Source organism: Fringilla coelebs (assembly GCF_963513975.1).
Source record: "Fringilla coelebs genome assembly, chromosome: 19".
Lineage (NCBI taxonomy): Eukaryota > Metazoa > Chordata > Aves > Passeriformes > Fringillidae > Fringilla > Fringilla coelebs.
In genome coordinates this window covers 4,776,672-4,837,619 of record NC_140045.1, presented here as the reverse complement: position 1 = coordinate 4,837,619, position 60,948 = coordinate 4,776,672, and the positions used below count along the sequence as shown (strand labels likewise).

The window sequence follows — 60,948 nt, the reverse complement described above, 5'->3', positions numbered from 1 at the left end:
AAAAAAAAAAGACTAATTGATATGCTTGCTTTCCAGACAGAAACACATTTTCAGTTCAGCTTGTCTATATTTTATGCTATGAGACTCCTCCAGGGATAAGAGCAAAATGATGTATTTCAATGTTCTAAGCTGAAAAAAATATCCCAATATATTCTTATATCCTAGAACAGCAAGAGGGAAAAGCAAGTTCTAACTATTGTCCAAAATTTAGACAGAGATATGTCCTTTCCATACTAAAAATGGAATAATTTGGATTACAATCTTTCTTACTGTTTTTTAAGCATTGGCTGAGCAGACATGAGGGTCCTAAGCTTCAACTCAGGATCCTTTTTGTCAGGACTGGCCACAGTATCAGTCCCTGACTGCCCTGCCCAAATGATGGAGGGGGGAAAAGACACCACCAAGAAAAAAGGAGTTTCCAAATTGCACCAAATGTTTATTATTAGTCTAGTACATTCAATATCATATTGACTAGAATACAGTAATTCAAAATATTTTTGGCGAATTGAAACTTTTTAAAAACCATTTCAAACACTCCAAAAAGCAAATGCCATGAAAAATTAACTTAAAATTAAAAGAAACATATTCAAGCAATAGTTTGACTACAGAAAACCTTTACATGTATTTTAGTGGTTTTAGCAGTACTGCATTTCAACAAAATATATGGAATCACAAAAAGTGGAAAATATTAAAATAGACACAACTTTAAAAAACTGAGGCATCCAGATCCGCAAGACTGTTGCAGCAGAATCACCTGCCCAGCTGTTCCCTTTGCTCTCTTTTGGGGCAGTTTGAGTTTGCTGTGGTGCTGCCACTTCTCTGATCACCTGCTACCCCCACACAGCAATTCTTCAAGGTCTCGAATTTAAAGTTTGTCCCTCTGGTAAATTCCCTATACAAATGTAAATATCCTAAAACTTGCGGCCCTCTGGCAAATCTGAGTAAAACAGGACCTTTGAAACATCCCTATCTTGCTATTTATTGTTTGCAGACAGGCAATATCCAGAACAAAATCTGAAAAAGGCAACACATTTTGGTTTTGTTTTTAAATACTGACATGTAAAACTGAGTAAATTAGAAAAAGGATAAAGTCAATCTTAATATAAGACATTCATTACATAGTGGGACAGGATACAATAATTGGACAAGCAGGATTACAATGGCTCTTCTACATCTGAGCACATGTCCTACAGTCATGACTTGCTACCACAGCTGGATTTCCTGTACAGACAGACAGACAGTAACAAAGAGCAGTCAGACTCTGTGTGAAGTCCCAGGATGACAAGTGACATCCCACCACCTCCTCCAAGCTCTGCTCCCTGCCAGGCTGTGCTTGTGAAGAACCCTGAGCTCCAGGTGCTCAGCACTGCTCTGCCTGCTGCTCTCACCTGGCTTTCCCAGCAGAAACACTCCACCAAAAGCTGGAGCAGTCAGCTTAAGCCCCTTTGGAAACCAATGCCAGATGTGTGTAAATGGGCTGGGGAAATGAGTGGCCCTGGCTTGGATGGGGGATATTCCACACGAGCCCCCACCCTGGGCAGCATGGGGACAGCTGGGAACTTGGAGGAGAAAATCACCTCAGCTATTCCTTTCACAGCTCTTCATCACAAATAAAGCCAACTTATGGTCTGGTTCAGTGGTACTGTAAATGAGCAGAATGCTGCCATGTTAGAACTCAGCAGAATCACATTTAGGTTTTAGTTTGTAAAAGTGGTTATTACAATTACAGCTACAACACAAACTTGGGAAGAGGTACGATGTTTGCTCCTCAGAACAGGGTGTGGAATGTAACCATTTCTTGCAAGAGTTTGCAACATGAATAACTGCATAGATGACAGTTGTGTGTCTTCAGTTCAATAAATGTACTTTTAAAGTTTACAAAAAACACAGAAAAGTTTCTATAAAAGTCACATTATACCAAGATAATGGGTGGTAAAAGTAGATTTGTTGTCTCTGATTCATGTTTAAGAAATGACTCATGGAAAGGTGATAGGAACCAATTTCATGTCAACAGCATTACGTTTTCACTATAGCACTGACTTCACCTTTTGAATCACTAATTTAGAAAAATTCACGTAGTTAAAAACTGTAAAATTAAACCAGCATACAAAATTTGTTTGTAAACATCAGGTAGCCAGTTCTGCTAACATGGAATGGACTCTTGGTTACTGCAGTACAGTATCTTGTTATTTACAGCACTTGCCATGTGATGGGAAATGGCAGGACACAAACATCAGTTCACAGTAATTGTGTTCACAGAACTACCAAAGTCAGTGCAGTTTTGCTGTGCAATTTTTCCAATTCCCCCCAATTCTTTAAGTCAAATAATACTGTTACAGAGGCCAAGTGCAGATTATTTGTTTGTATTATCTCATAAGTGACGAATGATGTCTGCAGGACTTCTGTACAGGTACTTCCAAATGGCATAGTAATGGACAGCAGCTGCTGTGGCCACGAAGACGTGCCAGATGGCGTGGGCAAAGGGGATCACTCCGTCACTCTTGAAGAACACCACGCCCAGGCAATAGATCAAACCTCCCCAGGCCACCTCCTGCAGTCCCTCGGTGTTGCTCTGCCAGGGAACAAGGACAGGTCAGGGCAGGGTGTAAAGGAGGCAGAGAGTATTTATGGACAAAATACACAGTGCTTTTCACCCCCAAGCAAAGGGAGCTGGCTGTGACAACTCAGAAAATGTTGGGTGGGACAGATGGACAAGTGAGAAATGCAGTGTGTTTATATTACACTTTGTGAAATGCACAATAATGGGTTTTTTATACTATGTCCCCATGGCACTAGAGAAGTTATACTGGGACAACTCAAGAACTAAAACAAGATTGATGGTTTGCTTCATCAGCAGAGCAGACAATCGTGGAGACAAAGAAAACCACATTACTCTGTGGAAGTGTGAGTTTAATGCAGCTCCTCCCAGCAAGACTTTGATACAGCCAGTTAAAGCATTAACTTGAAAATGTGTCACATTTATATTAGCAGCAGAGATGGTTAATCAACACTATTTAAAATGTGTAACTATAAACAAGTTTGGAGTAGGATGCTTTTCAGATGCACCAAGAAACCCAGACTCTCTTTACCTACACAGTGCAGCCCAGACTGAACAAAACAAGGCAGCGTTTCACTGAAATGTGAACTGTAAATCCAAGCTATACCAGGTTGTATTTGGTTGCTCTGCAAAGAGCATTTACAAGTATAGTGTACTAAAATGAACATCTCTGCAGAGGAAAGAGCTGCACTGGAATTTAAGCTGGTTATAAAAGGCAAGTTTTGTTTGTTTGCACTGTTAATAGTCACATTCCTTACCATGGATGTCACTACCAGAGCAGGAGAAAATCCCATCGCTAAATAGAAAAAGAGTTCAACGATCTTATACCTAAAAAGGAACGATTTGAGTAATTTAAGGAGGTGTACAAAAGGGTGAACATTTCCTTCAACAGCAAAAATCAGTATTTTAAATTATGTGTTGGTATTGGGTCATTATACAAAAAGCTTTCATGCAGATAGATAACCAGTGTTTTATGACAAAATTAAAACTAGTGTTTATCTCTGCATTGTAGAGTTGCAGGCAACACCTTCTCTAAATACTGCCCAGACACCTTCACTTGCAGTAAGTACCAGTGAGAATAAAACACTGAGACAACTTAAATTTTCTTGTTTGATGAGAACTTTGGTAGCTCATCTCCAAAACAAAAAATTTTTGGTCTTGTTCTCGGATGATAATTTTCAGTTTAAAGTTAAATGCAAAGAATCATTCTTACTTTTCATGGTAGAGAAATACATAAAGGGTTCCTCCAGCAGCCATCAGCCAGATAAACCATCTCATGTGAGATGCTAGAGGTCCCAGCTCACGGAGATTTAACCTGGAGGCATAAAGGTTCCAAGAGACAAAAGTGATGGGTAAACTAACACAACAGAAGTAGGGATTAATAAAATTAAATAAATACTCAGAGCTTTAACTACAGAATGATGGGGGAAACAAACACTGGGACATTCTACCCACAGAGAGGCAGAAGGTGTTTGCATTGATGGGTGGAAAGCATTAACTGAGGTATGTGGAATATAAATAAACTACTTTCTGATGCTTTCTAGCATCACTTTCTGCTCAGCAGGGCCCAGGAGATGGCATTACACAGCCTGTCACAACACATAATGTGGTCAGTTGCATCCAAAAAGCCATCTATAGATTTTGGAAAGCTGCAATGACAAACTGTTTACTTTGGAAAAGCTTTGATTCTGCAGCTGTGGTCCCCATTTCTTACCATGGTGCGTAGGATGCTGCAATGAAGACATAGATCATCATTCTGTCACACATGTGAAAGCAATGCTCCATTGTCCTAGGGAGAGAGACACAGAACAGGTCACATGACATGTTTTGGGAAGATTTTTGCATCACCTCACTTTCTTGACATGCTTTGGAATTACTCTGGGGAAAATCACCGCCATCCCTCTTACAACCATGTGGAGGAACTGAGACACGTAAGAGCTGAGCACTTCTCCAGTCCTCTCCCCTTCTCCACCCCCACCTTGCATCCCTGTCACATCAACTTTGCCTAATCCAGACACTGTTACTATTTACTGACTACTGGCTATGTCCAATTTATTGGCCCAGAATTATTTAGGGAGTCTTACAAGGGATAAATAAAATAAAATTAAAAAACCAAATCCCATGTCAGTTTTGCTATTGCTGCCTTGGTCCCAAGGAGGTTTCCTGCTTGGCATTGGCAAAAGCTGTGTTCCTCAAAGCACCTGAGCATGCCATAGTCCCAGACAGCATCTTCCTGTCTGCAATGGGATATTTTCCATCAAGCACTTACATTATGTATTTCCCATTCTGCTTCTGGATTAAGAGCCACTAGGGCCTACCAAAACACATTTTCTTTGTGCCCAGGCAGCAGACATTCAAGTTCACTGGTACATGAGCTTGGCTTGCTATTTCTTCAAAAAAAATCAAGGGTGTTTTTATCATGATTCAGTAGAAAGTACCCCTCCAACCTCCTGTAAAATTGGTTTTGATTGAGAAACACAATAGGGAAACATCCCAAGGGAGTGCAGCATTTTCTCCTGCTACCTGAGGTGACTCTTCTTCCAGGAGACGATGTGGAAGACGGTGGAGACGATGAAGAGGGCGCAGAGCCCCACCCCGTACATCCATGCTGTGATCTTCTCCCAGCGGTCGTCTGAGAGCCGATGGAGGAGGGCGCTGCCCACGATGGCAGGAACAATCAGGAACTGCCAAAACAAGAGGCCACTGTCAGCTCCCTGCCCTGGTGCCACCCACAGAGCAGCACCAGCAGGCAGAGAGCCCAGCCCCAGCCAGAGAGGGTTTTGTCATTTAGTTTTAAGTTGACACATCAGTAAGAGAAATTCATCGATGTCTCAGGCATAGGTTAGGTCTGGTTTTGCTAAATTTTTCTCCCCATGGTACCAGGGAAGGTTACAACTCCCCTAGTGATGACAGCAAATTCTTTTGTCTAATTTTCTAAGTATTAGCAGTGGTTTTATTTTCACATTCTGCATCATGTTTTAAAACCAAGTTGATCTTACTCTAGGCTTGAATTTAAGCCACCTCTTGTGCATAGACACGGAGCACAAGACAGACCAAAATAAACTCGAATCTCAAATGAAAAAACAAAGCATTTAGCAAAGTACAGTTGCAAGAATTAAGAAACAGTTTTGCAGAATTTGGGTTTAAGCTACCATAAATAAATTAGCTGCAAACTTCTCTCATGAATAGATTTTTTAATGCACAAAGATGTTCTTCTAAAGCAGCATATCCAACTCTGTTTTCCTTTCCACCTCCCTCTCAGGCACTTCTAATTCACTTCTTCCAACACAGGCCCTGTTCAAACATCATGATAAAATTACTATGCTTACATGAAGCATCCAAGAAGTGACTGCAGGCTTTGAATGTATACATTTAAAACCACACTCCCTTCCAGAATAAAATACGTGATATACCTCTATGTCCTTCGGGAAAAGGCAAAAAGGAAGGGGGGGGGGGGGGGGGGGGAGGAGAAAATAACCCTAAAAACCACCCTACATTCCAACAAGTATTTAAAGAAGAGAGCTCACTGACTCAGATATTTCTGCCCATCTCCATCCACTATCAAGTCAGCCTAAGTAAGTCTAAGCTACAAACACTGCACAAATTCCTTTCCAGGCCCTACAGCAAGTCTAAGATGCTAATTTATTCCCTTGAATTGCAAACGAGCTTCTTAGGGTTAAATTCTTGGTAATTTAACCCAAGTCTTATATATTAAGCAATAAAGCCAGGAACAAGCAATGTTTATACAAATCTGGCCACTTTGCATTACAGGTTTGATAGCTCAGACTGCAGAGTTCTAGTCTGGCCTGACCTATCTGTCCTTTATCTAACTGCAGACCAGAGGAAATCAAGGTTCTGCTCACTGCAGAAGATGTAGAGCAAACTGAATGGATCTGAGAATAACAATAACATGAATGGATCTGAGAATAACAATTTCCTTCTGACTTTGAAGTGTATCAGCTGTAGCTTCATTACTATGCAATTTCCTTATGTTTTGCAAAATTCAGTGTATTTGTGCCAAAAGCTGTAGAGCCATGGAAATGAGAAGTATGGCATTGATACATTCACAGCATTGGGACCAGAGGTGAAAACACTTCCTGAGCTTTGTAATGGAACTATGGAAGTTGACTTGGTGCACTTTAAGGCCAGAAATAGTCTGCCAGCCTGGCTTCTCATTTATCACCTAAGTTTCCTGCACGCATCCTGGATAGCCCCCAAATTCAGGGCAGGTTGAAATGTGTCACTGCTCAGGACATCAGTCACCCCTGTTTTCCACACATGACACACAGTGTGAATGGAGTGTGGCTGAAGCCCCTGGCACTGCCAGGAACTGATGAGATGTGACAGCTGTTTCATTTAGTTTTTGCAGGGGACAGGGGGATACTTAGCCCCAGAAAGGGTGGTGTAGCCATGGCTCTAAGCTGTACAGTCCCACTGTATCCTCAGTTTCCTTCCCAATTTTTGGTGCAAATTCCAGTTTTGACTAAACTTGACAGAGAATTAAAAGGTTTCAGAGAGATTAAATACCTATAAATACCAGGTAAAACAGCAAATTCCTGTTAATTCCCTATAACAGCCTAGGCATGAGCTGCTCAGGGACTCTGACAGAGACCACATGAAAAGAGCCCTCTTTGGGCTTTAGATTTTTAGATTTTATTATACAGAATAACCTGCCTTTCTTACACAGACACCCCAGCTTTTAACTAATCTCCTCAAATAAATATTTCACAAGCTAAGCTGTGACATGGGATGCACAAATGGGCCAAAACAAAGTTGATTGTTATGACATTGATTGTCAATCACTCTTCCCAGTAATTATTGTGTGTAAAGTGATACAGTTAAAACAAAGAAGCAATTCTCTTATCACCTCTTTATTTGCACCTTCAGAATCAAGAGTACAGCACATGAATGAAGACTTCAATCCCTTTTTTGCCTTGTCCTGCTTTAAAGAACAATTCTACCTCTCACAGGGAAGAGCACTGTATTCCATGAAAAGGACTGATTGTTTTTTCTAAGTGTTCTTCTTGGAACCATTTTCCTCTCTCTGCTTGTAGGCACCATGGGAACAGCCAGACGAAACAAGAGATGTTTTATTACTCTTTTTCTTCTGGGCAAAAATAGCTAGATTAAATACAAAGTCCAGAAATGATACTCTGCTGCTCCAGCCAACTCGATTAAAGTTCTTCAGATGGCAATGCCATAACAGGCAACATATGGTACAATGGGATTTACCCATCTTACAAAAGAAATATTAAACTCCAGTTCATAAAAAAGGGCAAATTTCCCATGTTCATTTAAAAAAAAAATTACATGCACAAGAATTGCATTTTAATCTCCAGTTTTCAGAATGGAAAAGCCATTAATCAGTCCTTTAAAAGGAGGGGAGCTTACCAAAAAAGCAGTCAGAGAATCAGAAATAACAGAATGAGTGGGATTGTGCTGTGTCATTTTACAGCATGACAAAGCATTTCCTAGTTGCCAATATTCCTTGGAAAAAACCTCCAGCTACAAGTCACAAAATCTTTGCTTATTTCATCACGGAGTGCCAGTCTTCCAAGTGAATATCATCAAACCCAGTAACTCAATGTACTGTGAGCAAACCCAGAACTGTGATGTGCAAATTTACTAATTTTAGCACCGTGATTAATCCTGGCTGCATTAGAAGTGGGGCTGGAAGGAAGATCTGCAGAACAAGAGAGAAGGCAACAGTTTCCTGAGCTTTCTAGAGAAATGCCAGAAGAAAGTGAGAGAATCCAGTTGAAAGCCCTTTGCAATAAAGAGGAAGATAAAGGATTAAAATATGTTAAATTACATCTACAGGTGGTAATCTTTCAGAATAGTTTTCAGCACAACCTCTGTGTGGCGTATTTTGGGAAACCAACTACCACAAACCCTGCTGTCACAAGTAAAAACCCTTAAGGCTCACGGAAAGAGGCTGACACAATGAGCTGTGAACCTGATCAGGGTCACTTGAGTGAAATGACACTCTCTGGTTACCAACTTACAGCAAATACCCAGCACCTTCCACCTGTCTGGGGTTGCTTAGGATATTGCTCCACTGGTCAGTATTTTATCTGTACTCTTTCCATAGATCTCCAGACATATTTCTCTGTCACAGAGAGCTTTAAAAACCTGTTGGAAGTTTTGCTTTTGTATATAACATTCCTGGAAAATGAAGTTATTCTCCTTGCACATCGTGCAGGCAGCAACAATGCCCTTTAATGCATGAGCCACTGCATCAGAGTGTGCTGTTACTGCTGCAATCTCACCAGCCTCTCACTGGGAGGGAAACACTGAGGGCACAAAAATGGTCCATGCACTTCTTTTTGGAAAGGAAGAGAAACAGCAATAAAGCTGCCAGCCCTGCCCTCAAAAAATGTGACACTTAGAGGGAACCATGAAGGGCTGCGCCCATCTCCAGCTGCCTACTCCACGAGTGCACTCTTGTTACCATCTCTCCCAACTTTTCAATTTTCCCCTAATTTTAGGAGACCAGTAACACAGAGTAGGAGGCCCACAAGCAACTTTGGCTATGCAACACACAGAAAGCAGAGAAACTCTTATATCAGTCAGTGGGAATGGAGACATTTTCATCAGAAGAGTCCTTCTGAAATTTTGATCACCCCTTCTTTCATGCTCAAATGGCCACCTAAATGCTCCAAGTCTCACTTTTTAAATATTTATACTACTTCTGTTTTTCCATGCACTTCACTAACCCAACCTGGAATACAGATTATAATTCATTTTAAGAATAGTTAATCCTTTTAAGGCAGTTAGAAGAAACATTTAAAGTAGTATAAAGCAAGCCATGTCTAAATCCTGAGGTTTTAACACAACAAGGTCTAGCTTTTGTCTGATAAACATTACATACACCAGAAAGCTTCGTTATGAGAGTCATCTCTCCCCTCTGATTCTCACAACCCCTGCTTTTCTCATGCACTGTTTCCTTCCTGTTCTGCTGAACACACAAAACAGTTTTTTCTGTCTGTTTTCAACTACTTTGCTACCATTCCTCTCTACCAATGTCTGAAGACAAGTCAATGCTTCTTTTAAAGCTAAAAAAAAAAAGACATTTAAAATAGCCTTACAAGTAGGAAATTTCAAGATACCTTACTATGTAACACAAAACTACCTTTTAAGTATTGTACCAAAAGGTTGTCCCTTAGATTCTATACCCTCCTTTATCCTTATTTTTTTGTTGCTTGTTTACTTTTTTTATAAGTAGCTGCCATAAACTGATTCCTGTGCATTTTTAAGTTCCAAACCAGATGGTATGCCTACTGAGAACAGCCACATTCATAAAGTAGAAGTTGACTGCTTTGTGAATTATGAATAAAAGTTTGAAATAAAACTATATTGGAGAACCATTGTTGAATTCTGTTCGATAGAATCATCAATGTCTAATTGAAAACTCTCACTGTAATCTAGCAGCAAAGACTCAGCCACTTGACCACCTCACATTTAGTAAGTCTGCAACACAAAGGAGATGAAAACATTCCCCCTAGCTTTTCTGTGCTTTCCCAGCTTAGACTCCCATTTCAAGACTTTAAATATTGATGAAAAGTTATTGCATATTTATTTTAACAGTTCATTGTTGGTTTTAGCAGGTAGTTTGACTGCTCAGAAAGTAATCAGACAGCTCCACCAGAAACTCCAGCCTACCAGAAAACACTGATCCACCTTGGCTCTCACGTCCTGCTAACAGGCAGGAGTAAAACATGCCTGTTTTTCAACTAGGTGAAAGCTGAAATTGCTAAGGAGCACAGCAACATCTGCCAGATATTTTGAAATCTAACTTTTTGGCCAGACCAGACAAGATTTGCACAAGGATTATGAGATAAACTATGTATTTGTGCTAACTAACAGAATGTTGCTTCATTCCCTAGGCAAATAAGCATATATTTACATAATGCTGTACATGAGACCTTTGGCTTCAGAACACTGAAGCTTCAGTCAACTTTATGTCTACATGTAAAACCAAGGTGATTCTGTTTTTACCAGCACCACGGAGCTGGATGTTGGTTATTTACGAAATACACACGAGGGATCCTTAAGAACAGAGCTCCTTCAAGAACTGAAGAGTCCAGGGCACTACTTTGAGCTTTCATATCTGCAGCACACTCAGACACACTGAGATAAGGGACTGAGCACAAAGTCAAACATACTTCAGATGTTTGGAGTTGAGGGATTGAGGAGACGCACAAGTTGCTTTTATAAAAGGGCAAATGCTATCTTAAAAAGCAAACAAACACATTTTTAAGTCCTTTTCAAAGTGTCAGACAGCACATTAAACTTCCTAATTACTAAAAGAAAAAAAAAATCAAAGGGATTGCTTTTGTTCTTTTTTATGTGAATACCATATATTCAAATCTACAGTAAGTCCTTACATTACAAAAATAAGGAAAGACTTGAAATTTCAGCAGGGCTGTCAGCATTATCAGGGCCTCTTGCAAAACAGCAGATTTCTTGAAGAGTCAGTAGGTATCAGAATTAAGACATTCCAGCTCTTGTTGCCCATACCCACAGACAGTCTGATGAGGCCTTCCCATTTCTCACAGGGATAAATCTTTCTTATACTTCTAGTTTACAATTTGCAAATATTATGTCAGGGCAGACCTGGGAAATCCACCTTGCAGTCTAAGTAGTAGTGGCCTATACCCCCTTTACTGCAGGCACCCTTTGACTGGAACAGAGGGAAAATATCAAGTTAAAGACCTGTAACACTGGTGAAAAGGAATCTTATGAAGTGTCTGGAGCTCTAAGAGATTCAGAACATTACCAAACATCTAATTTTCTGGACTGTTACAGTTAATGCTTATATGCACAAAACCAGAGAGAGGCTGTAGATATGAACACAGTGAGGCAAAGGTAAGCATTTAGCAATCCCAACACAAAAAAATTTATTGAAATATCTGGTTAAAGAAAAAACAGGAGAAAAAGCCAGAAGTGTACTTACTGCATGTGTGTAACAGTTAGCAGCATGTTCATAGCAAGTGGGTTTGTAGCGGCTGTTGGCTGGAGCTGGGTGGTTCATGAACCTGTTGAATAATTAAGAAGTACTTTCAGGAAAGTTACTAAAACATCTCTCTGAGGGTCATGAAGGAAATGAAGGAATACTATAAGTACAGACATGTTCAAAGTAACTGTGATTTAAATTGCAAGTTCTCCCAAGTAAAGTCTCTTACCAGACACACATGTTAAATAAATTCCTGTGACTGCCTGGTGCAAGGGATGGTTATCTTTAATCAGGAGTTCACACAGAGCAGTCAGACTCCCTCTTTACTGGTCAGAGGAAGAATAAAACATTTCCTATTTAAATCACACAGCAAGAAGGCAATTTATTCTTGAAATATGAAGTTAATCATAGCTGCCAGGGGTTGCTCTTCTTTGACAAAGTTCTTGAAACTGCAGTAATATTCCAGTTTGGAGCACTTGAACACTGATTTTTTTGACTCCTATAGCGAGCAGCATTTGTGTCTGGAGAATGAAGTGGCTCATTTTTCCAACCCATGTCTGTAACCAAGATCCAAACATCTCCTACATGGGGATGATGAAAGGAGACTCTAATGGTCAGTTCCGAAGAGGAAAGATTTCAAGAGGTTTGCCACAGAAATTCCAGCTTTTTTCCTAAGAATTGTCAAATATTCTAACAAACAAACAAGCTGAACAGAATATGATGAAACCTGAGAAAGTTTTGGATGAACGTGCCAATGCAAACATTTAAGTGTATTAAAAAACCCAAACACTTCAGTTGTTTCTGTGAAACTCAACAATTTAAATCTGTGTAGGAACACTTGTAGAAGACAGCACACACCTATATGCAACAGTCAAATGAAATCTGTGAACTTCTCCAGCTCCAGTTTCTTATCCCAGCACTGCTGAGTGTCCTACAAAAGTGATTATCTTTCACCAATAATTCCAGTTTACCCTAGGTTATTCTAAAACTATGCACTGACATTTAGTTGGGTAGCCAAGCAGCCAGGAACAGCTTCAGAAGAAAATACAGAACATGTTTGTATGCTCAGAACCAAGAGCAGCTTTGTTACCTAGATTTATACAAAAAGCTTGTTAGACAAACTTTGGTCCTTTCCCATGTCCCCCCGGTTTAAATCAGAATGAGTCCTATTTTTATCACATCTATAAAATATTGGCCAAGCTCAAACCAGAGAAAAACAAACAAACAACTAAAAAAATCCAACCCAAATCTTACAGTTGGCATAAGCAGTTCCAGATTTCTGGGATGTTTCACTTGGTTTTCTTGACTGATTTATTAAGTGACTTGTGAACAATTTTTTCTAAACGGATAGATGAAAATGTAGCAGCATTGGGAAAATAACAGTGTCATGATCCCTCCCCAAACCATGGCAATTTCAAGAAACAGTTTCATTGGTACTAATACAAAGGCTAAGAAAAATGTGGATTTAATTCACAGACACAGCACATTAATAACCCTTCAGGAGTTAATATATGGTTAAAAATGGCATTTCTTTTGTCAGTGAGAAATGGCACCTTGTTCTCCTCTCCGAGAAGACAATGACACTGTCATCACAAAGGTTCACAGGATATCTGGAAAATTACTTTATTCCCAGTGCTTGTATGTCTTCAACAGCTGCTGAACACCATCTCTGCATCCTCTAAAGAGGGAACATTCAGTTTGCTCAGTTCTGCTTCCAAGTCAGGAAAATGTTTAAAAATAAAAGCATCTGTTGGCTCAGTGAGTGGCCAGGCTTGGACTGCCCTTGTCCAACTCCATAAATTCAAAGTCATGGGAAAGTTTTCACTTATCACATCTAGAATATCATTACATTTCTCTGTGGTGGTACCTTGGAAGTCTCACAAGAAGTAAAAAAATAAAGTCAAACTCAAACCTGAAGAACCAAAAGGAGTAATTTTATACTCTGCAGTAGCTTTATAATTTCTGGTGTTCCAAATTTCTATGTAAGACACTATTATCATATACAAATCTATAAATAATTGATGGCTCCTAATGGGATCTTCTATTATCCAACATTAGCCTACTTTTAATTTTTTTCCTTTTTTTCAGTAGGAAATACACTGCATTTTTCTAAAGCAATCACATTGTATCTAGAGGTAACGGTAGATTTTAGAATTATGAACATATACTTTAAAAATTAGGACCTCTTACTGTCACCAATTTAAAGATATTTATTAGCTGTAGAACAGAACACAAAGACAGTAACAAATCTACCCTTGCTCTGTTACCTACACAGAGCTGGGTTTTTTCCCTGTTTTGTTTGTGGCAGCACAGGCATGATGCAAATATTCTGTACCAGAGCTCCAGCATCAACAACACCTCACCAATCCCCTTCACCTCAGTGTTTATACCAATAACACCAACACCCCCAGTGTGTTTTGGCAGGAGGGGAAGTGTTCAGTTTTACCTCTGCCTTGCAGAAATGGGTCTCACAATGCCCCAGCACCAACTTTGCTGCACATTTGATGGACCTGCACCTCTCCCTTCTGAGAGGAATTGCCTCCAACAGGCTGCAGACCCTGATGCCAAATGCTGGAAAGCATTTGCTCAGGTCACTACTCACAGGCAGCAGTCTTAGTAAAGCAAACTTCCAGTTATTCCTCTCTGCCTTTTGATAATTAACTATTTATAAACGTTATCAGGAACAACTTCAGAGGGAGGATCATTAACGAGGCAGTTGGAAGGGCAATAATGCCAGCCAGTGCCTCTCATGAGTTCGTTTCATTTCCAGCTTGACAGTTTAGGCTTAATGTCTTAAGAAACAGATGTGAATTTTGAAAATAGCTGCTCTGTGATATTACTGATGTGCTCATCAAAACGAGGAAAATTATTTTGACACACACTGTTAAAGTCAGTCATCTACCCCTGCAGTTATAAACACATATGATATTGCAACACTAAGGCAGAAGAATGTGGTTGCTTATTCACATTCTAGAGGGAGGACAGCTCCACTCTTTCGTAAAGATAAATAAATAAGCAAACAAACCCCATGCCACCACCAACAATGGATGCTTGTTTCCTGCCTTGTGAATACAGCAACACAGGGACATTGTTCTTCCTCCTATCTACAGGTCACATTTGCTTCTTCTGGAAAAGATAACTGTGGGAATTATAATCTCACCTTCCCAAAAGTGGAAGCTCAGTAGAGAGCATTCAGATGCTGCTCACTCCTAAAAAAAAGGCTCTTTATAACACAGCCATTAAGGTTATTATCAAATGCAGGACAGTCTGATAAAGTCCCACTGAACTGGACTATGGTTTACAGGAAATGTCTTTACTTGAAGCCTTTCTGATTCTCTAGCAAATCTCTAATATATTTTTTAATAGGAGATCTGGTGAAACCAGAATATTTTAATCAGAGAATATGCAGCACATCTCAGAAGGATGCACAAATGCTTCTCCATTTAAGATACTGACAATTCAAGATATCTAAGATAAAATATTAATGCCTTCAATATCAGAATAAGAAATTTCTGAAATTAAGAGACTGAGAATGGCTTGCAGCCAGCCAGGAAAGCAGAATGCTTTCACACTAAACTGAGTTGTTAGTTCTTTTTCACAATTTAAATTCTCAATGCTCAGAACCTGCTCAAGGCCAAGGAAGTTCAAGACTCAGAATTTTGCAGCAAACAAACAACTTTTGATGGACATACTCCCAATATAAGCAGAAAAAAAGGTACTGAGAGAGACATACAGCAATTTAAAACAAGAGGGAAGAAACTCATACCCCTCCCTTCACACTACTTGATCTTTGATCTTGAAATACTTTAAATATTTTAAATTCTAAACATACAGACTGTTCCATCCTTTGTGACAGACCTTAATCTCAAGCCCCTATTCATTTCCAAGGAACAGATGCTGTATGTTTCCCAGAGATTCCAGAATTAAGAGAAGATAGTATTTAGGAGACAAAGTAGAAGGAAAGTCCGAGGGTTCTTAATGCTTTGTCTTTGCATGCAAAGCCAGCTTAGAAAAATAAATTACAAAACCCCAAATCCATTGCACATATCTGTATGGCATTTGTCTGGCATTACAACAAGCTTGGACACCAGACTGCAAAAGGGAAATCAAATCTTGCCCTATTGATGATTCCTGCTGAATGAATTATTGTTTTAAGCATGAAGCAAAATGTCAGTAAAAACAGTAAGCACTGATAATGGCCTCAAAAATCTGGATTTTTTGTCTTTTCAGGAAGTATATTTCCTTTATTCAGCTCAAAAAACCTCATACTTCCTTTGACCAGCTTAAAAGCACATTCCCTGTTTTTGTGCCTTCCTTTCTTTGTGCTTTCCAGCAGCAGGAGAAGCCATTTAGACCTAATAAACCACAAATAACAGCATATGAGAAACTGCAACAATGTGGACATAACTCCACAAAACCGGCAGTACCATACATCAAATGGGGTTAAAAACTGCTTCATTATCTAAATATATGCTTCAGTATCTAGGATGTTACCTAAGCTCTTTGTTCTCAAGGGAAAACAAACAAACAAAAAATACAAACTGGTCAAAACAGATCTGATGACCATTCAGATTAGATTTTGAAGAGAAGCTAAAAGACTTATTAAAAGCTTGCTTGGGCCAAATTTGGCTTTGACCAAATTCATTCAGTAAAAAGCAGATCCATCTTCCTCCACAGTAGGCACCTTCCTTCCTGGATTTGACAGTATCTAGCTGTCGTTTATAACCGTTCACATAATCTTTACTATCTCTCAACATCTGAGGCACGGAAATAATTCAGATCAGTGCAGAAGCAGTTCCCTTATTTGGAAATATCAGTGAAATCCCATGCTGAGTGAAGGTTCATGTACTTACAGCACGATACTAAAGATAAAAGGAAACCTGCAATACTCTGAGAATCCACAAACAACCCTGCTGTCATACATAGGTTGTGTCATGGAAAAAAAGCATCTGTGCATCCCACTGACCTCCCCAAAGCCTCCCCAACCTTCTGGCAAGTATGAAAGGCAGCAATTCAAGCAAAGAGTGGGAGCAATCACAAGTCACCCCAGGTGCTGCAGCACATCTGACCTCAGGGGCAAGTGACCAGCCAGCCGAGGTGTGGGCTAGCACAGAAACCACGTCCGGCCGCATTTGTATTTTTCTCTTTCAGTTTTATTTCCCTTTTAATACTTAAGTTTCAGTTTCTTGAGCAAGTTGGTGAAAGGACAGCAAGGCAGCCCTGTGGCAGGTACCTGGTCAGGGTAACTGTGCAACCGGCCTCACCCAGGAGATGGGCTGTCCATCAACTGTTACCAGCCTGGACTCTGGGCAATGAAGAACCAAAGCCCACAGATGTTTATCCAAGAACCACGATTGCAGTTACCCAATCAACCTCTCCGTGAACAAGAGCAGCATCTTAAAGCTGAAGGAGGGTTGAGTTTTAATCTGAAAAAGCACAGATTTAGATTGGATACTAGGAAGAAATGCTTCCCTGTGAGGGTGCTGAGGCCCTGTCACAGAGAAGCTGCGGCTGTCCCATCCCTGGAACCACACAAGCCCAAGTTGGACAGGGCTTGGAGGAACCTGGTCTAGTGCAAGGTATCCCTACCCATGGCAGAGGGGTGGAACGAGATGAGCTTTAAGGCGCTTCCCACCCGGAGCCTTCTGCGATTCCACGATACTCAATGCGCCCTCGGAGGCAGCAGAACAAGGAGCTCCATCCATGGCCCCGCGGGGCCACACGGAGCCGGCGGGTGCTGACCCAGCCCGGCCCCGGAGCCACAGGTCGGGCCCCGCGGGAGCGCCGCGATGCGCGGCTGTGACACAGGGCCGGATGCGCGAACCTTCACCCATTAATCGGCGGCGATGGACAAACAAATACACAAACAAAAGACTCTCCTCACCCCCGCCCATTCGCGCCCCTCGGGACCTCGCTGCCCTCCCCGCCCGGCACCGGCGAGAAAACCTCGGCTCCCCCACCCACCCCTCACCCCGCCCGGGGATCCCATCCCGCGGGGAGCGGCTCGGGCAGGAAGGAGGATCCCATCCCCGCCGGGGGTCGTGGCGATCTCACCTCCGGAACCGCTCCTGGAGCCGCCGCATGGGTCCGGGGCGGGGGGTCGGGCCGGGGGGCTGCGGGCGGCTCCGGGGGCGGCTCGGGCCGGGCTCCGGGCCCGCATTGGCGAGCGCGCGGCCGCGGCGCGCAGGACGGCGGGCGCCGGGCGGGCTGAGCGCGGGGCCGGGCGGGCGGCGGCCGCTTTAACCGGCCCTGGCTCCGCGCAGCCCCCGCCCCGGCCCGCCCACCGCGGCCCGGCCCCGCCGCCGAGCGCGGGAGGAGCCGGCCCGGCGCGGGCTCCCGCGGCATCGCCGCTGCGAGGTGGGGCCGGGGCACCGGGGGACGGGGCCGGGGGAGCGCTGCGGTGGGAGCGGGAAATGGGGCTGGGAATGGGGCTGGGGGGAGCGCCGCGGTGGGAGCGGGAGCCGCGGCCTGGCTGCCGAGGGTGGCCCGGCCGGCAGTGGGTGGCAGCGGCCGCGGCGGTGCCGGGCCGGCGATGCCCAGGGCCCGGCTGCAGCTCGTCCCGCGGCCCCGCAGGGCATGGAGCAGCACCGGGGGGCTGTTGGGGACAGCGATTTAATCGCCATTGCCTCAGCTCGTTCATCAGAGAGGAGGGCTTGGCGGTGGCAACACGCTTCCTCTTCCCAGTCTTGGAGGTGTCGGAGCCTTGGTGCGAGCGATTCGGCACGGACTGACCCGGGGGACTTCACCCACCCGCCCATGGGGCCCATCCCGGCGTGGCACAGGAGAGCACAGCAGAACGCCGTGGCTTTTCTGTCACATAAACCTGCGCGTGGGATCATTAACTCCGCCCCAAATCGGGCCGGACTGCTTGGCGGGGATAAACTGCCTGGCGGGGTTCCCCGTCCCTATGCCCTAATCTTACCTACTCAAACCTAACTTTGCCAAGCAAGGGTAATTTCAGCAAGTGAAGGGACCATGTCAAGCATTTTTCTGTAAGGTGAAGGTGGTGTTGCCTTGTACAGTACAAATCGGGCTATGAATTAGGAGAATATTAATGTTATTATTATTAGAATTCTATTTATGCTATTTTTCTAATCTAATGTCTTGTTTATAGGGGGATTATGAACAGTTCCAGCCCTCAACAAAAGCGATTAGTAGAGGCACACCAAAGCAATCCGCGGGTTTAGACAAATAAACCATTTTCCGTGTCAACATCTTTCATGGCAGGACTGAGGCAGACAGGATCTGCTGGCAGCTGTGCCATGGTTTGTAAGTCACCTCTGCCAGGTAACCACCTCCAGCACAGGGAAGAGTGAGCGTCATGCCTTGGCTGCATGTCAGGCTCAGTCTGACTCTCAGTCCCCTTTACCAGCTGTTCCCTGGTGCCAGCAGTGAGCAAAAGATTATCTGGTAACATTTTTGTAAACTGCTGTGGCAAGACTTGCCCCTCAGTTTCTGTAGTTCCAGTAAAGAATAAGCTCCTCAAATACAAATTGCAGATTTTGTTCTTCAGCAGGGGCTTGGTTGCTGCTAGGACAGGTGAGGCTGGGCCAGAAGACTTCTGCAGACAGCTGCTCAGTTTTTCTGAAAAAGGAGGACAGAGCTTGATGCTGGAAAGGAGAACTCCTGAAATGCCGAGCCAAGCTAGTTCCTTGAGAAATAGTCCCATTAATCTCAGTGAGGTATCACTGTTAATATGTTGGTATAATCTGTCATCCGATTTTGCAGTGTCACTGGTAATAAAGTTTCATATTGCCTATGTTATCTGTTAATCCAGAAGGAGCAAAGTTTGAGGACGCTGCTGAAGAGCCCAGACCTGCACACAGCTGCATTTCAACAGCTGAAGTGCCAGCAGTATCCTGGCTTTATATCGAGGTAGGGCTTGTGGTGATGCAGCTGCCTTCCTGCTCAGTACCACACACCCATCCTTGCATTCCTCTGCAACTCCCCAGTAATTTGCACTTTCAGGTTGTAGAAATGTGCTGGAATATGTGATGTGTACACCATGACTGGAAGGCTGGCTGTTTTGGGGTTCTGGCAGAAAACTGGGCTGACTCCTGTAAAACGAGTGCACTGACACCTTCAAAGGTGCACACAGAGGTGTTGCATCTTGTCTCCATCTCCTCTCATTCCCTCTGCTCCTCTTTGACTCTTTCTTCTGCCTTGTCCCAAGCCACTGTCATTTTCATTTCCTTCCCTGCTGCCTTGGACATTTGATCTAGACTCTACTCACAAATGCGTCAGAGTTTTTCTCCTCACAGTTTTCAAAGCCTGTTTTTCCACCTTTGTTCTGTAGACACAGATCTCAAACCAGTGTAACTTCCTGTTGCTGGAGCATCAAAGATATACAAATTTAAGATACAGTAAAAAAAAAAAAATACTGTTCAGACTTGTTTACTTTGAATGAAAATAAGAACATTCATAAAATGAAGCTTGACTGAGTGGAACCAGGTTAAGAATGCCCCAACCATCATGACAGTGGTGATGAAACTGGAAGATTTTTTTACTGGAAGTCAGTGTCTATTAAGGAGAACACTATATTACTCAGCACAGGTTAGAGCAGTCCTGACCAATAACATATTTTTAGTACCAGTGACTCTTGTTGAACTCATCTCTGTAATTGTTTTTGATGATAGAATGAATCAGTGCCCTAAAAACATGGCAATAAAAGAAAGCCCTTATTATGGACCAAGGAGCCATTAAGTCCAAATCCTAAAAACTGGCATTCAGCATACAAGATTAAGGAAGCAAAAGCCTTGTTCGTTTGGTTACTCTTATTTACAAAGTAAAAAAACCCAGAACCTTCAAATACCTTACGTAGTTTTGATTAAAAACGTTCTTAAGACTAGAAATATGTCATTGTGCACTCAGCCAGAAATGCATTTTAATAAATGAGTCAGGGTTACAAGAAGGATGAAGGAACTTTTCTTACTGAATGCATCCCTATTGTGGGGCCCAATCATGTAGTATGCTTGGAAGGAGCAACATACTGAGCATGAACAGCCAAGGGCTGTTTAATAAGACATTTAACCTATTATTTTTTCATGGGACAAAGAGACTTTAGTTCTGTAAGGTATTTGTAAAATGGGTTTCCAAAATGAACCAGGCAATCCCAGACACCCCTTTGGTACCTCATAGGTGTTTGCATGGCAAATCTGTTACTAATTACAACTCTTGACACTCAGGAGTATGTGAGCTGTGTGGTTTGCCCTTATTATTTTTAGGTCAAATTGTACCCATGTACAATCTCCTGCCCGCCCTTCACAAGCACTGTCTGCTTGTCTAGAGGTGGAGGACTTTGATGAGCATAAACTGTCACATAAAGACATACTGAATTCTGAAAGAGACATTGAATATCTGTACAGAATTGTGCAAAGAGGGACACAGAAGTAGGGTCTGTAGTTTTCTCTGCACTGCAAAATTGTCCTGGGTTGTACAAATCCATCAAATGAATAGGCAGGCTCTGAAAGCTTCCTTTTCCCCACCCAAGATGAAAAATGTAATTGCCACTGGGATGCTAGACATGAATGAGATTCTGTCAGGAGGTTATATGGGTAAAAGTAATCATCCTGCACAAAAGCTGAGCTTCTTTTGGCTGCTTTGCACAGATGAGTTCTTATTACAAGCCTGCACAATAACCAGTCCCCTGATTTGTTATACAGATAACACAGAAGCAGTTCCTCACTTGCCAAAATGAATGTATTAGTGACAAGACATGGCTAATGCTCCCAGCTACTCACTTTTTGGCAGTGGTGATGGGCTGGCTTCAGGCAGGAGAGCAGGACACCGTGGCTCAGGGAGCCAATTAAATGCAGTGGGGAGGGAGCAGAGCAGCACAGCTTTAGTGAGGCACAGGAAATGGGTTTGCCAGGTGAATCTCCTCTCTACTCCCAGTCTACACTGGAGAGTAAATCAAGCATTTGGGGTAAATACGGGGCAGAAAAGTACCCTTCTGCTTTCTTTTGATTTCATAACAAACAGAATATGAAGATTTAGCCTTCCTGTCTTAGGGGTGTGCCTGATAATGGAGGAAGGTGGTGGTTTCATTAAGGTTTGATTTAGAAGCTTTAGTGGTAAAGGTCTTTCCTTTTCTTGGATTTAGAGAACACAGGGTTTGGGCTTTGTTAGTGTGTTCAAGGACATGTGGCAGCAGAACTACCCTGTGAAAAGTTTATGTATGTGTCCTGCAGACAGCATAGATATAGCTTTTTTTTCCTTGCTGCAAACTGACCCAGATTTCTGCTTTATTTGACAGTCTTTTTGAGCATAGTGTGAAGGAGAGGCATCGCTTCTGGAAATGCATGTCAATGGTCTTGTGAAATGAGCGTCTCTCCCTCCCTCAGCCTTCTCCCAATCTAATTAATAAGGTCATCCCACTGAAGGCAGGCCTATAAATAGCTTTCCAAGCACTAATGGAATTAGTTCTGGCCTGGACAACTTTTCCAGGGTGACACAGGTATCGAAGAAGGGCTTCCTCCTTGGCATAGACAGCCACTTACAGCAGGAAATGTTGAAATGTAAACATTTACCTGATGCCCCAGCTCTTGCTGCCAGCACTAAACCTGAAATGGGATTACAGCATTGCTACTCACATTGTAGAAAGACTTGCAAGTGAAACAAGGGATTTTAGAGGGATGTGCCTTGTACTAGATTACATTAGTCTGGATAATGATATGTCAAATTCTGCTGAAGGTTTCTCGTTTGTCACTATTTCTGAGGAAAGTGTATTTTTCATGTCCCACAAACCCACAAGATTTTGTGAGGATAATAAACAGTTACCATGGGGAATAAAATCGAAGTACTTCCAGTTGATAAAAATCTTTACTGTGACAGCATTTAATGGGAAAGGAATAGCACAGCTATAAACTCTCAAAAGAGAGTGATGATTAAAAATTGACTATTTAAATCATCAGTGAATAGAGCCGATGAACCCCTTCAAAAGCAATGGCTGAATTATTAACATTTAAAATCTGTCATGAGACTGGAATTTTATAATGAAAATAAAACTTAAATGCATCATAGAAAATGTAAGCTCTGATTGTTTAAAAAACTTGAACCAAAATGTAACGAGAATGTATCTGATTCAGGAACTTCAATAAGCATGAAGCTCCTGAAAACATGAGAGAAACATGAAATTATAATATGATTATCCATGTGACTAATGAAGTTTAATTATAGTAAATTAATGGAGAAACATTATTTTGCAGTCTGTTCTGTTCATTCTATCTTTGCAGTCTGTTCTTCTGTTTGGCCTGTGTATTGCAATAGTCCTACCGTGTACTGCATTTCCAATAAACAAAAGGGCATTTCAAAGATTTCAAAATGCTTATTGGGAAAACTGATGAAGGTCAAATTTTATATTAATTCATCTTTTCAATCAAATTCTTTGCTGTTGCATGTTCTGAATATAACCTTCTCCTTAAATGAAGAAGCTGACACGAGGGCAGGAGGTGCTTCTTCATGTAACTGAGAAAAGATCACTTATTTAGAGAAGGAGAGAAAAGCAGCACTTTTCAGTCTCTGAAATGGCTTTGGACCAGCTGCACAAATTCTGAGTCATCAGATGAATCAAGTCTGTTAATGACTGCAGAGAACTTTTACTTCAAAAAATGCAGAAGCATCCTGCTTTCCAATATTGATTCTGTAGTGCTTCCTTTGGGAGGCTTTAGTCATAAAGGTGCCAGATTTCAAGACTTTTTTAGAAATAAAAAATGTGAGAAGGGTTTGGCTTTTAGTAATTGTACCATAAAAAAGATGGTGGCCCACAGCCCTTGGAACATCTATCAGTTTCTCTAACAGAAATCAGTAAGGAATTTTGGCTGACAGGCAAAGAGCGAGTTATTAAAGATAAAATTCACTCATAAAGAGAATTTTATATGAAAGGCCAAATCAGGACAACCTGGCTCAGGAGCTAAGTAGCTGCCATTGCCTTCAGCTTCAGACTGAAGAACACCTGAAAAATCACAGTTCAGTTTCTTAAACCAAAGGGATAAGAGTCATGAGGATCTGTGTTGTAGCCTGCCTTTAGGAAGTCTACAAGAGAGAATAAAGAATTACTCTACTGTATTGCAACAGTATATCCTCTCTGTGTCATTAGATCCTAAGAGATGAGGTCTCTCACCCCATCCTTCAGTTGTCTTTTTATTGTGGCCTGCAAAGAAAGCCCAAGCTGTACCCCATCCTTGGGAAAAAAAACAAACAAACAAAAACCCAAACATTTATGCCTTTTTTTCAGATGCAGGATTTTAGCACCCAGAAATGGAGGCTTTTGAAGATCTTTTTAGCATGTGTTACCCATGCAGAACTAAACTATTTCTCTTTGGACCCAATATTTTAATATATCTTCCCTTTTCAGAAGTAAATAAAAAATGTTCACCCTTGTACCAAAGCCAAAATAAAGCAGTTCTGTGAATCCTGGTCCACAGTGGACCATCTTTAACTGATGTTTGTAACATCACATGCAAAATCTTTTCCCCTCTTTTCTTCTCCCCATCACTGGGATTTTGCTCTGTGAATGTCTGCCATCCCCTCTTAATGTGCCAATCACTCTTAATTCCTCATCTTGACATCACAATCAATGAGGGGAAATAAGCTGTTACTTAATGGGGCTGACACAAAATCCATTTAAGTTAACGGAAAGACGCTCATTGTTTCCTATCAGCCCTAGGTCAGGCCAGAGGGAACAGAGTGGGTGGAATTTAGCCTGTCATTTGTCATCTGAGAGGAAATGATTCCTACATCCCATTTGGACTGCTTAGAGATTTTAAACATATTTAGCAAAAGCAAACAGATTGATTTCTTGTCAGTTGTTAAATGGTTGAAATTTTACTCTGGTTGGATAGTCTCATTTTAAAATGATACTTAGTTTTCTCAATAGTTCAAAAAAACCCCAAATACAGGAGACAAAGATCAAGGTGGGTGTAAGTCAGTGAAACTGAAGAGGTGCCTGACTGTCCTGTGCAGGTCATGAAGCATCGTCTACACAGGAGCTCAGCCTTGCAGGCAGGGGCTGCACGGGGCCTGTGAACTCAGCCTGCCCTTCCTGCCAGCTAGCTGACAGCCTCTCAGTGTTACTTATTTTAGGTTTCCTAAGTACATTTGGAGAGGGAGAAAACATCTGTACTCCAACACATAGTGTTGTCTCAGGTCTTCTAGGTTTTGTAAACAGATTTAATAAAATATGAATCCATTTTTCTCTATTGCTTGCAAATGTTTACAAATATCATTCAGAAGCAAAATGAACATGTTCTTTAATATAGCCCAGCAAACATCAGACACACTGTCCCTACTGGATCTCCCAGTCTGAATAATGCTTGTTAGCCTTGGGAAGAGGGAGCAGAGTGCCTGGCAGGGACAAGAGGATCTGAGTGATTGTCTGACTTGCAATTCCCCTGATAAGTTTAGAGACTGTTTCTGCAGTGTTTCTGCAGAAATAACTTCTGTTCTTTAAGGACAAAAGTCAAAATGTTCTGTTTCTTGGTTATGGTGTGTTACAAAGAGTAAAAGGAGTTCTGTTTCACCACGTCCCTTCTGAACAGCAGGAAACTCTTGGGATATATCATTTAGTTGCTGATGGCCAGGCCAAGTTGTTGAGAGGTCAGAGGACTTGCAAGAAACAGAGACATCAAGAAGTTTGATTTCAGTGCAAATTTATCTACTCTGCTCCAAAGAGTGATTGCAAAACAAGAGTTACTGCTGCTGGCAAGCTTTGTGAGGCCTTACATCCACCATCCACTTAGTTCTGTCTGTCCTTGTGTTAGAGTTATAAATTGCGTTATCTTCGATGGAAGGGGTGAATTTTCAGACAGACTCTGACCTGACTTCTATTTCTGCTGTGGTGGATGAAAGCCTGCAGCATTCCAGTGATATTACTGAGGGACTGGACTCGCACAAATGAGACTCTGACCCCTCACATAATTGCTGGAAGGACTAAAGGGGAAAAAAACCCCCTAATACTTGGAAAGTTTTTAGGAACCATCTGGAAAGCGCTTGGGTAAACAACCATCCAGAGGGGGCACAGGAGTCACTCAACTTGTTTTTTAAATCCCTCAGACAGCAAATTCCTGTCCTCTAGATTCCTGGGTCTTGAGGCTCAGTAGCAGTATTTGTAAGGAGAGGCTGGTTGAAGAAAATCAAGAAATAAAAAGACAGTGCCCCTGATGAAGAGCTGAAATAGAGAGTTTTGTGGGAACAGACCATGTCTTTCCAGAAACTGTTCTTTCCCTAGGGCTGTCACTTCTGAGCTGCTTCTGCTTGCCCACAGAGGGGAGTGGGGATCCTCACCAGGGCCTAACCTTGTTCTGCTGCACTGGGTGTTACAACCTCTTATCTGTTGCTTGTGGGTGCTAAATTGCAAGGCCACATTTTTGGGAACAGAACCCAGAGCCTTGGAGGAAGGCTGTGCTTTCAAACTCTGTTTCCTCAGTAGCTTCCCCAGCGCTGGGGCCGCAGTGCTGGCAGGGGATCAAAGCCCAGGAATTCCTGTGCTGTGCTCTGGCTGTTCTTCCTAGCTGAGGTCACAGCACTCTGAAACCTTCTGTATGGTTTCAGCAGGATCAGTTTTATAAATTACAGGGCAAGATACAGCCCTGGTGTGAAGTGGGGCTGGGAAGGGCACGGGCTGCTTGTGTCCCAGACAAACCCCCGTGGTGGCATCTGCCCTCGGCTGACCCTGCTGGCAGCTGTGCCCTGTCCTGCTCCTACCAGCTGCCCGAGGCTCATTTCAAACAGCCTCACATCTTATAGAAATAGAAATGGTGGCCTCTGAACTGCCTCCAATTCTATGGAACTTTACAGGAGTCTTGTAATAGCACTTTACTTACATTCTAGAAAACAACCCCAAAGCTATTAGCTATTACCTGTCACTGGAAAAACCTCTGTGGAGGTTTAGTCAAAATGACAAAAGTCTCTATCCAAAATTTATAAAGGCAGTTTTTCAGTGGAAGTCCAAATTCCCATGTTTTGCCAGTAGACCTGTACTGGGTACATTTGCACTAACATGAACCATTTAAAAGCTCCTTAGTGCCCTTAGAGACAAAAAGGAGAATGCTTCCTTTCAGGAAAGATGCCCCTTAGCAGAGGAGAGGAAATACTCTAGAGGAGTTAATCTCTTCCCTTTTGTTCTTGGGTTTTGAGGGGGCCAAAGGCTCAACTTTTGGATGGTGACATTAATCCCACACAAACTGAGCAATGGCTGTGCCCCTGCTTGGAGCTCCTGCAACATGGAAGGTTAAAATAAATGGTTAAACTCCAGGCTGTATAGTGCATGACACATTAGTGCTGCTTTTAGTCATCAATATATTGCTATTTAAAGATGACTGAGACTTTTAAGTCTGATGATTATTCATATTAAAAGTGTTTCTTTTTCATTTGATATTTTATGCTGTCATGCAGACATCTCCATAATTAAATGTGTGCTTAACTCTTTCTGTCTCCAGTCAAGTAGACATTAATGGGAACCTACCAAAAACAACTGCCAGAAATGTTCCTGCACTTTAATTAAAAAATATTAATATCAAATTACAGTGATGATAAAAGATCACTAAAGGGAATCAAGGCTAAATGGTTTTGGAATCATCCAAGGTAGTTTGTTCAAACTGCTCTTTTTCTCACAGTTTTTCTATAGTCACAGCAGAGACCTATTCTCCAGAGCATAAGGAGGGGTTTAAAATTAAACACTTTTAAGCACAAAATCTCTCTACTTATAAAAGAGTAGTACTGAAGTTGCAAAATCAAAGACCTTAATATTAGGGAGGACCAAAATTCAAGTCAAGTCTGTCTTAGCCTGTCTCTGTCTAATATTGCACACTATTTAATGCCATAATCAAACAGTATTTTTCCTGTGGGAAAAATCACACAACTGAATAGACTATGTTCACTTTGGGAGTAGCTACTCAACATTTCATTTTTTGGTGTGTGGCATAGGGTTTAATCCGAGCTGGGAGGGAGAGGTCTTACACAAGTCTTGATAATCTGATCTGATCCTTAGTCATTTACAGACCAGCCCTAATCTAACCTGGGCACTGAATCCAGATGCTAAAATTTTCTTGTGATATTTTTTTTAGAATTTCCTTTCCCTACAAGATCAAATCACTGCTGCAGTGCCTGCAGGAGGAACTGCCTCACTGAGTGAACAACCATAGCTTGATCCTGCCTTCCCAGGGAGCAGATGAATGCTTGAGATAACCTGAGGTATAGATGGTATTGTATCACTGGCTGGAGATCCCAAAGGTGCTCTCTTTACAGCCACTTCCCAGGTCAAAGCTTCTCCCTGTGCAGGAGGATTTCCATCCTTGCAGCATTGCTCTGTCATGACTTTGCCTCTGTTCCAGGCTATGGAATGGGGCTGAGCTACACCATACACAACCTGCAGACCAAGCTGGAGGCCCATAACACAACCAAAATTGGATCAATTCTTTTGTAACAAGTGAGTGGGACCTTAAATGGGTATGTTGTTTATACTCATCCCTTTGCTGCTAAGGAGCAGAGAACAAATATTTGTACAACTGCCTTCACAAATCCAGTTCACATAAACCCTCTGCCCTCCCTGCAATAAAAAGCTGCCAGAAAAGATTGGCTATTCATTAAGTTTTGCTGTGGGTGATGAATGTGGCTGCCTCCAAAAGCAGTCCTACCCTCAAGACTGAACATGGCCTGGCAGGAATGACCCAGCTGTTCTGACTGGCTTGGAGGACAGATCCTCAGCCTTTCTTGGGAGCTGTGACTCCTGTGCAGCCAGGGCTGCTCTCTGGACCTCTCTTCCAGCTGATTAGCTGCACAGCTTTGCATCCCAGATCCTGCTTTTTATCCTCAAATGTGAAAATCCAAGCCAACCAGCTCAGAGTCTCTGCTTTGGTCACAATTTACCCAGCAGCAAGGGTTTGCTGGAGGAGGGTTGGAGAACAGCATCATAAAGATGTGTCTGCCCCAGCTGGGCATTTCTGCAGAGTTCCCAGCTCGGAGGGGAGTGGGACAAAGCCCATCCTTCTGCCGACAGCCGCACAGAGGAGGTGGCAAAGCTGCTTGTATTTGTTGTCAAAAATGGACATGCTAGCAGGGGCCACAGCCTGAGCTCAGCCTGTGGGAATGTGGGCAGCCACTGTGCATGCCTGCCCAGGGAGCTGTGCCAGCTCACCTCCACCCTGACCTCACACAGCCCCTGTTATTCCAGCTCTGAGTCCAGCTCCAAGCAGCAGCTCTGTCCTCAGCGCAGGAGAAAGGTCTGTTTTGATGGCAGGATGATTAATGTGCCTCAGCTCCATAGCTGTAAAACCCCTGGGGAGATGGGCCATGTCTAATTTGTACTGTGCCACAGCCAGGTGAGCACAGCACCAGGTCTCTACTCGGGCATGACGGTGCTCAGGCTCAGTATTTACCCGACTGCAAAAACTACAGCTGCTTTCCTCATTTTATAGTGGCAAAGCTGCATCCACCAACCATTCCACTTGAAAAAATACCACTCAGCTCCCTGGAGAGGCCACAGTGAGGAGCCATCAGCTACAGCAAACTTTTCCTTATGGGATCAAGGAAATTGCAGTCACTTTCCTTACACTGGGACTTGAGGCAGCATTGAAGGAGCAAGCCCTGTCTGCTGCCATCCTGCAGGTGAGGCAGTGAAGCTCATCTCTTTTTTTTATTAAAAATGGGCTAAAATCAGTGTAGGAAAAAACCATCCTCAATCAAAGAAGTCCTTGGCTGTTGGCAGGTCCTGCCCTGCAGAGCAATCCTGGCCTGGGGCAGCATCACTGCCAGACTCTTATGATTTAAGGCCTGAGGGTATTTTGTATTTGCACATTCATCCTTCACATAACCATGTCCATGTTTACATATGGCTGATCTAGATTTTACCCTGATTTCCCAACCAACAATCCCTGTCATTACTTCCATGACTCACCTCAAAGCCAAACTGTTCAGTGCTGGTCTGGGAGTGATAAAAATACATTTATCCAGTGTTGGATAAATGCACTGAAGCAGCAGCAAGAACAGCTTTGGTGACACTCTTCCCATATGCCAGGGTGGTTTATTTTATGTTCACTATGGTTTATTTTTTTTATTTCGTGCTAATAAACTCTGCAAATATAAATATCAAGCCAGACTGGTTTGTGTGAGTATTTGACATTGATAGAATAAATTACCTTTCCCACATACTTTCCATTATATATCTGCTTCCATTTTGTGCTGCACATGGACATGGGAAGGAAACCTTTGCCATCACAGCCCTTTGCAAACACAGTTCTCTTCCAAGCTTTTGGTCTTACTACTAAATAAATATGTTAGCAAGATAGGCCCAGTGTAGTACTAAAAAACCACTATTATTTATACAGCTTTCAAACCTATACAAATTCTAATTTTTCACATAGCAAACTTGTTCTAAGGCATGGAGCTGCAGAGGATGTTCCACAGCTGTGCTTTCACCACCTCCATGACCAGAAACCCAAAATGCACAGTAGAGACCAAACCTGTGGTTTTTTCACTGAACACAAACGAAATGTATTCTTACCTCAGGGGAAACAAAATACACCCAAGAGCTGAATTTCCTCTGGAGGTACCCAACCCTCTCCTTTGGCTGTGAAAGCAAACTGAATTTCTAATCAGGCACTCAAGTGCAATAGCCTTGAGCTTGGGCTTGAAATCTGATTGGCCCCATAACACTGGTTCTGGAAGGAATCATCTCACCCAACCAAAAGGGTAACATAAAGAAATTCTTCCATACCCTGAAAGGCAACAAGATGCCTGGCCAGTTTTGAAGCTTTTTGGTAAAAAAAAAAAAATATATATATATATATATCCAGCTGAGTTTCATCAACTGCTGACAAATATTTTATTTTCATTTCCAAACTCCTGCAGCCTGTGGGTACATAGTCCCAGTCCACTGCCAGAGCAGCATCAGTCTGGCTCTAAGGCAGAAGTCCTGTCCCATCCAGGGTGAGTGCTGCAGCTGCTGGGCTGTCTCCACATCACCCACATTTCAAACCTGCACTGGGCTCAGTTCAGACCCAGATGGCCAAGAAGGGGACCCACAGGGTCAAGGAGAGGAGAGCCCCAGACCCAGCATTTCCTGAACTCCTTCCATTCTCAGTCATTTCTGTTTAGTTCTGTTTTCTTCCACTTCACTTCTAGGATAGCCCTGCCAGTTTAGACACAGCTCCTGAAGCCATGCAGAGATGTTTTTATACTGCATCTTACATCATTACATATTCTTATGTATTATATACAGTTTTATATGTATTTATACACATGCACAGAGGAAGGTCAGCCCTGGTTTGCCAGCTGGACTGGACTGCAGAAGTGACAGAGAGGGGAGCAAAGGCTGGGGAGATTTACAAATCTGCTCTATACATTGCAACAGATCTCATGCAAAGTCAACACGGCCTTGCATCATCAAGCACAGGCTGGAGCCAGGAAACAGCTCAGCTGGAGAAGCCACAGAATGAGGAGAGAACAAGCCTGTTCAGGTAAGAACTCTGCATCTAAAAACATGTCCTAACATATTCACAAGAGGAGGTTAGGTATTTTTGAAGTTGATTTTTCTTTTCTTGCAACTCCCAATCCTCTGAGCTCATTAAAATGAAGACACTTTAATTTCCAGGAGCGGCCAACAGGGAAAGGTCAAGGAAGGACTTCTTTGTAATGTCAACTCTCAAATTCCAGGGAGAACAGCAGGATTTTCATTAAACCACCATCAAATTCTAAGTTACTGCACTGTCAACGGAAAGTAAGGACTGCCATTATACAAAAGGAAGTGAAAGAAAAGACCTGATGATTTATACAGGTCTGTCTGAAATGGGGTCTTGAGCTGACAAAAACAAGACCTGGCTGGGCACAGAGCCCAGAAGAAATGTCTTCTTACCTCTTCTTACAGAGCAGCTAGAGCTGCTGGATCAGTGGTGTTACACATGCCCTCTGCACAGCAGGTTTTGTGGGGACACACTCATAGAACCCCAGTTCTGGAGATTCAGAGTTACTCAAAGAATGTTCTGCAGCCTTCAAAAGAAATGAAGCAGCAGTTTTTCGCTGTTGCACCAAACCTCAAATGAAGAAAGCAAGCCCTGAGGACGCAGTAAACTCTGCAATGAACAGGACACTCAGTCTCTTAGGGATGCAAGCCAGTGTAAAATCCAGAGCTGTTGCTTGCTGCTTTGTGGTTTGTATTTCCATGGATGGATGCCAGAGGAAGACAGTCTGATTAGCCAAATTACTTTTGTTCAAATTGAAACAAATATTTGATTTTATTCATCCCATCTTCACTTGAAAAATGCCATCTGCCCACTAAAAGGCATCCTGATGTCCGACTAAGCAAAAAACATTGCTTGAGGCCCTCGAAGGCAAAACAAAGGGAGGAGCTGAATCTCCCAGGTGTAGCTCTAATGACATGAGTTTGGGATGGTCAGAGCCACCTTTGTCCCACAGGAAAGCTTTGCTCAGATCCATGGGTTGGATCTGAAGACCAAGCCACTGTCTTTTAACAGTTAATTGGTTGCACCAATTAGTGGTAACGTTATATAAGAGTGACAAAATGAGTGTGAAAACCAACAGTAAGAGAGTAGCTGGATCTGAAAGCAGGGTGGAATGGCAGAAAGCTGGGGCAGCACATCCAGCAGCCAAACTGTGGCTTGACAGGCTCTGAAGTGTGAAAGCCAAGTAGAAACCATGGTTGTACCTGTGCAGATTTGGGCCCCTCTCCTGCATTGCAGTTGCACTCGTGTCACCCCCAGGTATTTCCACTGAAATCCTGTTGAATTACCTTGAATAAGCTCCTGCCTGCAGCAGGGACAGGGAGAACAGAGCACAGCACATGGCCTTCAGACCTGTCCAGGGTCACATCCCACTCCAGAGCAACATAATCTGGCCCCTGTAAATCCAAGAACTGGAGCATGAAAAGACCACTGATTTGTGGGGAGACACCAAGTGCTCATCATGTGCTGTACCTGTATCCCAGAAATGTGCTTTTTGGAAGGTTGATGCTTAGGACAGCAGTTGTATGTCAATGTCAAATATCCTGCCCTGTCTCTTGAGCTTCTGGAGAAAAGGGGTGACCCAAGATGAGGTGAAGAATGGGAATCGAGCTGGAGTGACCTCTGTATTGAATTTAAGACACTGTAGTACAGGGTTAAAATAGAAGCACCTGCAGCAATTACAGGTTCTTTATGCAAGAACCTGTAATTATGTGCCCAAAGACAGGTCTCAGCATGTGGAGCTGTGTGCATGCATTATACATTAATATGGGGCTAGCAACCAGAGGAGCTAATAGGGTTGCTACATTATTGCATTCTTTATTATCTTTTATTAGGAGACATGCATTATCGTGGATTCATTTTTTTAAATCCAAACATTAAAGTGTTTTCTGACTGCACCACACACAGGAGCAGCCTGTGCTGTGCCAGCAGCCAGGACTGTACCTACAAACCCAATTATCTCTCTGCAGCCTTGCCCTGCTCTGCTCATCTGGGGCACTTGCTGTCCCCATCTCCCAGGTTGAAGTCATGATCAGGCTCACTGGGAGTTCTTAGCCCAAAGTGCCCCTTTGAACTCAGGGCTGCTCTGAGCCCTCAGTGCCTTCTGGCAGGTTGTGCTGGGGGTTTGAGACGCTGTGATCTGGCCAGCAGAGGTTTATCTGCTAAGACAGAAAAGCTGTGCCCTCTAGGAGCAGAGCTAATCTGACTGGCTGGCACTTCAATCAAACAAGAGTGGCAAGAGGCTTCTGACCCAAGAGGATGCTCTCGAGCTCTGCACTGACAAGATGCAGTGACAGGAGCTGCCCATGCTCACAGCACTGCTACACACTGGTAGCACAAATCCCACCTGGCCCAGCTCAGGACAGGCATTCCTGCCATCCAGCCAGGTCCTGGTGCTCATCCTGGGGGAACTGGCCTCTGAGGATGGGCAGGGAGCTGCTGAGACCCAGCTTCCACTTCCAGCCATCTGCACAGGATGGGAAGTACCTGGAGATCCAAGGGTAGCCTGCTCATTGCAGGCAGGTGAGTGCTGCTGCACACCTTCCTGGAAAGAACACATAGCAAAAGACTGGCCCTGCTCCAGTCCAGGTAAGGGCAAGATTTTGCTATGTGTAGAAACACATGAGGGTGTGCTTCACCCTCATGTGATGAGAGCCCAGCCTGGGCTTTAGCCTTTCGCTGTCATCCATTTTATCCAATAAGTATGCCTTGGCTTCTTCTGCTAAAAAAAAAAAAAGGAAATGATCCGGCCTCATTAACATCTGTGACTCCAGATTACCCTGAATGCTTCCCAGCAGAAAGGGCACAGAAAAAAACATGGTCATCTCCTCCCTAGCAGCTGTTAAACAAAACAGGAAGAGGGAGCTCTACAGCATGACTGTGCTTTGAAGCTCTGCCCTGTGGGCCAGGCTTTGGCCATCTTTGGGGAAGTTTTAACAGCACCATTCACCCACCTCCCTGCTGGTGGTGAGACCTTTCTTTGCCTTCTTGCCTCAAACATGACTGCCCTCTCCTCTGGGAGCTCTATCCCAGGTTGGGGCATCCAACCAACTCTTTTACTGTACATGAAGAGCAAACAGGCAACAAAATAAAAGCACACATTAACCTCCAACAGCTGAAGAAGGCAAAGCATTTTCTGTTTCCAAAAGGGAAGAGCAGTGAGTCCTTCTGCAAAAAACAGTTTCCCATTAACCAGCCCATGATAATATCTTACACTCTCCTAATGGCAGTTTAACTGTCACCCCAACAAACAGATGGCCTTTTGTAATACTGAGAGCACAAATTCACAAGAGGAGGGAAGCCTCAGCATCTCATGGCCTACAGAGGTGGTTGGAGGGGAAACAAAAAGGGTCCTTTGTCCCTTCAGCTCTCCAGAGGCAATAATGGGGGAGCAGCATGTCCCCTCCCAGGCCAAATAACCTGCCAAGGCAGTGACAAAAAGGCATGGATGTGACAATGATGATCTCTATCTCCTCCTTCAGTATGGCTTAACACTCCCACCTGTCCCAGCAGTTCTCTAATCTCTACCACCAAGAATTGGTGAAAACCTCCCTCCTCCCAGGGAACTCAAACACCAGCACCTTTTGTAAACACACATCCCAAAGGTGGGGTGTTAATACTTCACAATGATTTTTTCCATGCCAGAATGAGTTAAGGTAGGAGTCTCTGTCCTGGCTTCAAATTTCCTGGCTTTCCCCTGTCTGCGTCACGACATAATTCTTTCCAGCAGCCTTTTCCTCAGATGTTCAGAGTTAGCATTGGGATCCCTGCCAGTTTTCCTTCCCAAAACAAACAGGGAGCCTCCTGATGCCAAAGATTTGCCTTCTATTCATTTCTCCAGGGATAGAACACTTGGCTTTACAAGCGATGCCCCGATTTTCAATACAGCATGTGTATATAAATAAAAACGCAGCTTTACAGAGCCTTGTCTGCACTAGAAAAAACTGGATGGCGTGTCCCTAACAAGCTGTCTCTCTCCATCAACTGTAAATAGAGCTTCAATTAATTAATGAGATTATCTGCCAAGTTAGTACACATTGCTTCAGCAAGGAAAATAAGCCTTATTGTCAAATTACTTTTTGCTGGTGTAATCATGTCAGCATCAGAGTTTTTGCAAGTAATAAAAACACCCACCCATTATTAAACCACCCAGTGTAAACCTGGTCTAAAACTAAAGCCCTGAAAAGTGATAAAATACCATTCCCATCTCAGTAAAAAAGCCTTTCTTTCCCTCCAGTGTCCCTGGGCTCATAACACCTCCCTTGCCCTGGTGACCTGCCTGCTTTGCCTGGAGGGCTGGAAATTGCAGAGCTGCTGGTGGCTGATGAGAAATGACTTAAAGGAAGCATTGCTGTGAACCCTGCAGAGAGGAAACCACAGCCCTGCACTGCTCCCCACGAGGCACAGCTGAAATTTGGGAAGATTCTGTCTCACTAAGGGACATGTCCTCAGGACAGGTGGAGTGTTTGTCCTTCAGTGAGCCCAGGCTGCTGCTGTCTGCTCTTTTGGAATGAAAAAGGTTTTCTCTTTTTGAGGAAACAAGTGTGTGACTTACATCAAATCTGTGCTTAAAATGCTCCTGAAACAGGAGGAATGCAGAGAACGGGAAAGAAATCACCTGTAATAAGCACTATTATTATGCCTCCATCAATTATTGGTTTTTTTTTTGGTTGTTGCTGGGGAGGGTATGAGATGCAGCAGCTGTACCTAATGGACAGGGCACCTACAGACATTAAATCATCTGCTGCTACTCACAGATTTTTTCAGTCCACCTTTTATGCTCATTATATTCCCTTTATGTGTGCCCAGTTTCCATCAATAAACTGAAGACAATTCCCATTAATCTCTCAGAAATTCAGAGGGTCTGTCAGTTGAAGAAGGCAAAGGTGGATATGTCCAATTCCTGCCTGCCCTCCTCTTTCTTGAAAGGTTTAGCCCTAGAATTGACCTGAATTTGTATATTTATTTTACATGAAAGAAGTGGCAGAGATAAAAATAGAATATGAAGAACATTACATAATTAAGTGATAAAAGGATATTGATTACTTAGGCAATATAATTACTACAAATAAAGGTGGATGCTAAGCCTATATTCCTTGCTCATGCTGAAGTCAATAGCAGTTAAATTCAGTGTATTTTTAAAGTAATAAAGAGCTATACCATGGGCCCAATCAGCTTCAATACTGAAGGAGTGCAAAATGAGAGTGCTTAAACAATATGTCCAAATCTTCTAGGCATTCAGGAAGAGACACAAATATATAATCATTCATAATTAACAATTTTTCCATAGCACCATCCGTGAAAGGATCTCATGTTCCTTAATAAATATTAATTAAATCAACCCTACACCCCACTTCTGTAACAATTATTCCTGACATTAACAGATGGAGAAACTAGGGCACAGCTTCATTGCCCACACAGAGCATCTGCTGCAGATCTGGGATGAGACTGACCCATCCCCAGCCAGGGCTGAACCATCAGATTCTGCATTCCGATGCCTTGTGACAAGAATCTGCCTCCAAAAGCTGCCCCTGATTTGTCACATTGGGGTGGAAATGCCTCTTTGAAACATGAATGCCAAACAGTGTCAGTGTTAGACAGAGAAACCAAGGAGCAGTGTCTCCAAGGAAACCAGCATATGTGAGGAGGAAGTAAGGCAACTAAAGCAGGAGCAGAACAGAAGCTTGAGAAGGCATCTGTTCAGATTTTTCTGGTTTTTATCATTCTGCCATGATTTTCTCTAGTTAAGTCAGACAGCTTTCTGCTGTGGATGTCAGAGCAATTTATTTATAAACAATTAATTTAGCTTTCCACCACTCCAGCATGAAGAGCCAGACCTTCACCTCAGAGCAGGGGGAGCTGCCCCAGGAGTCCACCTGCTTTCCTCGGGGGCAGCAGCCACCAGCAGACTGCAGCACATGTACAGCCTCCCATCCTGCTCACATGCACATCCTTGCTGAGGCTCCAGCTGTCATTTCATGCAGAAGCCCCTCAGGGACCCCAGCAGGACACGTGGATTCAGTTCAACCCCCAGAGGCCACCTGACAGAACAGATCTTGCACAGGGAGTCAAGCACCTGGGAGAGCCACAAAGTCATTTGGGCTGGAGCAGGGCCAGGACACGAGGGCAATGCTTGGCCATAGCAAAGGTACACAGGTAGCTCAAGAGACTTGGGGCTGTGGGGTTTGATCCCTCTAAAAGATGACAGATGTGCTCCCCAAAGCAGCATTGGCTCATGGTTGGAAGAACAGTTCTTCTAATTAAACTCCCAATACCAATTCTTACCTCCTGGCATTCCCACTAAGGCACCAACGTCAGACAAGCTGAATGACTGATGACTCAAGGGGATGCAGTTCTAGGCGGTAAAAAATTATTCTTAACTTCTTACATCCAAGGGGTTTGACTTGGACATGTCACTGTGCTTCTACACTCAGCACTACCAGGGGATGAAAAAATATGCTGATGAAAAAAATGAGACAAGATTAACCCCTTTTCAATTTCAAAACAATCACTGCATGGGAAGGAATTCTCCCTGGCAAATGTGGGTTAGTCTGTCTGGACTAATCCTCTACTCATATGTAGTGGCTTATTAGGGATTTTAAAAAGAAATCTGAAGGCTTATACAGTATGTTTACAGTGGAACAGCCTCACATGAAAGATGAATTTTCAGTGAATTTAATGACATGTTTGACTTGAATTAATATTGGAGAACTCTGGCAATCTTTCTTCCTGTTGTTTCTGTAAAATCCTTTAATAAAGGCTTTACAGAAGCAGTAATTTGTGACTCTAAAAGCACATTAAGCCAACTGTAAGCGAGCCAGTGCAGACTGAATTCCTGCTTCCTGCAGAAAAGCAATAAATCCTCCCAGCCCCCTGAGTTCACTACAAATCACAGAGCTACAGATATCAGAGTGCCATGGTGACCACAGCTCACCCAAAGCAGGTGTTGTAAGGCTGTGCCCAGGGTTTGCCCAGATTTAATGTGTCTTGTTCAGTGACTTCTCTGATCCACCTGCATTGTTGTGGGAGAATATTTTATTTTGTCATCTTGGATCCTACCGGAGTTAGCCCACAGGCTGAAATTCAAGTGCAGCCCCTGTGTGCCAGTTTTGTGGTGATAAGCCCCTTATGAACTGCATAAATGATTAAGAAGAGAGAAATCTCAGTGCAGAGGGCAGAAGAACAGAGAAAACTAACCAGAGACACATGGAGCAAAGCACAGAGGAGACAAGAGCTGCCCAGGGATGCCCCATAAGCCAAGGGCAGAACTGGGAATAGAGCATATTTCCTAAATCCTTTTCACTCCTATTGCTTATGAATAAATGTTAATACAATTTTACATTTGCAAAGGGCACCTGCTGCAGGACAGGATTTCTGTGCTGGATATCCTGGCCTTAAAATCCTGCCTAATCCTCTGGGCAAAGCACATCTCCATAGGCACGGGAAGGATTAAGCAAGGCACAAACACATCCTCAACTGAGCAGGCATGGAAGAGTCAGATTCAGGGGCTCTTTCTCTGAATCCATGGATCTCCACAGCCACATCCTGGTGCTTCCCCATGTGGGACAGGGCTTGGAAGATGCTGCAGGTGTCTCAAAGGGATAGCTCAGTCTCTGCAGAGCTCCTCTGCAAGGCTCAGTTTGGGATAGAAAGCAACAAAGCCTGGTTCAGGATGTTTCGTACTGTGTGAATTCCAGCAAGGAATTCACATTTTACACACAACTTACGCAAACAGCAGCCCTGCTGTGAGAGCACTCATCCCTGTTTTCTCACAATGATGCCAATGGTGTGGCAGAGGACTGCAAGCACTCAAAGGAACACAGCTTCAAGGCTGATTTCTGGCAAGCTTAGCCTGATAAAAGCCCATTTGCATGCTTTAATCTTGACACAGTCATTAAGTAAAGCGTGGCAGCAGAGACCTCCCCAAAGCAGTAATTTCACTCACAGGGACTCGATTGCTTGGAATTCTTGTTACATACTCAAGGACTCTCTCTCACTAATAATACTCTAATCCTGGTCTAGTATCAACAATATTCCAATATTGGCCTAGTAAGACAAATTACTCCAATACTGGTTTAGTATAGACAAAACTAAGAAAACCATTTTATTCCTGTTGGGAAGACAAAGTCCTAATGCACTTTAGTTTTTCATTTTCCAGAAAGGGATTTATCCTATGTTTACCCTTCTGCTATCAGAAGGAAAGTATCATTTGCTGCTTTTATCTCCACGTTTTGGAGCAGAGTCCACCAGCTATCACAACTGACAAATGTCCTCATGAGAGAACAGTGGAAACTGCTCCTGTGCCTGCAGCCTCCCCAGGCACAACTTCCTAAAGCTTAAACCAGAAAAATTACCCTGCCAAAATCAGCAGCTTGGCCATCAAGCTTCAAGGAGCCAGGGATCTGTAGTTAATGCACACAAGACTCCATATCTGGAGAATTTCAGCTATCTAAAAGTATTCATTAACACAGCCTTGCAAGTTTGTTTTACCTACAGAAACAAACACAGTGGCAATGAAATGGTGACATGGTGTCATTACATTATTTGCATGACCTTCAGCAAAGAACCACAGCTTCTTTGCTGGCACTGTGGCATTTGGTGTCACACGAGCTGTGCCATGCTCTTTGTGATATTTTTGAGCTCTTTTTAGTCCTCCCCCAAGGTCTTATTAACAAAGGTTATTATTTCTGTTCTCGAATGCCAGGGATCCCTTATCACCAAGAAGGCTCCTAGAATGCTAAATGATACATGGACACACAAAAAGCTTTAGAGAGCTTACAGGCTGAAGGGAAGGCAGAGCCCAAGGAGAGATAACTCCCCCTGCATGGGTGACAGCAGCCATAACATATGAGCAGTTCAGTGACTGCCATGTTTTGCCAAAGCAGCTGCAATGAATTGCACCTTTTCAGTGCTAAATAACCAAAAGAAGACATTCAACATAGTTATTTCAGCATGATATATGGAAGAGGATTATGGCACCAACTTCTGATTTAGCAGTTTCATCATCAAGCGTTTTATTGCAGTTTAAACCCACCCATCAGGAACCTTCCTTCCATATCCATGACTCCCAGGGTGCAAAGGACAGCTTGAAAACAAAACCTGGGTTCACCTTCAAGAATTTAAAAACCAAAAGAAAAACCACTAAGCATTCTGGCTCCTTTTCTTAAAATACAGTTAAATAAAAGGTACTCTTGAGATTTCTTTTCCAGGGCCAGGATGCTCTGTGGCTGATTCAGAAACCAGCATGTCTGGGGATGTAGCACAGGCAGACTGTTTCTACCCAGCTGGAGTACAAACCATGCAATCCAGCCAACAGCTTTGTTCAATTGTGGTTCGAATTCACTGCAGTTTATTTCTGGAAGTATTTAAAATGCCTGTCCTGAAGACATTGGGACCACTGCATGAAGTGAGTCATCCATGACACCTGACACAGGTAATAAATCTCACTGTGTTTACTAAAGCTTTCCGTAGGACTCTGTGGAAACTTCACGCTAACATGACCTAAAATAGCCCATGGGACAGGTACCTGCAACAGTCTGGGTCCAGTGCTAATTTTCCCTTAATAACCAGTTAAAATCCACCACTTAAAAAATATCATATATAGGAACTTGAGCACTATTTAGAGGGACACAATAACCTAGTGTTAAACATCCCACGGAGCACTCAGAGGGAGAAAACCAGCAAGATGCAAAAGAAACTTGTTAACCAAGAAGGCCTTTCGCTTACAGATCTGAAATTATGGGACTAGCAGGACCTGATGCAGATAGCATTACATTTCCTGGAGATACAGCCTTGATGTGGCCCAGCAGCTGAAGGAAGGCCTGATACAGCTCAAGGAAGGCTCAGGACAAGAGGCAGGGTCAGAGATGTGAAGATGGACACTAAAATCCAGGACGTGGGCTCAGAAATTCCTGTTCCAGTGGGCAGTGGTGACACACATTTCACATTACTGTGAATTCACCTCAGTTCCCACTTCCCCTTGGGCAGGAGGCATTGTACCCAGCTTTTCCAGGAAGCATACTGGATCCTGCCAGGGGATCTGTGCAGGGAAAGGGGTGCTGTGCTCCCTAAGAGCAGAGCTTGTGTTCTATCTACAGGAAATAAGTGCCAAGACAGGCTTGGAACTGCCCTCAGGGGAGCTCACAGCCAACATGGAAAGTATTGAATTCTGATGGGAGCAGCAGCTGGCTTCTACAGGAAAGGCACTATCTCTAGCCTTTGAAAATCCTTGGTGTTTCTGCTCTCCCTGGGAAGGTGGGAACAGCCTTCCAAGGTCATTTGCATGACTGAGGAAGATGTGCTGAGGCTGTGGGGCAGCACAGCTCAGCCCATTGGGGCGGGATGCTCTGTGTCCCTGCCAAAATAACTGCACTGGGCACAACTCAAGATTAAAGCAAGGCCCCTCATCAGAGCCTGAGAGGATAACAGTGCCACTGCTGCTGGCTGCCAGTGGGCTGCCAGGCAGCAGCAGAAATGGAAATTAGTCTCTTTCTGGCTGGCAGGCAGAACTGCGAGCTCATATTGATGCAGAGCAGAGCTCAACACCAAATGATCCCCTGAGCAACGGCACACATCAAATAAAGCTGAACATACCTGGGGATGGCGTGATCCTTCTGCACACGGGGAGTAAACATAGCAGAGAGGCAGGGACTGGAGCTCCAGGCAGGGTCCCTCATACAACTGTAGTCCTTTTCCCAGGCAGATCAGCAGGGTTCTCGTAGGCAGAGACGAGCCCCTTTGCCCAGCGAGTGCCAGGGGAGCCCTGCTGCATCACCACCAGCCGGATCGGGGGCTGGGAGTCTGCAGGGACCTCAGGAGCATACTCCTTGCTGGGATCCTTCCCTCTGCAGTCATAGAGCACGCAGGAGATCAGGAAAACCAGAAGCAAAATGACATAGCTAGATACCAGAATGATGAGATTCAAGGTAACAGGGTCAATCTCCAAATAAAACTCCATTTGGTCCCATACTAGAGAGGGCAAACCTGGAGAATGAAGTTTCATATGCACGAATGAGCAAGTGCTAACTGATCAGAACAGAATAGGCTTTGTGGTAAAAATACACTAATCCTCAGGTCTCCTGTAGCAATGGATTTCCCTGAATGGGACGATTAAAGCAGCTCAGTTTAATAACTTAAGCTCCTTCTTTTAATGCCACGTTGCCTACAGTGGCAGAAGCTAAATTTGATTGCTATATTGATAGGAAAACATCCCCCTTGCCCAGGGACCACCTTTTTCCTTGGTGGGCAGGTACCAAGGAAAAAGGTGGTGGGCAGGTACCAGGTTTTCTCTAAGGGCATTTTGCAGAGCCACCCTCCCTCAGGTGGGTTTGGACTCATGGTGTGAAAAAACCTGAGCTCTGTAATTAGTAAATGAATACAGAAATAATTAGAAAGTCATTTGCCATGTAACTTTTCTCAAAATGTCACAAGCCTGATCCTGATTTTGACTAAATTCTTTCTGGCCTGGGCTAGTGCTACAGAAGTGTTTTAAATTAAAGATGCCCAGGTCGCTGTCAGTATTACAAGGACACGTCACACTGCTGTCACACACTGCCCAGCCAGCACTTGCACAAATCCCTCTGTAGGATCCTGCTTCCCACAGGTTGCTCTGTCTCGTTTGAGTCTCCCACGTGTGAGAAGGTACAACAAAACTGCAGCATTTCTGCAGCCAGGGCGCTGCCAATTTCTTATTCCTGTGTGGATCCTTGGCTGAGTTTGTGCACCCTTGGGTGAAGTTTGTGAGTGCCTGACAGCAGGGCCAGGCTCCTGAGCACAAATCCTTCAAGTGCCTTTTGCACCTTCCAGATTTATGTCTCTGAAGCTGACAAGGGAGTAGGGACATAGAGAGCTGCCACTTGTCACCCACACAGTGCTTGGAGAGAGACCACCCCAGCTGCTGGAAGCCAGAGATGTCCAGGACACCAGGGAGGCGGACACAAAGGGATGGTGCCAAGGGGCACCACAGACCCTACATCAGCACATCCATCTCTCCATGCAAAACCCCAAGGTTTTGGTTACAGCACAGGAGGCTTTAGGATGAGATTAGGCCGTCCCAGCTCTCAGCACTGCCAGAGCTGTGGAAAAGGGCTTTACGTGTCAGCAGGATCCGATCTGGCGCGTCTAAGCTGTAAGAAATATGTCATGGGGCCATCCTGCCGCCTCGCCTCGCACATGCCACTCGCCTTAAGGTCAGCACAGCTGCATCCCCCACCCACCATCTGCCCTCACAGCTCTTCAGCTGAGGAGAAGTTTGTATCCGAGTGATCCCAAGGCCAGCACTGCCAGTGGCACCTTTGGCACATGGAGGGAAACCCAGGGCACCCAGGATGCACATTTGTGTGTCCCTGCTCCTCTGTGCCTGTCACACACCACATGCTGTGGCTGAAGCTCAGCATTTGGCTGTCAGATGTGGTTTAGATGAGGCTGAGATTGTTTTCAAGAAAGGCTCTTGATTATGCACTTCCCATCCAAAGCAATGGTGATAGGAGCTGGGATTTGGTGTCAGTGATCGCTGGGAAGCTGAAAGTCTTTTGGAAATCTCTCCAAAATTCTCAGAAGCACTAGCACATTTGAAGAGCAATGTGTTTCATGGCCTTAAATTTGAATTATGTTGTGCTACAAAAGATCAGTACCAGAGTGATAAATATGACATAGTTTCCATGCTGAGACAGAGATGGGATTTTACATTAAGTCTTTTAAACTGTTCCTCAAATGTCAGCCTGGGTTCTGAACTTAGCACTATGCTAACAAAAACAAAACAAACCAGAAAAACCCCCACAAAACAAAACAAAAAAACCCCCACAAACAAATGAAAAAAACCATAAACAAATAAAAAAACCCCAAAAAACAAAAATTCTGGGATTTCCAAACCTGAATTGTCTTCTCCAAAGTCCTTCACATCAACAGCTTTGTTTCAGATTACTGTCCAACATTGCAGCAAGGAGATTCATGCCTAAAGTGTTTAGTTTAGATAGGCATCATGCCAGCTTTCTGAGGGACTTTTCAAAATGTAAAATCTGGTACTACATTGCCATAGCACCTCCCGTGTTGCTGCAGACATGGTCTCCTGGAGACAAAAAAGCCTCCTTGTTTCCACATCTCCACAGAATCTCAAAACATTCTCTTAAGGGTGAAAATAGATGATAATTTCAAGACACCTCCTCCCACGGCCTGGTTTGCAGCAAAATCTCACATTTATGCTTTTGTTGTATTCCCAGGATTCCTGTCCTTCAGCCTGAGCAGCTCCCAGCAGCCTTTGTCCAAGTCAGTGTGCTGAAAACTGAAGCCTAGGAAGGGACTTGGCTTCAATACCATTTATTTCCTCCTCCCAGCCAATGTCCAGAGCAAACCATAGATGTTCACTGTTTGATATTCCTGTGCTCAAGGACTGCCAGGGTCTAACACCATCTGCCAGCAGTCTTGTTGCAAGAGGAGCACCACAGCACCTCAGCAACCTCATCCACAGGCACACTGGAGCTTTTTATAGAGGAGCCTCACTCCAACAAGCTGGCCTTGCTCCCAGGATCAGCATCCTGGAGTCCTCTCCTGCTTGACACTGCTCCCTCCTACCCATCCTGGGACCTCAACTCCATCACTGACCATCCCTCACCAGCCTTTGGTATCTCACCCTCCTCAGGCTGTTTATGCCTGCACCCTTTTCTACAGAAAAGTCACTCAAATTCCTGTTTGCACATGCTCAGTACTCTGATGGAGTACTGAGAGCTGCCCCAGGTCTGCAGTGAGCAGGAAAACATTTCCCAAGACACAGAGTGTTGGGAACTTTGAAGGGTTGGGAAAAAGCTCAGGATATTGTGTGTGTGTTTCCCCAGGCAAGCAGAGCCTGGAGATGGTCAGGGCAAAGCGCTGCCTCAAGCAGTGGCTGTGAGACAGCACCTGGAGGACACATTTTCCTTGGATCTCCAAAAATCATCTGTGCTACAGTTGCTTCAAAGGCCAGACCAACTCTGTCATCAGTTGTGCCAGGCTGTAGGGATGGTGGTGCACAAAACCTCTGCTATAACCTCTCAAAGTGGATTAGCTGGAGCATCCTGCTTATTTATTCATTCGTGCCAGCATTCCAGTATTCCATGTTTGACAAAACGCCTTCCCAAGGACCAGAACTCCTGGTTGGAGACCCAAGGCCAGCAGCTGCCATTGGTGCAACTCCACACTCAGTCCTTCCTTTAGTTTTTTCCCTCTTATTTTGTCCACCTCAGTTCACAGACACTTCTGCACAGAAAGCATCTTTTCTTCTGCAAACACCCAGCTCGGCCAGGATGAGAGATATGGGAAAAAGATGCATGTAACAGAGAACCAGGTATTTTCTGGAATTTCTGTTTGAAGCCATTGCTCAGTGCATTTCACAGTATAAAAGTTCAGATGTTAGTGAAAAGGCAAAAAACCTCCCTACACCCAGAAAGAAAAAAATATTTTAAAAAAAGGGCTCTGTTAGGAGGGAGCTATAAAAGCTCTGTTTGGAGAGCAACAACAGCACAAGTTGCAGAGGAATTGCAGGCAATGGCTGAAGAAGATAAATCAGTCTGCAGGAAATGACATTGTCTGACCCCACAGAGGAGTTCAGCACTAAGTCCCTGCTGTGCCATCTCTGCAGAGCAGCTTAGGGCCGCTCCACAGGCACTTTTTGGCTGGAGGACTGAAGCCAGCAGCTCAGAAGGGTATCAGAGGGATGCCCAGAGCAGAATATTCAGGCTCTGCTAGACTCAGACATGTGGAAGCCAAGATCATTTCCCCTCCTGAGGTGGCAGCAGAGCCTCGTGTGCTGTGGGAAGCACTGGCACAGCTGAGCCCATTCCAGCCAGGGGAGAGTCATCACTGATTGACTTAACCATGGTGTCATCACTAAAAACAGCCCTTCAAAAAGAAATCATTTCAATCCAGCTGCAGAGAAAGAGGGGAATACGGATGGCAGCAATAGCAGCATATGCTGACAGAGAGTGAACAGGCTGAGATGGGGCGTCAGAAAGGACAACAGCAGCATAACACCTTGTCCTGCCAAGTCCCTGCTGCTCAGGACAGGAAAGGTGGACACTTAGAGGTTACAGGCAGCTGCCCCAGCCCATTGCCTTCCTCAAACAAGTCATAATTTAAGAGGGAAATTGCAGAGATTCCAGGACCACAGGGAGAAACCTGGTATGATCAGGAGCCACAGTTACCCCAATACGCACAGTCCCAACCGAGTGCCCAGAGCAAATCCAGGGAAAGCGGATGTGTGACCCACTCCTGTGCAGCCATCAAGGGCAGAGCCACAGCCCCGGAGCCCCTCTGGGGTGCCCCAGGGCCTGTTGGAGCAGGGCAGGCTGTTTGAGAGGGGCACACATGAGCGTGTGTGGGGAGCTGAGCTCATGCACAAACTCTGGCAGGCTCTAGAAGCGCCTGACCCCTTCCTCTACTCTCCCTGCTCTCTTATGGCCTCTGTGTTTCCCTAGTGCAAGAATAATGCAATAGATCTGGGAACTTCGAGGAAAGGAAGCTGGAATTCACCAGCACCACAAAAAATAACAGGAGGTGAGGCGCAGACAGCAGCCGGCAGCACCAGAGACCTGAACTCGCAGAACCCAAAATGAACAAGGTGCCAGCGCGACTTCACGGCTGCGTTTGCTGCTTTTCCCTGCAGGCCTCTTCCAGCTCGGGTTTTTAAGCCCTGACAGCTCCAGCGATCCCGGCCGGCCACACGAAGGAGCTGTTGCGTTCCTGAGGGAGCCTCCGGGCCCGGCCGGGCCGGCAGGTGGCACCGGGGCACCGCGAGTGGGCCCCGCTGCCGCCGAACGCCCCTGCCAGGAAGGAAACCTCTGGTTTAACCTCTTCTGCTTTCTAACATCTTCTTCTCTTAACGCTCCGCTCTGCTTTTAACCTCTTCGGCTCCATGGTGCCGAGCCTCTGGCAGCGCCTGCAGGGGGAGCGGCGCCCCCGCCGTGCCCGCTCGCTGCGGGAAGCGTTGCCGCCGTGTTCGGCTCCTTCCTGCTCCAGGGCCGCGCTTGTTCCCTATTCCATCTCTACAGAGGCAGAAAACAGCACTGAAAATGTGGAATCCCAGGGCACTGGGAATATTTCTCTGCTCTGGGGTGTCCTGACCCCCAGGGCAGCACTGACTCTGACCCTCACTCATGGAGAAAGTTTCCTAGACTTCAAGATAGACTGGAATCCACAAAAGTGTAAAATAGATTATAGAGAGCAGTGTGGGTGTATCACTTGGTGAGAAATTGAGGTTTGGGGGTTTTTAATATGTTGTGGGTGGAAGCAAGATAGAGGGCGCAGGGTGTCATCCTGGGTTTCTTCTTCATGCTTCTTCTTCCTCCTTCTCCATGGGTTTGGGTGGCATTTTGTAATTGAGCAGAAAAGTCCCCATAGTGGGCTTCTAGGGACCAGTTATTGGGTTAAAAGGGAAAATAATCTAGGTGTCAGTTCTTAATTGGATGGTTTAGTCTTAAAAGACCTTGTAACAAGAGATTGTTGGCCATTTTGTGCCTTCTAATGAAAAGCTGCTGATCTCACAGTAGTGAGACTGTTTACTGATAAGAAATAATAAACACTTGAGTCTAAACATGAACTATTGTTTCAAGTGCCTTCAATACAGACCCAGAGAAACCCACAACTGGTACCCCAACATGAAAATGCTGCTTTTGAGAAAGTTATAGAATTCAAGAAAAAAAAAAAAAAAGAAAAGGTAAAATAGAAAGTAGTTCTTAGGATGCAGAATGGGTCTGATTAATTATTTGTACTCAGTGCCCTCCTGGGACCCCAACCCCACACACACATCAGTCAGGGAAGTGGCAGACTGAGACTGTGAGAGACAGCTGGCACCTCAGTTTAAGCATATCCTGAATCATGCTGAATAAAAGAAGCTCGGAACAAAGACTAAGGTCTTGTCAGATTAAGCTCACAAACCTTGCCTACAGACTTCTACTTCTCTCCCTAAAAGCTCAGACACCACTGCTACCATATCCTTGAAAACACTTCCACTTACAGTCCCTGGTACCCAGCAGGCAAATATACTAACCCATATCCAATTTCCTTTATTGCAAATCAGCTTACTAGAAAAGTCTCAGCTGGAGAGGATCTGGTCCTCAAGAAAATTAAAGCAGCTGCTGGGAGGTGGCAGATGCTGATCAGCTCTTTCCCTATTGCTTTTCCTTTGTCTCAGGCTCCAGGTGAGTTGTGCCCCTCAAACCCCTGCCTGGCTGAGATTGTTCAAGCAGAAATGGGGTGCTGGTGTTTGCTTCTATCCCAGCTTCCTTCTGGAGGGCTCTCTTGGCACCAGAACTGGCTCTATTTGATGCTACAAGGAGCAAAACCCTAAAGGAGCTGATTTTGTGCCCTGACATTTTTGCTGTGGATAGGGCAGGCAAAAAAAAAAAAATCAATTTTAATTTAGAAGGTGTGCACAAGCCCAGGATGCTGCATGAGAGAGGGATAGATGTGTTAGAGGTTTGACCCAGACCAGTTGGGTCACAAGGTGTGACAGTCAGACAGGAATCCTTTCCATAATCTCCAGCAGGATGCAACTGAAATAATGCTGAATGTTCATATTAAAGAGCTTAACATTTCATTGACTTTTTTTTTTTGTTAACCAGAAAGACAGACTTTATGTGAAAGAGAAAATTCATTACTTGATTTTAGAACAGTGATCTGAATCTTCCTTACAACTTTACGAACATAACTGGGCTGATATCATGGGTGCACTTCAGTCAGTGCTACTCTGTGGGGTGAAAAGTAATAGAGGATTAATACCTGGAGGAAGGAAATATCCTTATTTTTCATCCCTAAGTAACTTTCCAATGAAAGTTCAATTACCCCAAACTGTGGCAAATCTATTTTTATGTGCTCTGAGATATTTAGTCAGTCTGCTTGTCCATGTCCATGCAAATGTGAATTCCTTCTCATTATTAAGGGTGAAATCACTTAAAAACAGGAGAGAAAAACATGAAATGCTTGATATTGAATGCAGGTGTCCTGGAATGGGTTAAGCTGACTCAAACTGGGTTTCAATTTTTCTGTAGCTGGGCTGTTTGCTTGATTTGACTTCTGTCCCGTAACTCAAGAGCTCATCAAGAGGATGCAGATATACAATCAGTGATGTAGACATGCTTGCACCAAATTCAGTGAAACTCCTTTTGCTTACTCCATCTGAGTTTTCTATCAAACTCAAAATTACTCCATATAAACTATCCCCTCCTTTCCATGCTCTGACTTGGAGTTGTACAAATAACTTTAAGGATACACTTCCCTTCTTTCCCCGGTCTTGAAGCTCATGCTGACATTCCTTGCTGAGCTCGGATGGGTTTAGGTGCACACAGTGCTCTGCTCAGGTGTGTGTGTTTGGCTGAACAGGAGCTATGAACTAATTGTAACTGTCAGAAATCAAATTATTATTGTAGTAAAGCATTTAATCTGAAAAATCACACAGTGAGAGCTACAGCCTCTTGTTTTATTGCCCATGAAGATTGAGGGTTATATTCTTTCTCTCTTTATTCCTAGTAAATGAGGATTTTTCAGGTGGCGTGGTAGCAAGAGGCACTTGCTGTGCTCAGCTCTGGGGGTGTGCTGGGTTTGGTGACCTCCCCACCGATACAGGAGTGGCCTGGAAGGGGAAAACAGGTGCTGGCACCTCCCAGAAAAGTCAGGGGCTACAGGCATCCAGGAGAAGCTGCTGTACCCAGGGGCACGAGGGGAACTGAAGGCTCCAGCTTTGGGCAGTGCTGCTCACCAATTTTTGCCATTGCAGACAGATCTGCTGAACAGTTCCTGGTTCTGTTTGCCACTAAATCTGTGTGTCCTCCCTCTGGGTGACAGAGGTGTGTTTGCCTCTCTCTGTTTGCCTTGAATAAACCTCCATGGGGCAGGATGTCAGGAGTACATCACTATTCCTGGGGCACGCTGGAGTGCCGCTGTGATTGTGTTACCAATCTGTGGGCAATAAATCAGCTTTGCTCCTGAATTCAGTCTGCTTTTTCTTGATTTGCATTCAAGACCCCGCACCCTTGGGATGACTGGTAAACATGCAGCTGCTTTTTTAGGAACCAGGGGACTTCTGTGAGCTGGGGATAGGTAGAGGGTCTTTGCCCTCCTGAGCAAGTTTGCTGGCAGAATAAATCATAGGAGCTATTTCCTCGAAACCAGAGGTCTCCAGGCCTGGCTCCTTACTGCTGGTTTGAGTAAGATGTTGGGTGAGGGAGGCAGAGGGGAGTTAGATTATGAGAAAGGAGTCTCTCAAATTAACTTGGCAGGATCTGCCTCAAGAGGCCCTGCAGAGCTCTCTGCTCAATTCAGCTGGGGTGCAACTGGAGAGAAAAAAACCCTGAGCTTTCCTGGAGCGGCTTTTCTTGTTTGTTTTGCTTTTTCAGACTTCTTTCAGATCTGCAAATCTGTGTCACATCATGTGTGATGGCAGCAAATAAAGTGAACTCTGAATTAATTTTGGTTTTGTGGTGTTTTGTTTTGTTTTCAGGGAATACAGGCCTCCCTCAAAAGAGGATGCATGAATACCAGTCAGACACCTGGTGAGCAACCCAGCTGTTCTCAGCTGTTCTTTCCATCTCTCTTTTTCATTGTTTGCAGAAACAATGAAATGATCGAGGACTAAGAGGGTGAACTGAAAAAAAAAAAAAGAGCCCCAAGTGCCAAGCTCTTTAGTGCTCTTTGTAAAACCCAAATAAATGGAAAAATAAATCAAGCTTAGACACCAGCAGGAAATTGAAAAGTTACATCAATGGAAGGACAGAAATGTATACGTCAATCATTTGGCTGGAGATGTTGTGGTATAAACAGATTTTTATCACTTATAGCTCTCTATTCAAATAATTCTGTCCCAGAGTTCTTTTGTAACAGTACAGATCACAATTTTGTCAACAAGCCTCTGGGAACAAATATGAAAAATAGAGCAAGACTGGCTTTGCTCTCCCTGATTTCACGTTCACAAAGTTTTTACAGCATTGGCTTGATTCAGAAAAACAGAAAAAGCTTATACCTAAACCTCAGTCAAGGCAACAGGACTTGTTTGATGCCAAAGTGGGCACATCCCAAAGTGGTTTTTTGAGAAGAGATGGACTTCTTAAACTGCTCCATCCCCACTGTGCTCAAACCTCATTCTCACTGTCACCTCTGATTTTCTTCCTTCACAGCAACACACATTTCTGAGAGTCGGTTCATTTGCCCCCAGGGAAAGGTTGGATGTGACAGCAGACTGTCCCCATTCCAACACCCCAAGCTGCCATCCCCATCCCTGCACAGGGTCACCGTGGTCCAGCTCCATCCCAGGGACGTGGTCCCTGTCACGGGAGCCCTGCTGCTCTCAGGCGGGGACAGCTGGCCCCCGAGGACAAAGCCTCTGCCTTCCTTGGGAGATAAAAGATATGGGGATACAAACAGTCATAAATAACTGATGTCACTCCAAACTGAATCCTGTCCCCTGCCTCACCCACTTCCACTCTGTTTACCACCAGGATTTTTTGTTTTGTCTCTGCTCCTTCCACATCCGCTGGTTATTTTGTGTTCCTTTGGACAGCAGCAGGACTCCAGCCTGCAGCAAGGGCCTTTCCTGGGAGATTTTCCCCTCTGTCCAGGAAGGAACAATGTCCTCCTGCTGTGGAGGCATTTAGGCCTCTGATCTCCTCCTTCTGACACTTGGGCTCTCCCTCTTGTCCAGACCTACCAGTTGCACTGCAGTCAGTCCTGCCATGTTCCTCAGGTTTCTTTCCTGGCACCAGACTTGGTTTTCTGCTGCCAATTTAATCCAAATAATTTTTGCATTGTTCTTTCCTGGCCACTGTCTTATCATCTCTTCACTGTTCCCTCCTGGCTTCCTCTGTGGTTCCCATCTGTCTGCTGGCTCTGTGTGTATCTGTAGGCTTAGCTTCAGTCAAGTTTTGATGTCATTCATTGGACATCTTGTTATTACTTGTCTCAGCATTCTGGTTTCTCTCTGCTCTTGTCAATGCATTCCATGTATTTCAGCCTCTTTGAGTGAAATCTTGGTCCAGTGTATCCAAATTGAACTCAAGTCCAGGGTGAAGGTGCTCATGAAAATGTTCACAAGCACAAGGTGAACTGAGCTGAACCCAGTTGGCCAAAACCCCTGAGATGCTCTACAGACCTGTGTGAACTCTGCCAAAATACAGTTCTGTTCTGAAAGCAGGCACTGCTGAGAGTTTTACATGATTTGCTGGAGAATCACGAGTTTCCTGTCTCCACATGACTGCTGAGGTTTGCCAATCTCCCAGCAGACAGCCAACTTGATGCACATGGGAATAAAGTTACTTTGTGCTTCTAGGTAAGTAACTACCTATCTGGTAAGCATTTAACTATACCTTGGGTTGTTCACTGGGGACAAATCAGAAGCAAAATTGACACAAATACATGATGTTCTGAGAACAGTTCCAACACTTTAAAAGCTCAGCAGCCTTCATGCAGCAAAAGTGGCCAAAGAGGAAATGTTAAAAGTTTAAGCTTCAAACCACCATTTGTGTCACCCTGTGAAAAGGGAGGGTGATACAACAATTTATGCCCTTGGGCTGAGTGCCTCACTGTACAGGGACATCTATTTTCAGTTTAATATAACAAACCTGTCTTTTGTCCAATGTTCAGCAGTTCTTGTCACAGCTATGCTCAAAAGATCAATAATCCCTTGGGACAGAGGTGTTCTGGTCAGACTGTCAGCAATGTGCCATCTCTGGCCATGAGTCAATGACATTTTCCAGCAGCCCAGCAGCTGCAGCCAACACAGAAATGAAAGCTTTGTGTCATATGAGCCTGGGCCATGCCAGCCTCCCCTTCACTGCCCACACTTCAGTTCACAGCAGGGCTACACCTGGGCAGGGAAGGCTGAGCCTCCTGATAGTCACCAGTGGGAACCCCCCATCAGCACTGTCCTGGTTTGGGCAATGCCTCAACAAACTGAGTGCAGCCAAGAGTTGTTTTCATTCTTATTCTGACAAATCAGCTAATTAGAGTACAAAATAATATTCTCAGGCTTGGCAAATCCTTTTGACTTTGAAAGATTTTAAAATTTATTTTGGTTTTTCTTGCTCAGACAACATGGAGACTCAGTGCTAAACTACACAAAACAAATTAAATATCCAATTACAAACAGTTGGCTCTGGTCTGGAAGCACTTCAGTTAACTGCCATGATTCAAAGGAGAAAAATTATTTCATTTTGAATACCGTAATGCTTTTTAAACACAGCACATTGGCTGACCCATCCTGGATCATGACCTCAAGAACTTCACATACTTGTTTTTGAAAATGAGTTTGTGCCTTGTCCTGTTAAATGGATGTTCAAGCTGCAGTGAGGGAAGAGGGGCTGCCCATCTGCCCTTGGTGATGTTTCAAGGGAGACACGCAGAGGTCTAGAGTGATCCACATGTTTTATCCCAGGCCTAACACCAGTCCTGAATTCCTGGCCCTGGACCACAAAGGTGCAAGAAATCCCCCAGCAGACACAGACAGCTCCTCAGCAAGGAAGGGAAGGCCTCACCTGTATGAGTGTGGCTGGCAGTGCAAGGATTTAAAGGGTGCTACACCCCTGAGTCTTCCATGGCAATATTCACAGGTGCTGCCTGCAGAGATTGACAGAACAAAGCCATTTTTTTGGGCTGAATTCACACCAAAGTGTGTTTTTCAGGTCCAATGCTGAAATTTCCTAAGAAGACACCAATTCTCACAGCTCAGGTGGACATTGATATCTGTCCTCCAGTACTTGTCCTTCAGCTTCACAAAGGGCAGAGTTTTAAAGCAGCATCACATGCATTTAGAAAAATCTGGGGGTGTAACAGGAGGTGAATGAGGTGCCTGATCCTGTAGAGAAGATCTTTGTGCTCAGAGGTGTGTTAAGTTTCACAAGACTCAGTGCAATCCCCAGGTCCCATGTGGACCACCCAGCTGCATGGCAAGAAACCCATTTATTTCCCATGGTTTTGTCCCTACTTTATATGTTTTGCAGCTTTTACAGCTCTTTTGTTTTCCCAGCTGGTTTGTCTGAGGTCAGGTCACAGAAAGCAAAGGGCTTGTTCAGAATTTAAACAAAAGTTCTTTCAAATTAAAAAAGGGGAAAGAAGAAAAAAAAAACCCACTTGCAGGGAGACCCCTTCTCCAATAAGGGACTTTGATTTGGAGGCTTTTCTGCAAGAAATCCAAGGCTAACTTGCCCATGACTAGCACTGCCAAGGTGTCTAAGGTGGGTGAGATTTGGTTATCTCTGTAAAGAAAGATAAAGAAAGAAATTTTAGGAAATCAGAGTATTTTAGGTCATAGGTTGGGCTAGCTGTTCTTAAAGGTCTTTTCCCACTTAGTTAATTCTGAGATTCTATGAAAAGACTTCAGCAAGAGAAATACTTACCCAGGATTTAAGACAAGGGATAAAATCTCCTTCCTGATGGGCAGCCATCAGAAAAACCAAGGAGGATATAAGGGTAGAAGATCAAAATCTCAGATGGATGGATGCAGAGCAGAGAAGCTCAGTCCCCAGCACAGCCATGGCTGGATGGATGGATGGATGGATGGATGGATGCAGAGCAGAGAAGCTCAGCCCCCAGTACAGCTATGGATGGCTGGATGGATGGATGGATGGATGGATGGATGGATGGATGGATGGATGGATGGATGGATGCAGAGCAGAGAAGCTCAGCCCCCAGTACAGCTATGGATGGCTGGATGGCTGGATGGCTGGATGGATGGATGGATGGATGGATGGATGGATGGATGGATGGATGCAGAGCAGAGAAGCTCAGCCCCCAGCACAGCCATGGATGGATGGATGGATGGATGGATGGATGGATGGATGGATGCAGAGCAGAGAAGCTCAGCCCCCAGCACAGCCATGGATGGATGGATGGATGGATGGATGGATGGATGGATGGATGCAGAGCAGAGAAGCTCAGCCCCCAGCACAGCCATTGACTGCGTGGGTGATTGAACACAGCCCCTGTGAGGGTGAAATCCCAGCCTGACTGCGGGGTACCAGGACAGCCCAAGCACAGCCCAGCAGGGCTGCAGGGCAATGTTGAGGAGCTGAGAGGGGCAGGTTTCTCTGGGCACATAACAAATGCTGCCAGTTTTATACCCTTGGTCAGATTTCCAAGAACCAGACCCTGTCATCAAATAATTCAATGGCAGCTTCTTTTTGTTCCTGGAGCACAGAGATCAAGATTTCTACTTGCCTGGCAGGAACTGAACAGCCTTTGAATGAACCAGAATTACTAGAGAAAAAGCATTAACTCTTTCATTTTATAAATGAACCCCACAACTCCAAGGGTCCTGTGAGCACATCAGGGTGTCATACATCGATCACTGACATTTTATGCCCATGCAGACAGAGTATCCTGCATTTTAAACAACTGCAAGAACAGAAATTTTGTTCCCATGGAAGCTATTTTTTTTATTACCCTCCTAAACTGAGTCTTAATACGTCCAAGTGTACTTTGGACAGTGGCCAAGCTGCGCACGTGTGGTAGGAAGCTGCCTCACACAGCTCTGTGCAAAACCGGGACAAGGGAGAGGCTCTCCACAGGCTCCTGTGGCATCTGAGCCCAGGAGAGGCAGGAGGCAGCAGGAGCAGCTTGGCTGGCCAGGGGATGGTGAATGTCACCCCACAGAGGCCAGGCAAGAGGCTGCTGTTACTGTAACAGGGTGGAAAAGCAACACGTAGAGATTAAAAATAAAAAAGGGAGAGCGAGCTCCTTTGATAGCCTCAATATCACAATCAGGAGAGACTTCCTGGCCTCATATTTTCCATATAAACACTCTTCACTGGATAAAGTTAATGGTTCCCTAACTGCAAGGCAGAAGGGCTTGATCAGTTCAATTGACGTCACAGATTGGGCATTTTAATGAAATGTGCTGTGCTTCCCCCGTTTATATGTTTGACCCTAACCTTTACCAGATGTTCAATTCCTGCTCCCTCGCAGACACTGCAGCTCTGTGTTTGGGAGGCTCTTGGAAAGCTGAAATAAAATCCTCTGACACGGACCCTTTTGTTTGAGCTGCTCCCTGCCACGGGGACGGCTGCACAGAGGGCTCTGCTCAGCAGGAGTGTGCCCAGGAGAGAAGGGGAGCACAGCCAGAAGGATCACACTGTGCTTTGCCTGCCTGTGTGGGAGGGTAAAGGATACACTGCTGCTCCCCTGCCACTGCACAGGGATGAAATCACAGCCTTCCCTTCCAGCCCCTCCAAACTGTGGCCCTGAGACCAAAAGAAAGAGCCAGAAAGCCTGAACTGGGGATTTGGCTCTGCCACGTCCCCTTGGGCACTCTGTTCCTGCCTCTCAGCCTTGTTTTCCCAGGCATGAAACAGGACAATGTCCCTTTGCCCAATTACATCCTGTGTTTATCAGGGGCAGGGCTGGGGAGAGGCTGCAGGGCTTGGATTAGGAGCGCTCCCTCCTGTCCCCTGGGACAGCCCTGGCTCTTCCTTGGGCGAGAAGAAAACAGTACCAGCGGCAGAGACCCAGCACCCCCGTGTTGCTCTGGATGCAAATCTGCTCCAGGCTGAGACCTTCAGAAGTTATATCTCCCTGAGCTCTGCAAGAGTGAAGCCAGCTGGAAATAAATCATCAGGAAAAGGGCATGTCATCAAAAAAGATGCCATCAAAAGTTTTCTAGTGTTTGATGGTCATTTAGAATGTCTCCTGCTTATTCTTTTTTCAAAGAGAAGACAAAATGATGGAGTGAGAGAGGGTTAAAAGAAGATTCACATTCCCAAACCTCAGCTTTGGTTTTCAATCATTTTAGATAAATTGCAAGCTGGACCCCAGCCACCCTTTAGTTCTGGGTTTGGATTAGCAAATTGAAAGTCACAGATGAGGTTTTGCAAAACCAAACCCATATCCTCTTTGGCCTGCTCCTGGCTGAAACTGAGCTTGCCCTGAGCAAAAATGAGTGAATCACTCTTTGAAACACATACACCAAAAATGCTGAACTCAACAACCACAAACTGAGAGTACAAAAGCCTGTGCAAGGCACTCATTCCTTTTAACCCCAGAGAGACTGAGCTTGCAGCACCAGCACTTTGCAGTAAATTAGGCAGCAAAAACATTTGGAAATGTAAAAAAAAATTGATGGCTTCGTTGATGGTAATTCCATGCACACACATTAAAAAATTATGTATTCTGTGGCCAAACATTTGTTTCTGAGCAGAGGACAGTGGCTGTTAGCATGGCAGCCTCAGACCTGCTGGTGTTTTGCTTTGGCATTGATCCTGCAATGAGGTTCAGTGGATTTCACCAAAGTGGGTCTGGGGCTCTCCTGAGCCCACGATAAAATCCAGTGCAGGGGCCCTGCCTCAAGCACACCCTTGCTGTAACCCCAAACAATACCCATGTGTAGGTTGTGTCTAAAGGGTTGACTGTGTTCTTGAAAGTCACATCTGCTTCTCAGCCCATCTCATTGCAAGGGAAATCTTCCTCCTGCCTGGTGTAGCCAGAGGATGAAGAGGCTCATGAAAGACAAGTCCTGCCCTGTCAAGGAGCACAGGATGAAATGTGATGTCCCTGCAGCACTGCCCATGTCAGCAGGGACTGTCCCACAGCACCACCAGCCTGGGGTTGTGCTCCCAGAACATGCAGAAAGAAGTGGGAAATGTACAGTAAACCAGATCCCATCTCCTGATCACGAACCCATTTATTAGCAGGAAATCCTAAATCCAGCCATCGAGATGTTCATGTAATTGCAATCTGATAAAAACAGCAGGTAGGGCCTCTCTCAGCCCCAAGGTGGGGCTCCTCTGAGTTCCCAGCCTCACACAGAAAATACAGCCTGAGCACCAACAGTTAAGAGTATTTTACCAATGGCAATGAGAGGGATTCCAGCAGAGTAGGAAATAACATCATTTTCATTTGAATCAGGGCTGAGATTGAGACCAGGCTCTCTTCCCTGCCATAATTTACACATCCTCACAGACAGACATATTGCCAGTGACTTTTCCAGCCAGCCAGGAGACAGCCACACAACCCACACCAGCTCTGGCAGGACTCACATGCCACAGTGTCCTACAATGTGTCTGTCTGTCTGGAGGAAGCATGGAGAGGGTTGTTTTTCTACTTACTGGAAACAAATTGTTCCACTTCTCTTGCTCACCAAACACTTTATGTTGTGGGGTTTTTTGTTTGCTCATTTGTTGCATCAGGAGTGGCAAAAGATTGTCTGGGCTCTCAGGATCACACACCAAAGCTGACAGGAGGCAAGAAGCTACTTTAGAGACACTTCTTAAGCCCCACTGTCAGCCCCACATTCCAGCCCATCCCTGAGGGTCACAGCCATGCTTAGAAGACCCCTGGACCCTGAACTGTCCCGCCTTTCCCACCTCCTGCCTTCCTACACATGACTTTTCCACCAGCACTTCTCCCTGGGGAGGGTGGAAGGACTGATGTGTGCTGTCAGTGCTTGCTGTGTAAGGATTTGTCGTGGTTTGGCACCCATGAAAGACACTCACCCTCCCCTGCCATGGCTGGGCAGAGGAGAGAAAAAATTAGTGAAGGCTTCATGTGTTGAGATAAGGATCAGGAGAAAACACTTCAAGGGTAAAACAGGCTCAATTTGGAGGTACAGAGTAAATTTATTGCTTACAAAATCAGAGGAGGATAATGAGAAGTTAAAAGCAGGGTGACAGGGCCAGGCTGGCAGGAAGGTGCCACCAGCACCAGCATGGAAGTGACAAGTGCAGTGAATTTGGTGGCTGTGGCTCCCTGGCTCACAAGGGAGGGGAAGGAAGAGCAGGAATCTGAAGATGGCTGTTGCCTTGGACGTGCTGAAGTCGCTGTTGATTTTAGGCCAGGGAAGAATGATCTGATCTGCTGCGTTCCCTCGTTGTCTTGGCTCCCACTCATAAAGGCACTTAAAAAGCTGTCTAGCTTCAAGTATGTGCTTAAGTGCTGAATTAGTGAATTAGCATATTTACTTGTCTGCAATCTCTTCAAAAGCCAATTGGAAGCCCTGGGATTTTGATGAATATCTTGGATGGCTCCTGGGATAGAGCACAGGGCCCAAGTTACCTTCCCTGACCACACCTCTGTGGCTGTGGCCGCCCTGTCCTGAGGAGCTGCTGTGTGAGAAGAAGCTGAGCTTGGATGCTCCTCTCTGGTAATCTCTAAACTATACTGATGTAATTTTAGGGATCAGTTTCCTCCAGCCACTTGCCACACTCAGTGCCTTTTGGAAACTTCTGGTTGCATGGAACACAGCTCACTGTCCCCTCCAGAAATGAGCTGATATTCTTATGCTCAGAGTCTGCTTCTCCTGCTAACTGAGGTTCTGAATGCAGTGATGCTTTTCCTGTGATTTCATTGGGGGAAGCTGTTTCCAAGGAACCACACATGGAGCTCACCCCGAAGGCTCCGTGGGCAGTGCTGCACCCCAGGGTGCAGCGGATCTGACTCAGGGGCCGTGTCCAGCTGCCAAGAGGACATGTCCCCTTCCTCCTCAGACCACAGCAGTGGCCCATCCCCAGCACTGTCCCCATCTTGCAGCTCTGCACCATCCAACTCCCAAAAGGGAACTTTAAATCTTGTTCACATCTTTCATTGGTTCATGATGCTTGCAACAAATAAGAGCTGCATTTCTGGTGAGTGTCAAGCCTGGGTGCAGAAGACCTCAAGTCTTCTCAGCTCATTAAAAGCCAGAGAAGCCAATTCCAAAGGAACTTGAAGCCAAATGAAGTGCTGAAACAAGCAGTTTCTTTTAAAACTTCTGTGGGAGCAACATCCCTGTTGTGCAGCCCCAGGAGAAGATCCCAGCCCTGGCCCATGTGTCCCTTCCCCTCTCACTTTTGCCAAACTGCAGCAAATAATGGATTTTTTCCCCTTCTGTGGGAAGTCTAAGCTAAATTCTTGATGATTCTTGTAAAATCTGGAAGCTGATCAAGCCTGACTTCCCCACTCACACCCCTGTGTAATTTGTGGTGCTGCTCTGCAGGCGCAGGGGAGGACTGTGGCCATCTGTTTTTCTGCATGGGAAAGGGAAGGAGCCACAAGGAAAGTTCTGGTGGGGCAGCTCAGCTCTGGGCTGTGATTTATAACTGCAAATACAACAAATCCTCTCCAACAGCCCTGGCGTTGCTCAGGAACCAGAGTCCAGCTCACAGAGCAGGCTCAGGTCACTCGAGTTTAATGACCACTGACTTGGGAAGGTGTGGAAAGGCAGATAAATTGCTGCCCTTGGTCCAAAATCCCTGCAGATTGCAGCTCTACAGCTGGCAGATGGGATAGAGTGGTGGGCACTGCCCTGTCCTGGTGACCTGACTGACAGAACGAGGATTAAACTGCAGATGGCAGGGCTCATCCCTCTCCTTCCCATCCCAGAGGCATTGCTGGCGCCAACAGCCACAGCAGCTCCATCCTGGCAGTTTCAGCACCTCCACTTGAAAAGAGGAGGCAAGATTGAAATTTTATTTCTGATTGACTGAAATTATAAAATTATAGCTCAAAAATCCTTTTTTCCCCCCACATTTCTGGGGTTTCTTTTTTTCTTTTTTTTAAAGTTTATTTCTCATTTGGAGGAAATGCTGAAACTATTTCCACCTCTGTTCTGAGATGGGGCACCACCTTAGTTTTGAGAATGTTAGAAGAGGTCATTGAAGATATTTTTAGAGGAAAACCTGAAAATCTAAGCAAAGTCTTCAGCAAAACACAACATAGGCTCAGAAAACATCCTAATATCTACAAATCTGTACTTTTCACCGGAAAAAAGATGCATGAGAAACTATTGCCTGTGTTTACAGAGAGCTGATGGGAAGAGTCTGGCTGCTGCTACCCCACAAGGGCCTGTTCCTGTCCCATCCCATCCCATCCCATCCCATCCCATCCCATCCCATCCCATCCCAACCATCCCCTCCTAACTGGGAGCCCCTCATACACAGCTCTGTTGGTACAAATGGCAGCACCAAAGGGATGAGTTAGAGGATCAGAAGGAGCTCAGATTGCCCAGAGTCCCACCAGCTGCTCTCTCTGAGGACATGCTGGCTCACAAGCAGAGCACA

The 60,948-nt window shown here is 44.6% G+C and overlaps 2 protein-coding genes across 2 annotated transcripts; both read right to left on the bottom strand.

The window, feature by feature from the left end:
- Positions 1-503: 503 nt before the first annotated feature.
- MMD (monocyte to macrophage differentiation associated) lies at positions 504-17,715 on the bottom strand. The gene is made up of 7 exons (XM_084218389.1): positions 17,568-17,715; positions 11,514-11,595; positions 5,081-5,241; positions 4,272-4,346; positions 3,771-3,872; positions 3,316-3,385; positions 504-2,572 (listed from the first exon to the last, which is right to left on the bottom strand). The coding sequence occupies exons 1-7, from the start codon at positions 17,594-17,596 to the stop codon at positions 2,372-2,374; spliced, it is 720 nt and encodes a 239-aa protein (XP_084074515.1). The 5' UTR covers positions 17,597-17,715; the 3' UTR covers positions 504-2,371.
- A 23,924-nt stretch (positions 17,716-41,639) lies between these two features.
- On the bottom strand, positions 41,640-41,969 carry SMIM36 (small integral membrane protein 36; the record flags this gene model as incomplete). Its single annotated transcript, XM_084218302.1, has 1 exon — positions 41,640-41,969. One exon carries the CDS (start codon positions 41,967-41,969, stop codon positions 41,640-41,642), a length of 330 nt encoding a protein of 109 aa, XP_084074428.1.
- Between the last annotated feature and the right edge of the window lie 18,979 nt (positions 41,970-60,948).

Coding starts and splice junctions, on each gene's coding strand:
- MMD (XM_084218389.1), bottom strand. CDS start 17,596: ATGCGGCGGCTCCAGGAGCGGTTCCGGAG. Junction 11,596..17,567: donor CTCCAGGAGCGGTTCCGGAG/GTGAGATCGCCA, acceptor ATTATTCAACAG/GTTCATGAACCACCCAGCTC. Junction 5,242..11,513: donor CTAACTGTTACACACATGCA/GTAAGTACACTT, acceptor TTGTTTTGGCAG/TTCCTGATTGTTCCTGCCAT.